The sequence below is a fragment of the Anomaloglossus baeobatrachus genome, chromosome 3 (assembly GCF_048569485.1).
Source record: "Anomaloglossus baeobatrachus isolate aAnoBae1 chromosome 3, aAnoBae1.hap1, whole genome shotgun sequence".
Taxonomy (NCBI): Eukaryota; Metazoa; Chordata; class Amphibia; order Anura; family Aromobatidae; genus Anomaloglossus; species Anomaloglossus baeobatrachus.
The window spans coordinates 411616543-411688631 of NC_134355.1; the positions used below are offsets into that span (position 1 = coordinate 411616543).

At 45.1% G+C, this 72089-nt stretch overlaps 1 protein-coding gene and 3 long non-coding RNA genes across 4 annotated transcripts; all 4 read right to left on the reverse strand.

Moving 5' to 3' along the window:
* Nucleotides 1–5055: 5055 nt before the first annotated feature.
* Nucleotides 5056–6097, reverse strand: LOC142295355 (uncharacterized). The gene is made up of 4 exons (XR_012751434.1): nt 6026–6097; nt 5844–5914; nt 5647–5742; nt 5056–5558 (listed from the first exon to the last, which is right to left on the reverse strand). It is a non-coding gene; the product is annotated as an uncharacterized LOC142295355 (long non-coding RNA).
* A 137-nt stretch (nt 6098–6234) lies between these two features.
* LOC142295356 (uncharacterized) lies at nt 6235–6757 on the reverse strand. The gene is made up of 3 exons (XR_012751435.1): nt 6626–6757; nt 6421–6515; nt 6235–6340 (listed from the first exon to the last, which is right to left on the reverse strand). It is a non-coding gene; the product is annotated as an uncharacterized LOC142295356 (long non-coding RNA).
* A 4336-nt stretch (nt 6758–11093) lies between these two features.
* On the reverse strand, nt 11094–12137 carry LOC142295357 (uncharacterized). The gene is made up of 4 exons (XR_012751436.1): nt 12066–12137; nt 11884–11954; nt 11687–11782; nt 11094–11598 (listed from the first exon to the last, which is right to left on the reverse strand). It is a non-coding gene; the product is annotated as an uncharacterized LOC142295357 (long non-coding RNA).
* Nucleotides 12138–12935: 798 nt separating this feature from the next.
* On the reverse strand, nt 12936–39238 carry LOC142295358 (transmembrane protein 14A-like). The gene is made up of 5 exons (XM_075338461.1): nt 39062–39238; nt 29838–29917; nt 19513–19614; nt 16776–16863; nt 12936–13048 (listed from the first exon to the last, which is right to left on the reverse strand). The coding sequence occupies exons 2-5, from the start codon at nt 29911–29913 to the stop codon at nt 13009–13011; spliced, it is 306 nt and encodes a 101-aa protein (XP_075194576.1). The 5' UTR covers nt 29914–29917; nt 39062–39238; the 3' UTR covers nt 12936–13008.
* Between the last annotated feature and the right edge of the window lie 32851 nt (nt 39239–72089).

The window sequence follows — 72089 nt, forward strand, 5'->3', positions numbered from 1 at the left end:
TTCTCCTCCCAAAAATTTGGGAGGAAACTGAGGCGCGAGTCTTAAAATCCGAATGTAGCTTACCGGGAGGTGGAGAATGGGCGCTGTGCTGGCTGCGGTTGGGGGTGTGTGGACCAGGGCGGTGCGGAGCTGTGCTAGCTCCGGTGGGTGAGATGTTCTGTTGGCGGTGCGGGGCTGTGCTGTCTGCGGTCGGTGAGATGCTCTGTTGGTGGAGCTGTGCTGGCTGCGTCAGATGAGATGTTCTGTCGGCTGTGCTGGCTGCGGTAGGGGCTGTGTGGAGCAGGCGTGTAAGATGCTCTTTTGGTGGTGTGATCTTCAGATAATGCCGCCAGGAATAGACGCGTGGGCAGATGAGATCTCGGATTGTCATTGAGCTAAGAGCTCAATCTGCGCAGGCGCCAATTCCGGGGGCATTTCTTTGACGCTGACACCACCAGTATCTGGGACAGCAGCCGCACCGCCCTTCTTCACACAGCCAGGACAGCCAGCACAGACGGCCACGCAGCAGCCAGCGTTTCCCTACTCCAGCACTGCCGCTGCCTCCTATGACCCCACTACTCCACCACCACTGCCACCCCCCCTACAGTAAGACACCACTGGAGTACAAGACGGACCCCATTTTTTATATTTTTACCTTTCTCTCTATATTTGGGGTGCATTTTATAGTCCGGTGCGTCTTAGATACCGTATTTTTCGTTATAAATAAATATTATACTGTATATGAGGGACAGCCCAAGACAGCAACAACAAAAGTCTGGGAAGGAAGAACAAGAACATGAAGTGCCATGGCAAGACAAGCTGCTGTGTGGGATGTACCATAGACAGATAATGCAGATAATGGAGGTGGCTGACATGAAGAAGTCTTGCCAATCGCTGGAGAAAGCTACACTCCAAAACAGCACTGAGGCACTAATCATAGCAGCACAAGAGCAGGCGCCAAGTACCAGATCCATAGAAGCAGGGATCTACCACACAAGACAAGACCCAAGGTGTAGCCTATGTAACGAAACCACAGAAACAATCCAACATATAGTGGCAGGAAGCAAAAGGCAAGCAGGAACAGTGTACACCGAACGCCACAACCAAGTAGCGGGAATTGTATACAGGAATATCTGTACAGGGCTAAGTCCCCCTACGTCCAGGTGGGAGACCCCAGAAAAAGTGGTGGAGAATGAAAGGGCCAAAACCCTGTTGGACTTAAAGATCCAGACGGATAAGCAAGTGGTAGCTAACCAACCAGATATCGTGATAGTAGACAAGGATCAGAAGACAACAATGATAATAGATAGAAGCAATATGAGAAGCTGGAGAAATACCAGGGCCTTAAAGAACAACTGGAGAAGATGTGGAAGGTGAAGGTAATAGTGATTTCAGTGATGATGGGAGCACTTGGAGCAGTGACCCCTAAGTTGGAAAAATGGCTGAAACAGATTCCAGGAGCAACATCCGAACTCTGTCCAGAAAAGCGCAGTGCTGGGAACAACTAAGATACTGCGCAGAACCCGCAAACTCCCAGGCCTCAGGTAGAGGACCCAAGAATGAGGAAGGACAAATAACCACCCACAGGGGGTGAGAAGGTAGCACAGAATAGCTGTTCAAACTGACAGAATCCCTTTCACAGTCTAGGACAGTTAAGACAGCAGTAATTTTTAGTACTACAATTTGCCTCTATAGACAAACAAGTCTCATTTGTCAAGTAAAAAAATGAATTTGTGAATTTAGAATGACCTTTTCATTGCAGCAATTTATTCTTCAGGAATAGAAAAATGAAACACACATGAGAAAACTAATATGGACATACACTACTATACACAAGTAAAAATCAGTAGTGCATATAAATATCATAGGGTACTGAAACACTTTTTTTTATTAAAAAGCGCAACGTCATCCCACAGTGACAAGGTGTACCCAAATCAGGGCGGTACCTGAACTCTCGAATGTTGGGACCAAAATCTCTCTCTGCCCTTAGGCCGGTTTCACACATCCGGCTTTTCGCCGGTTTGCCGGATCCGGCGCTCTCCTATACAGTGACTACAGTACAGTGACAGCGCAACAAGCGCCGGTCACATGCTGTCATGTGACCGGCGCATGTGACCCGGAAGTTACAGCGCTGTCACTGTACTGTATTGTTTGTACGGGAGAGCGCCGGATCCGGCAAACCGGCGAAAAGCCGGATGTGTGAAACCGGCCTTATTCACATTGAGAACTGTTCTGAGACAAGGTAAGGTTTTAATATTAAAGAATTTAGGTGCCATCCAGATTTGGGTACACCTTGTCACTGTTGGATGGCTTTACACCTTGTTTAAAAACAATGGTTATCAAGTTCCCCATGTTCTTTATATGCACTATTGCTTTTTACTGCAGAGTAGGTGTCTATTTTTTTTTTAATCTTTGGTTTAATGGCCATTGTGAACATACACCAGCTCATTCTTTTGGTGAAACATACATAGAGAACGAGACCTGTCACACAGAACTATAAATAACTTGCCACATTTGTTGGGCAGAAAATTTTGCCTGTATTGGGGGGGGGAGGGGTATTTTCATGCTTGACATTAAGCAATAACAAATGTGAGAATACAATATATTTTTCTATATGCTTTTCTACTGTATGTATATATACAGTACAGACCAAACGTTTGGACACACCTTCTCATTCAAAGAGTTTTCTTTATTTTCATGACTCTGAAATATGTAGATTCCCATTGGCATCAAAACTATGAATTAACACATGTGGAAAGAAATACTTAAAGTGTGAAACAACTGAAAATAGGTCTTATATTCTAGGTTCATCAAAGTAGCCACCTTTTGCTTTGATTACTGCTTTGCACACTCTTGGCATTCTCTTGATGAGCTTCAAGAGGTAGTCACTAGAAATGGTCTTCCAACAGTCTTGAAGGAGTTCCCAGAGATGCTTAGCACTTGTTGGTCCTTTTGCCTTCATTCTGCGGTCTAGCTCACCTTAAACCATCTCGATTAGGTTCAGGTCTGGTGACTGGAGGCCAGGTCAGCTGGCGTAGCACCCCATCACTCTCCTTCTTAGTCAAATAGCCCTTACACAGCCTGGAGGTGTGTTTGGGGTCATTGTCCTGTTATAAAAATAAACGATGGTCCAACTAAATGCAAACCGGATTGAATAGCATGCCGCTGCAAGATGCTATGGTAGCCAAGGTGGTTCAGTATTCAGTACTTCAATTTTGAATAAATCCCCAACAGTGTCACCAGCAAAGCACCCCCACACCTCCTCCTCCATGCTTCATGGTGGGAACCAGGCATTTAGAGTTCATCCGTTCACCTTTTCTGCATCACACAAAGACATGGTGGTTGGATCCAAAGATCTCAAATTTGGACTCATCAGACCAAAGCACAGATTTCCACTGGTTTAATGTCCATTCCTTGTGTTCTTTAGCCTAAACAAGTCTCTTCTTGTTACCTGTCCTTAACAGTGGTTTTCTAGCGGCTATTTTACCATGAAGGCCTGCTGCACAAAGTCTTCTCTTAACAATTGTTATAGAGATGTGTCTGCTGCTAGAACTGTGTGGCATTGACCTGGTCTTTAATCTGAGCTGCTATTAACCTGCAATTTGAGGCTGGTAACTCAAACTTATCCTCCGCAGCAGAGATAACTCTTGGCCTTCCTTTTCTGGGGCAGTTCTCATGTGAGCCAGTTTCTTTGTAGCGTTTGATGGTTTTTGCCACTGCTCTTGGGGACACTTTCAAAGCTTTCCCAGTTTCTTGGACTGACTGACCTTAATTTCTTAATGTAATGATGGCCACTCGTTGCTTTACTTAGAATTTGTATTATAGCAAGAGAGAAGAAGAAGAAAAAAAAAAAAAAGCAGCTAACAGTCTATTCAGTAGGACTATCAGCTGTGTATCCACCAGACGTCTCCACAACACAACTGATGGTCCTAACCCCATTTATAAGGCAAGAAATCCCACTTATTAAACCTGACAGGGCACACCTGTGAAGTGAAAACCATTTCTGGTGGCTACCTCTTGAAGCTCAAGAAAATGCCAAGAGTATACAGAGCAGTAATCAAAGCAAAAAGGTGGCTACTTTGAAGAACCTAGAATATAAGACATTTTCAGTTGTTTCACTCTTTAAGTATTTCATTCCACATGTGTTAATTCATAGTTTTGATGCCTTCAATGTGAATCTACAATTTTCAGAAACATGACAATAAAGAAAAAAAAAAAACTGTTTGAATGAGAAGGTGTGTCCAAACTTTTGGTCTGTACTAATATACTCTGTTTTTGTACATGCTTTTTTTTTTTTTTTTATAACCACTATACACTTTTCTATAACCAAGTTCTCTTTTATACGAGTACTAAGGAAGAGTTTTTTCAGATTGCTGCTACATGTCAGGAAAGCAAGTATGCTTAAGTCTAGGTCAGAAGCTGAGGACTGATACAAAGCAACGGAATGCAGATATGATAAAAGACTGGCTATCTGAACAATTCCAAATTCATGGCTGAGATATTACGTGCCAGAAATTCTGCAAGAGGCACTGCAGAGGAAGTTCCAAAATGGATAAACGTCAGACTTTTTGCATATGTTTTTAATATAACAAGTGGCATATTTACGAATTTAATAAGATATTAGCCCATTACAGCACTATAAAAGGCTTGTAAAAATAAAGCATGTCACTCTTGTGCACCTGCTCACTGAGTAGGGTTTATGCCAGATATTTGTGTGGTCTAAATTCCTTTGCTGGGACGCAGTGATTTTCAATCTGAGGTTTAGCAGACATTCACTGTTAAGGAGTTCTTTTCTGAAACTCGAATTTCTCCTCATCACAAACATGCTATGAATTTCATAATCCACACAGATTTTGCCAAGATTTGTTACTAGGGTATGACCCCATTTACAAATTGTTAAAAGGAAGGTTAGTGGATTCTGTTAGACAATAAAAATTAGTACCTAAATAAATATTTCTTGATTTTATTAAATGTGATTTATTAAAATCAAGAAATATATTTGGTATGTTATGACATTATATTTGAAATATTATAGTTACATGGAAAGAGTAAAATAATGACTAAAACACACCTCTATAAAAAATATATTTTTATTCAATTTATAATAGAAAATATAGATATGACACCAGATATCTGACAAAAACACAAAGACACTGTGCTCATCAAGGCCTAGTGAAGAGCAGAGGGAGCGTGCAGAGATAGATAGCTGAATAGCTCTCAGTGAACTAGGAGGGACTACGATACTCCTCAACTCCTCCTGCCTACTTGCGGAGAGTGTTATAAAGTGTTGAACACTCCCCGCTCCGGGTGGCTGTCCCTATATATCCCTATGCTCCACTGACCTACACCACCACCACCAGGTGCATTGTGAAAAGACCAGGACAACATATAATGTATTAAAATCTGTTGGTTCCTGACTCGGACTGTAGACTATGCTACAGTCCAGATACTGTAAACAGCAGTTTAGGACAGAGCTAATGGGCCCAACGAAATCGGTGCCCACAGCTCCTCCCGACGCGTTTCCCCCCCTCCTAAAAAAATGTTCGGGGGTTCATCAGGGGTGATTAGCCAACATACACCTGTGAATAGACAAAAACAGACAGTTGGTGTCTTTCAATATACAGTCCAGCCAATCTCCAAGAAATCCCCTTCACATACGAGACTTACTTGGAACAGCATCCAAGTGTGGTGTAAAAGCAGCAGCAGGGTGTGCTTGTACAATATAACTTGACACCATCAACACAAGGGACTATAGATGTCCTCCTGTAATTCAATATAGTAATACACCACATAGGTCATTGTGTCTCCAAGATATCTATGCACCATGCACTAATCACACCTATCAGTGCATATCATGCCACTACCTTCTTAGGTCCACTTTTCTTTTCCTCCAAAATGTGGTATTAATGTTGCTCAGTGTCTCACATCACCATATCTACATATACATTGACAATACAAAAATATAAAAATATAAATATGTGAGTCAATGCTTCAAGATAACATCTCTCCACAGTATTATGGTATCTAATACTAGAATGAAGCATACCCATTATAGGTAAATGATGCATGATGTTCTCCAGGGACATTCAACCCTTTGGCGCCACTTCTAGGCCTTTGCTATAAGAGAAAGGAAAGCCATCTCTAAAGGCTAAGGGGGTTTACATACTTAAAGCTCACATGACCAAAAACAGGCATCAATGTCAACAAATATCAACAATACCTATGAGTCTGAAAGAAGGCTTTTAGATGATGGACGATACACAGTTTGGCACTTGAGATAAGGTGCAGCATGCACTCTCTAGCAGAAAAAAGTCTATCTGCCCTCTCTTAGGTTGTGGATCCTGCTCTCTTGGTTCGCTCCCTATAGAGAAAAACATATTGTATGGCTCATATGTAGGGCAGAGACATATTGGCTTACATTGCCATCTCCCTTGTCATTACCTGGGCACTGATATTTCCTTAGTAGAAGCCCCAGGTGTTTCCTTAGTGGGAATCCTAGGTCACTACTTCAGATCCCTCTAGTAAATGAACACGTCCTATAAAGACATAATATACAGATAGCACTAGTGCTAGGTTATTTCCCCCTAGGCTTATCCAGATACTGGATATCGTATACAGTCCTGATTAAATAAGGAGAGTCACCTACCAGCAGGAGGCTCGGTCTTCAGTGACCAAGGTACCAGGCGCTCAGACGTATGAAGTTCCCCAGGGCACAGCTAGATGGCCTCCCAGGCTAAAGATCTGAAGGTCCGTAATGTCCCTGCTGCTTGTCTGCCTCTCCACTGCCATCTGCTCTTTTAAAACGCCCGCATCTCGATATGGGGGTGGGACATCCTGTTCTCCGAGATTGACATGTTGATGGGCCAATCGGAGACGGATCCTATGTGGCCGGAAGTGACGCGTAAGGGACGGATTGACAGATCCCATATCCAATCCTTGTACCTAACGCTGCAGAGAGTGACGTCTAGCTCGATTGCAGCCACCCTCAATGGTAGTAACACATAAGCGTCCCAGCAACCGCATCGGCCTAGATGGAGACAGATCCTGCCCGGCCGGATGTAATGTAGCTCGATTAGATTGACAGCCCAATGGCCCTATCCTGGTTGCTAGCATTAAAGGGGGATGTATCACTGAATCGCATCTGCCCTCAGCGATACTGCATAGGGACGGATTGACACATCCCACATCCAATCCTAATGATTAACACTGCAGAGAGTGATGTATCACTCAGTTGCAGTCACCCTCAATGGTAGTGACACCCAGGCTTCCTAGCAACCGCATCGGCCTGGATAGAGGCAGATCATGCCTGACCGGATGTAACTTGATTAGATTGACAGCACAATAGCCCTATCCTGGTTGCTAGCGCCAAAGGGAGATGTATCACTGAATCGCATCTGCCCTCAGCGACACTGCATAGCCATACCAATTAGCTCAGTAGCCATTATATCCAAAATAAATCCACAAAAGACCAGGTGTCAGCACATGCCTATAAGCATTGTCCACTGACATTGTCCTGTGAGACTACCTCCACATGTTTTAAGTAGTCAGTACATGCTGCCTGTGCCAGTTCGTTTATAAAATATTGCTAAAGCTTGAGACACAGTGATTTAACTGGTGTCAACACTCTGCGTAAATCTGTAAAGATGTCATTATATGTCTCTAAGGGTTCTTGGAGTTGCTTTATACTAAAATTAGGTAAAAATGACCCCAAAGTTGGCGAGAAGATGCCTTTCCTATCCTACACTAAAAGCCAGAAAGGGGCTTAGATAAAGCTGACAAAGCTCAAATTCTCATTAATTCCGACCGGGGATACAGAATCTAACAGAAATATCCACCTGGCTTCGCGTTGGAGGATTTTATTGTTCCAATCGCCCCCCCGAATTGGTTTCTTAACCACCTCGATCACTTGAAATGATATCATGCCAGCGTCTCCATTATGGCATGTATTGACATGTCGGGCTAAGGCCGTGTCTCTCTTATGACCAATATCCCCCAGATGCTCCCCAATTCTGACACGTAGTTCCCTTTTAGTTTTGCCCACGTACCCCATGGGGCAGCTACAGGTACAGAGATACACCACTCCCTGGGTCCTACAATTTGCAAATTCTTTAATCCTAAAGACTCTGCCTGTCTTGTTGTTATGGAATTCTTTATTTTGGTTGATTCGTGGGCAGTAGCTGCATCTCCCACACCTAAATGTCCCTTGAGGCTTCCGACCCAGCCAAGTCCCTTGTCCCTCTGGGGCTACGAAATGGCTATGTGTTAACTTGTCCCTTATCGACCTCCCTCTTCTGAATGTAACACTAGCATGCGATGAAATGCATTTCCCTATATCTGGATCAGATTTAAGGATGGGCCAATAACGCCTTAGCACCTCCATTATCCTGGGATTTTGGTCATCATAGGTTCCTATTAGTCGGGTGATCTGCTCATCTTTTTGTCTTTTTTGTGACCTGACAAGTTCTTTTCTTGGGGTTGATCTAGCACATTTATACGCTGGTTCAAGTATGTGCAGGGGATACCCCCTCTGTCGAAACCGACCTCCCATGTCTAAGGCCTGGGCTTCGAAGTCGGACAGGGACGAACAGTTCCGTCTAAGCCTGAGGAACTGTCCCTTAGGGATTCCCCTTTTTAGGGGTGCTGGATGGTGACTCTCCCACCTCAATAAGCTGTTCGTCGCTGTGGGTTTTCTATATATGCTAGTGACCAATCCCCCTCCTAAGTCCTTTGATATTTTCAGATCCAAAAAGGCTAGGGTCTCTGTCCCAACTTCGAATGTGAATTTTAGCCCAAGATCGTTGCTGTTAAGTCTCTCAATGAATTGAGTAAACAGGGCTTGCTCCCCCGTCCAGAGAACGAGGATGTCATCTATATAGCGCCCCCAAAATTGTATATGGGGGGCAAAGATGACATCCTCGTCTCTGAAAACACGGGTGTCTTCCCACCAGCCCAGGAACATGTTGGCGTATGTGGGGGCACAGGGGCTCCCCATAGCCGTGCCCCTGAGCTGGTGGTACACTCTTCCATCGAATAGAAAATAGTTATGTGACAAAATATAGAGTAGGAGATCGACCACGAAGTCACTATGCTCCCGGCACTGGTTACCTCGTGTAGAGAGGTAATATCGAACAGCTTCTATCCCCTTGTCGTGTGGAATACTGCTGTAAAGCTGTTCCACATCAATTGATGCTAGAATGGTACCCGGGTCTAAAGTGATCCCGTCTAGTTTGGAGATGAGGTCATTGGTGTCTCTAATGTAAGAAGCCAAACCTGTAACAAATGGACGTAGCACTGTATCAACATAGACCCCAGGATTTTGGCCAATCGCATCAATTCCTGATACAATGGGTCGTTTTTTCAAAGGACATAACCCCTTATGTATCTTAGGAGTGGCGTAAAAGGTGGCTATTACTGGGAACTTTTGATATAGAAAGTCATATTCTTTTTCAGAAATTACCTTCATTTGAAGTCCTTTCTTCAAGAGGGTCTCAAGTTCTCTTAGATATTCAATGGTTGGATCTTTAGACAGTACTCGATAAGTTGTTCTATCAGTCAAGATACGTTTACACATTGCCGGGTAATCTTTGGTGTTCATAATAACCGTGTTCCCCCCCTTGTCTGATGGTTTTATTGTGATTTGGGTATTTTTTTCCAGATTACTCAAAGCCTCCCATTCATCCCTGTTAAGGTTCGGCTTTACAGATCGTAATTTAGGTTGGATGCTCTTAAGGTCCTTCATCACTAAATTTGAAAATATGTTAAGACTACTGTAGTCCATTGGGGGTGGTGTCTTTTTGCTCTTGGGTTTCAAATTGGTGAAAGGTCCTACACCTATACATTCTCCTCTCATCTCATCCAAATTTGATAATAGCCTAACGTCCTGAAGCATATCTGCTGGAATTCCCAGCCTAGTGCATTCGATTTCGTCATTATGGGCAAAGAATTTTTTCCATTTCAATTTCCTTATGAATAACTCCAAATCCTTGGCCCATATGAACGGGTCATATCTGGTTGTGGGGACGAATGTAAGGCCAAGCTTAAGAACCCTCATCTCCACCTCCGAGAGGTGGTAACTAGATAAGTTAATGACCTGGTGATCCAATGAACTCGGGATATTTAATTTTTCAAGGTTCTGTACCCATGATTTCTCAAATTGTAGGGGTCCCGCCCCCCTAAAAAAGGGGTGGGTGCTGCGTTGTGGGGTCCCACTAGTTGGTTCCCTTGAGAAGAGAACGGAGGAGAGGGCGGGGCATTGGGCGGGGCCATGTTGTCTATCAGTCTCGGTTGTGCCCCACCTGAATATGGTGTTCCAGAGTATGAAGATGAACCATACCTTCCACCATTCCTGTCCCATTGCCAGTTCCTTCTCCCCCCTCTACCCCAGTTCTTTTGCCTTCCCTGTTGATGTCTTCTCTCCTTGTTCCTATTGGGCACAAGCCGTCCCTGAGACTCAGAATCTGAGTAATCTGAGGATGAAACGTCAGTTTGGGGACCCGTGGCCCCCAAAGAGACCTCCTTCTGGCCTGTGAAGTCAGCCAGGTCCCTCAGGAAGTGCTTGTGCTTCCTGGTTTTCAAGTTTTGTTGATATTTGTCAACAGCGAGTTGCAGTGAAGTTTCTTTGGTGACAAAATCCGGTTCTCCCTTAAACTTCACTGCTTCCTCCCTGAGATTCTGCAGGGTTTTGGAACTGTTTTCTAGGGTGACCTTCTCCTCCTCCAGGAGAATGGTCATCAGTCTAATTGAGGAGTTGGTCAACTCCTCCTCCCATCTGCCAATCAGCCTATCTGTTCTTGATCTTTCTGCTGGTATAAGATTGATCCTAAGGCCACGTGGAACAATTCTTTGCTTTATATAGCGCTCAAGGGACTGTACTTCCCACCAAGATTTCACATTAGTTTTATAAGCATCTAGCAGTTCCGAAAAGACATTCCTGATAGTTGTCTTTCCTGTTCCCTGGTTGCCTATTGCCTTATCTGAAAACACCTCCTCGGCATCATCCAACCACCTAGTAGTGTTAATTGGTCCGGATAGAAATCCCGCCATTGATCACACATCGACCACTATTAGAATAACAACCCAGGTGGAATTACACGAAAACCACTAAAACACACCTCTATAAAAAATATATTTTTATTCAATTTATAATAGAAAATATAGATATGACACCAGATATCTGACAAAAACACAAAGACACTGTGCTCATCAAGGCCTAGTGAAGAGCAGAGGGAGCGTGCAGAGATAGATAGCTGAATAGCTCTCAGTGAACTAGGAGGGACTACGATACTCCTCAACTCCTCCTGCCTACTTGCGGAGAGTGTTATAAAGTGTTGAACACTCCCCGCTCCGGGTGGCTGTCCCTATATATCCCTATGCTCCACTGACCTACACCACCACCACCAGGTGCATTGTGAAAAGACCAGGACAACATATAATGTATTAAAATCTGTTGGTTCCTGACTCGGACTGTAGACTATGCTACAGTCCAGATACTGTAAACAGCAGTTTAGGACAGAGCTAATGGGCCCAACGAAATCGGTGCCCACAGCTCCTCCCGACGCGTTTCCCCCCCTCCTAAAAAAATGTTCGGGGGTTCATCAGGGGTGATTAGCCAACATACACCTGTGAATAGACAAAAACAGACAGTTGGTGTCTTTCAATATACAGTCCAGCCAATCTCCAAGAAATCCCCTTCACATACGAGACTTACTTGGAACAGCATCCAAGTGTGGTGTAAAAGCAGCAGCAGGGTGTGCTTGTACAATATAACTTGACACCATCAACACAAGGGACTATAGATGTCCTCCTGTAATTCAATATAGTAATACACCACATAGGTCATTGTGTCTCCAAGATATCTATGCACCATGCACTAATCACACCTATCAGTGCATATCATGCCACTACCTTCTTAGGTCCACTTTTCTTTTCCTCCAAAATGTGGTATTAATGTTGCTCAGTGTCTCACATCACCATATCTACATATACATTGACAATACAAAAATATAAAAATATAAATATGTGAGTCAATGCTTCAAGATAACATCTCTCCACAGTATTATGGTATCTAATACTAGAATGAAGCATACCCATTATAGGTAAATGATGCATGATGTTCTCCAGGGACATTCAACCCTTTGGCGCCACTTCTAGGCCTTTGCTATAAGAGAAAGGAAAGCCATCTCTGTTTTTGTCAGATATCTGGTGTCATATCTATATTTTCTATTATAAATTGAATAAAAATATATTTTTTATAGAGGTGTGTTTTAGTGGTTTTCGTGTAATTCCACCTGGGTTGTTATTCTAATAGTGGTCGAAAAGAGTAAAATAATGTTTGTTTAGATGTTACCTATGTAATTTTATAGCAAGGGTGAAAAGGCTGTTCAATTATAGTTTCTTTACATGTTAAAATCTCAGTAAATCTGTGTGTTTTTGATAAAATTGAAATGAGCAACATATATGGAAATTTGTTCAATTAATGTAATATGCAGATGAGATCGGTGGGTCAGTCACAAAGGAAGTAACACACACACACGTGAAAAAGGCTCACTACTAGCCGAAACACATTATTTGCACCTGTATGATAAGATTGAATAAAGCATAAAAATATTCCAGAAGATTTGGAGTGCCAGTCCTTTATATTAGTTATACTGTGGATGCCTTCCTTGGTTACGTGCACCTTGGATTGTGTGCAGCCTGGAACTTCTGTTTCTGCAAGTACCTAAATCCTGACAGAATCCAAAAATCATGGAAGTGTGGCTTATTACCAGCAAAGGAACGTTTACATTTGTAGGCTACACAAGATTTACTGGTATTACCAAGTTTTCCTACATAAGAAAAAATTGAGAGCATTTGAAAAGCTTGTTTTATTCATTTCAGTAGAATTATTTGCTAATATGAAAAAACAAAAATATAATATATATTGAAAAATCAATACAATAACAGATTATAAGATTCAGTGCATATTTCATGTTTAGCGAAATGTATAAAATTGATCCATGGTTAGAGAAGGTCTTCAGTAAGTGCAGGCCTCTAGGTCAAGTTGATCATCAGCTTGAAGATCATGACAATGCTGTAGAAATTAGCAAACAATTTTTAGTTTTACAGTAGTATCCAATGTCAGAATTTACATTGTAAAAAGTCCTAGATAATCTTTAACTTTTACAGTGTGCCTAATATCTAACAGGCAGTTGATAGCTGTCTATCTAAAAAATGAAAAAGGTCAGTTAATTTTCATGTCTTAAGTAGTGACAGCCACAGGAAAAACAAAAAAAAACACACCCCTCATATGGCTACACTAGTGGGGAACACAAAAAAAACCCCGCACACTAAGTGTGGTATCACTAATTGCACTGTCCCAAAAAGCCATCACTAAGGCTGTGTGCACACGATGCGTTTTTTACCGCGGAAACGCTGCGTTTTGAACCGCAGCGTTTCAGTGGCAAATTGCATGCGTTCAGCTTTCCCAGCAAAGTGTATGGGAAAGCTGAAAAATCAGTGCACATGCTGCGTTTCTTTCCGCAGCGTTTTGGATGCCAAAAATCGGTGCGGAAAGAAAAGCAGCATGTCACTTCTTTTGTGCGTTGTGGCTGCGTTCTCTCCCCCATTGAAATCAATGATGTGGGGTCAGAACGCAGCCACAACGCATGGACCTGCTTTTTTGTTGCGGTCCGCGGCCTTTGTCGGCACGGCAGAACGCAGGCATTTACCTGGAAGTGAGGTCAAGAGGTTTCCTGTTGACCTCACTTCCTGGCAAAGCCCCCGGTGTCGCCAAAGTGCCCGCCCCGACCCCCGACCCCCGACCCCCCTCCCGAAAATCCAACATGGCCGCGCGCACAGTAGCGCACCGGCCGCCCTGCTCCTATGATTTCTGTCGCATGTGCAATAACACATGCGACAGAAAACTGTTCCCCAGGCCCTGCCCGTTCACCCCCTATTCCCCCCGGTGTCATACATACCTGTCCGGTCGCAGCGCTGATCCCCCGCGGCCCTCCTCCTCCTTCAGTGCACGCTGGCCGGTCACATGTGCAGAGCAGCTGACAGCCAGCACTGTGTTCAGAGAGCTGTGCTGGCTGCTCGCAGTCTGCAGCTGTGACCCGGGGAGAGTGGGTGCAGATTTTTGCACCCACTCTCCTCAAATGGAGGGTCTGCCCTCCTAGAAAATGGGGGATACGTTTCCTGAACGTGCCCCCATATTCTAGAAGGTCCAGAGGCGACGTGGGACATCCATATGGATTTCTGCGGACCCATTTTTTTTAATTAAATTGGAGAACAAGGGAATGATTTGGGGAGTGTTTTTTCTAATAAAACATTTTTTTGTTGTCTTTTTTTGCTTTTGTTTACTGTCAATTAGTTATGTCGGGTGTCTGATAGACGCCGTGACATCACTAATTGCTGGGCTTGATGCCAGGTGACATTACACATCTGGTATCAACCCCATTTATTACCCCGTTAGCCAACGCACCAGGGCGCGGGATGAGTTGGGGCGAAGCGCCAGGATTGGCGCATCTAATGGATGCACCACTTCTGGGGCGGCTGCGGCCTGCTATTTTTAGGCTGGGAAGAGTCCAATAACCATGGCTCTTCCCACCCTGAGAATACCAGACCCCAGCTGTCAGCTTCACCTTGGCTGGTGATCTAATTTGGGGGGACCCCACGTTATTTTTTTTTTTATTCTTTATTTATAAATAAAAAAAAAAACATGGGGAGCCCTCCAAATTGATCACCAGCCAAGATGAAGCTGCCAGCTGTGGTTTGCAGGCTACAGCTGTCTGCTTTACCCTGACTGGCTATCAAAAATAGGGGGGACCCCACGCCATTTTTTTCATTTTTTTTTTTTTTTTTTTTATTGGATAAATACTAAGCTAGGCACCCTTTAGTGCCACATGAAAGGTACTAAAGGTGCCAGCTTAGAATATGCTGGCGGGGGTAGGACGTTCTATATATTTGACATCCCTTCATCCATTGACGCTTTTTAGGCTGTGTGTCCACAATCAGGGTTTGCAGCGTTATGGGCGCTGAGTGTTTTCCCTGCGTCCATAACGCTGCGTTGTGCAGTAGAAGCACAGTGGAAGGATTTTTGGAGATCCCATGCCCACTGTGCTTCTTTTCTCCGCAGCATAAACTGACCGGTAGCGTGGCTTCCTGAGCCTCAGCATGTCAATTTATGCTGCGGAGACGAGTGTTCTCTGCAGGTAGCATAGAGCTCCACAGCAGCCTGAACCCAAATCGTGGGCATGGGCAGCTGCAGGAAGGCTGGCACTGTGTACTAGACGCCGTGTCGCTGGATCATGGCCACATAGCCTTAGGCCCCTTTCACACGTCAGTGATTCTGGGACGTTTGTGCTTTTTTTTTAAACGTACCAGGATCACTGACATATGCAGACCCATTATAATGAATGGGTCTGCTCACACGTCAGTGATTTTTCACTGCACGTGTCTCCGTGCGGCGTACCCGCGTGTGCGTGATTGCCGCACGGAGACATGTCCATTTTTTTCTGGCATCACTGATGTCCCACGGACCACGCAGTGGTGTGATCCGTGAAACACGTGCCAGAAAAAAACGTGCTTTTAAAATAAAAAACATTTTAACTCACCCGGCTCCAGTGATTTCCTCTGCAGCCCGTCCTCCCTGTTCCTTCTGTGCCGGCTCATTTTTGTCGCGCATATTCATGATGCACGACACAGCCAACCCGGAACCAGCTGCTGCGGGGGTCAGCGCCGGCCGGATGCTGCACCGCGTGAGCGATCAGCACCATGGAGAGCGGGAGCGGGTGCAGGTGAGTTAATCTCTAAGTGCAATCACGGGCCACGGAGAACGGAGCCCGGATTGCACTTAGACAACCCACGTGTGCCGTGATTCACGGCACACGGAGGGACATGTGCATGTTTTACACGCCAGTGAAAAACGTCAGTGTTTTTCACTGACATGTGAAGCGGGCCTAAAAGTGAGAATATTGTTGCTACAGCAACATTTTGGGGGAAGTAGCTGTGGATTCAAAATGCTTAATATACTCCTGAATAAAATCCTTGATGGGTGCAGATTCCAAAATGGGGTCACTTGTGGGGGTTTTCTGACGTATAGGTACCTAAGGGGCTTGGTGCGCGAAGTTTATTTCAACTTTTCCAAAATTCAAATGGTGCTCCTTCCATTCCAAGCGCTCCCATTTATCCAAACAGAATGTGGAGAAGGAAATGACATCACAGGTTTTTTTTTCCAAAGGTCTGTGTTCAACCAACTTTATTATCACTGACAAGTCTTAAAAACCGCACCATGAAAAACGCATGAAAAACGCATGAAAAACGCATGAAAAACGCATGAAAAACGCATGAAAAACGCATGAAAAACGCATGAAAAACGCATGAAAAACGCATGAAAAACGCATGAAAAACGCATGAAAAACGCATGAAAAACGCATGAAAAACGCATGAAAAACGCATGCGTTTTCGATGCGTTGTTTCTCAAAAAGCATTGTTTACAATTCTCCCCTCTGCCAGAGGGTGCGTTTTTTTCCGCGCGGAAAAAAAAGCAACGTGTGCACATACCCTTATACCGCATGGTAAACAAAGACAAAAAAATAAAAAACCTTAAATGGGAGTGCTGTTTTACGCTGTATTTAAATCCTTCATATGCAATCCTTCATATGTATTAAAAGCAGAAAATTTACAGCCAAGGTGAAAAATCCTGATGCAACTCTTTATAAAGACTGTGTGCACAAGTGATGGGACACACTTCCCCCTTGCAGCCGAGTACATTGGGTGAATCTTACTTTGCAAAGGGAAGAAAAATGTAAACTCACCTTATTATTGTTATTAATCCAGCAGGCATGAATTTCCTACTGTGATTGTACCTCTGGCCCATAACTACAGTCACAGCTGCTGCAGCAACTGTGTAAAGAAAACAAACAATCATTGGTATAAAACACAAACATTTTGTATTAATTGAGGCAGTTTGCAGGGCTTAAGGCTATGTGTCCACGGTAGAATGTACCTGCGGACTTTTCTGCCTGAAAATCCGCGACTTTCGCGGCAAATCCGCACCCGCGGATTTTTTTTTTTTCCCATTCTATACCCAAATCCGCAACAAACAATTGACATGCTGCAGATTTTTCCGCATCAAAATCCGCGGCAAATCCGCAGCGGAAAAATCCGCAGCATGGACACAGCATTTCCAAAATGACATTGAAATGGCTTGGAAGTGCCGCTGCTGCAGATTTTCGGCAAATCCGCGGTAAATCCGCAGCGTGGGCACATAGCCTTAGTCTAATGAGCAGTGAAGTGGCTGTTGGACCAGAATCCTGCGAGTTCATTAGCTTCTCTTTAGTTACAGTTACAAAAACTCACTGACCCACTTTCACCCCATCAGTCATGGACCCCTGTTTTTGTCCCAAAGCAGACAGTGCTTAAGATACTTGCATAAGACAGATTGAGCTGTAGATACATAAACCGCTAGTTTAGGATAAAAGTGACCAGTACGTAATTATGAAGAATATACAAATTAAATGTAATATATTTTTAAGTTATGGGAATATACTTTCCACTACCTGGATATATGGAATATTGCTTAGGATTCTTAAAATGTTGCTATACACTATGAAACTTGGAATAGAATTGCACTGTATGGGGCGCTAACACCAAGAATCAGAAATACTTCATATGCTGCAAGAAGATATGCCAACCTATGAAGTAGGCAGCTCAAACCCATGCAGAGCTAGTGGGACATTATACTACAGAGGAAAACACAAACCGGTGTCTCCAATGAAGTTCAGGCAGGCACTCCCTGTAAAAATCGTGGTGCTTGTATTACAGGATGGCCTCCCCAAGCATTACAAAAAGCAGGATTGGCACTCACTTTGAAAATCGAAAATAAAAAAGCATATAAATATAAAAAAAAAAAAATATCCAAACATGTGCAAGATCCAAATATCAGATATGACCTGTTGGCTGGTAGAACCTCTCATTGTGAATCACATAAAATGCCATTACCAAAACCTAAATTACCCTAATACAATTACAAGTAATAAAGTCTATCCTTATAATAAACAAATCTTACATATAAGGAAAAAAACATGAATTAATCCAAAATATAGATATAGATATCTATATATCTACCCGGTAATTTTTTTTTTTTTCAAAAATCCACGACAGTGCCAACAGAGAGGTCACCCATCTTAGGGCACGAAACCCACTAAAATAAAAGGGCAGCACCATTCCACCATATCAGTTAGATTACTGAACAGAGAGAAATAGCAGAAATAGAATAACTTAAAACCACCACCATATGAATGATACACCCCTTACACCTGGATAGAAAACCCTGAAGGGTACAATATGAAGAAAAAAAAAAAAAAAAAAAAAAAAAAAAAAAAAAAAAAAAAAAAAAAGAGGAAGCAGTGCCACCTTTTTATTTTAGTGGCTTTTCTGTCCCAAGATGGCCGGACCCCTCTCTGGTGGGGCGCTGTCGTAGTGGAGGGAAAACACTTCCGCTCATGAAAGATGAGAGCAAGTACTCAAACCTCTAAGACCTTATGTACACAAAAGGCCTCCCTCACATATAGTTCAATAATTTGTGTAAACCTGATTACACAGCATGATTATTGGTGTGCCTTTTGCTGGTCACAATAGAAGGCCACTGTAAAATGCAGTTTAAGAGTCCGGTGGGGGGCCACCAGTTGCCAGTCTACCATTCGCCCTGTACAGTGAAAACTGATGCATCTGAATAGAACATGTCTTCAGTGTGCCAGATGCCATTGAATGAGCATTTGCCCACATAAGTCAGTTATGACGATAAAACTACAGTCAGGTGGATACACTGATGAGGAGGACAAGCATGCAGATGAGCTTCCCTGAGATTGTTTGGCAGTTTGTGCAGAAGTTGAAATTCTTTGGTTATGCAAACCAATTGTTGCAGCAGCTGTGCAGGAGGCTGATCTCAGACGATCTTCGGAGGTGAAGATGCTGGTTGTTTGAGCCCTGGGCTGGTGTGGTTACATGTGGTCTGCAGTTGTGAGGTCAGTTTGATGCATTGCCAAACTCTGAAATGACTTCTGGTAGAGAAATATTCAATTCACGGGCAACAGCTTTGGTGGACATTCCATGCTCCCTCAAAGCTTGCGACATCTGTGGCATTATGCTTTGTGGAAAAAAACTACACATTGTAGCGTGGCCTTATATTGTGGCCAGCCTAAGGCACACCTGTGCAATAATTATGTTGTCTAATCAGCATCTTGATATGCCACACCAGTGAGGTAGATTGATTTTGGCAAAGGAGAAGAGCTCACTAACAGATTTAGACAAATTTGTGAGAATATTAGAGAAAAAGGCCTTGTGTACATAGAAAGTTTCAGATATTGGCGTTCAGCTCATGAAAAATGACAGCCCTTCTAGAACTGAGGATAAGGCATTTAGCTTTACATTAATCCCCTGCTAGTATTGACATTGATCAATTTGTGATAGAATGTTAGCTATGTCTAGAAAATATTGTCAAAGTACAGAAATCCTATCACCAATTCCTACAAGAATATAAATTGTACTTACATAAGGATATATTTATATCCCTTCGATTGTATGAAACCTGCATGGCTCCATAAGCGGATATCAATCCCAAGACAAGACCTGAAAAAAGCGTTTCAATACTACCTGCAAGATAAAGCAACAAGGTATTTGAACAAAGAAAAGTTTCAGGAGTTTGTGCATGCATTTTAAGTAAAGTACCCCACACTTGGTAGATTAAGTTGTGTAGTCGAATTCTGGCCCAATTTGTACCTCTACCTCCCCCCCCCCCCCCTTTCTTTTTGTGACTTATATCATCGTTAAGTTTTAGACACTTTCTGACAAAAAGGTGTATGGACTAGTTGAAATTGTGGGTGGCTTATGCTAACCCAGGGGTGGGGAACCTTTTTTCTGCCAGGGACAATTTGGAAATTTCTACCAACCTTCGGGGGCCGCACAAAACTATCAATGTTTAAATGACCCTGCTATATTGGGTGAAACAATTAACTGGGGGCACGCACACCACAAGAGGGGGGCTGGGGGCACGCACACCACAAGAGGGAGGCTGCACACAGGACTGGGGGGATGGGCTGCACACAGAATTGTGTGGGGGTGCACACTGCGCTGAGGAGTTTTCATGCAACTCTGGGGGAGAGGGTTAACAGAACTGGGGTGGGGAGGCACAAATCATTGGGCAGGGCACATAGCAGCATCGCATTCACATCACCGGAGTGCAGGCGCCGGGCACTCAGCATCAGAAGGAGAAGGCGGGCACTCAGCTCCGAAGGGCACACAACGCTGGAAGCTGTGAGGTAGCTGCGGGACCCGCCCACAAAGTAAGTCCTGATCATGTTGGCAATGGCCGACGGGAGAACACATTGGTGCGCACAAGCAGCAATGTGTGGATTTAAAGGGCCGGCGGCCTGCAAAACTGCGGTGACTGCACGAGCACGACCTCCCCCGGGAATCTGCCCGGGGGCCGCATAAAAGGTCATGGTGGGACGCATACGGCCCGAGCTTCCCCACCCCTGTGCTAACCCATGCACCAAAATTGTGACTTTTGCGCATCTTTAAGTTGGAGTCTGAGAGGTCTACTTTAGTAGTGAAATGGAATAAATTTTTGCTATAATTTACACTGCTAAACTCTGGAGGGTTGAAAATTACACATTTTTAGGGGATTTTGTTGATAACAGTGGAAACATTTTATGCCAGTATTCAGGTTCAAACTGTTAGCAGAAATGTCCATGAGCTTGAATTAGACAATATTGACAAATGTGCTTTATTGAGTTGCAAACTAATACAACTTACATTTATTCTATATAGCCCATACTGTATATGGCCATAGATCCAGTGTAATAGTTTAAGCTATACACTCCATGGAAACTAGGTAAATCAGAACAACCTACATTACCTGACTGGTTTCCAGCAAATTAGAACTTTACATTTGCTACAAAGACTACTTCATACAGGTAAAGTAAACAAAACATGTTACAGATGCATAGATTTCCATGACTTTATACTAGCACTGGACAGCCACAGGCGAGTATTGCCAAGTTCAGCAGAAATTGTGACATTTTGGTGCCAGTTTTACCCAATTCCCAGTGTGAAAGTAAAATATGGTTAAGGGGCAGGGTGCACGCTTGCCAGAAAAAAAAAAAAAAAAAAAAAACACACCACCACCACCTCCAAAAACTTGGGTGCTACAACTATGAGTACACTACGACTACACACACACACACACACACACACACACACTTTAAAATTCCTGTAAAGCAACAAAATTAAACATCTTGAATGTAGTTCAGCACTAAGGAGGTGCAGTTTAAAAAGAAACTTAAAAAAAAAAAAAAAAAAAGTGTCACTAATTTCTGTATTGTACTGTATAACAATCTAGTTTAAGTGCAAAAAAAAAAATAAATGACAAGATGTTTGACAAACTATCACTAACGTTAAATACAATGTCAATTAAAAAACAAACAACTCAATAGTTCCAACATTGTAATGCTAAACCTGAAACCACTGAACTGTTGTCTACAGGAAAGTCAAAACTGAATAAAATCTTCGACTCCCTTAATCAGACAAAACTGATGGCCACGATTGACCTTCAAGATGCGTACTATGCACTCATCCACAGATCATACAAGAAATTCCTAAGGTTCGCGGTCTTAAAAGACAACCATATCTTACACTTCCAATACGAAGTTCTTCCCTTCAGCGTATCCTCAGCTCCCAGGGCATTGACCAAAATCATGGTGAACCCATAGTTCACTTGATTTAAGTTAAACATCTGCATCGTCCAATATTTAGACAACCTCCTGATCATTGCACCAATACTCGAAGATCATGTCAGGACAACCCTGTGGGTCCTAGAGTCTTTGGGATGGATAATAAATTTCCAAAATCAGACCTACACCCCTCAATAAAAAGATTCTTAGAGGGGGTTCTCAGACTCTGGAAGACAAAACATTCTTACCAGAGGACAAACAGGAACCAAGAGCCAAAGTGGCAGCATTGCGGAACCTGAGACCACCTTCCTCAGATCAGCAATCTCCATACTCCAATTGATGACATCATGCATCCCATCAGTAGCATGGGCACAATACCACACAAGAGTCCTGCAAACTCACATCCTTGTCTCTTGGAACGGGTTCCCAAGGACACTGAACAGGAGAATTTCTCTACCCAACCATGTGAAAGCGCCTCTCGCCTTGTGGTTAATACTGAACCATCTGAAGAAGGGAGTGTTTTGGTACCAAATTCCTTTGGTCACCAACAACTTATACCAGCAAGAGGGTTGAGGAGCAGTAGTGGCCTAGATGTCCTGCCAAGGGACTTTGGACACAACAAACCAGCATCAGGTCTTCCAATTTCAGGGAGCTGAAAGCAGTGGTGGACGTTCTAAAAGCTGCAGTCTCCCTAATCCAGGGCAAACATGTAAGGATCTATTCAGACATGACGACTGGCCTACCTGTGTCATCAAGGAGGTACAAGATATGAGACCTTAAAGAGTTTCAGCCAGAATATTTTCTTGGGCAGAACACCTCTCCCGGTCAGCATTCCATCTCAAAAGGTTCAATCAATGTTCAGGCAGACTGAGATGCATGTACATCCAGGGGAGTGGAGCCTGAACGAAGACATTTCATGACAGTCATCCAACGGGGTCTTCCAGAGGTGGATATTTTTGCGAATCGATATAAAGCAAAGGTAGATCAATATTTCTCCCTGAACCCTAAAGACCGGTGCTTGGCAGTGGACACTTTCGCTCAACTGTGGGCTTTCAGTCTCACCTATGCGTTCCCACAATTTCCATTGTTAGCCAAAACTCTGCAGAAATATGTAATTACTTACTGGTAATGTGTTTTTTTCTGAACCCACGATGGCACCACGAGAGAGGGGGATCCGCCCTTCAAGAACAGGAAACCAACAGGATAAAAAGGGAGGCACCTCTTCCTGCATTAGTTGGAGTACAGAGCATGAAAGGACCTCCGAAACACACACCACACTCACACCACACTCACACCACACTCACACCACACTCACACCACACTCACACCACACTCACACCACACTCACACCATTAAAACTCCTCCGTGAAAAGGAGCAAAAACCAATATACTGGTAACACCGAAATTCAGGGAGGGAATGTAAGGGTGCCGTCATGGGTTCAGAAAAAAAAAAAAAATAAATCACATTAACAGTAAGTAATTACACATTTTTCCAGCACCCATGATGGCACCACAACAGAATTCCATAGATAATATCTTCGGGAGGGACCAGTTTGCAGAACTCATCTCCCAAAAGGTGAGGTCGGTGAAGGACAAATCCAGTCAATAGTAGTTATAAAAAGGTGGACAGAGAAGACCACGTGGCCACCTTATAAATTTGCTAGATGGAGACGTCCGATCTCTCTGCCCAAGAAGATGCCATCGCCCTTGTGGAGTGAGCCTTCAGACCTGCAGGCACTTACTCACCTCTAGCTGTGTAAGCTATAGAAATGGCATCTCTGATCCACCTAGCTAGGTGGACCTAGAAGCCTTTAGCCCCTTCCTATGACCCTAAAACACTACAAATAATGATCTGTCCTTCATCCACCCTGTAGTGACTGACAAATACTCCTGAAGACAACGCTTATCATCCAGGCAATGATACCCTATCTTCCTGAGTAGATTGATCATCATAAAAAGGAAGCACAAATCTTCTGCGTTCTGTAAAACTGATAATTTACCTTTGGTAAATAAGCAGGGTCCGTTCCAAGGACTTCTCTCATCAAAAAAAACTGAGATGAAAGGTGGATTTATGGACAGGGCCTGAAGGTCACCAACTACGTGCTGAGGTGAAGGCAACCAGGAGAATAGTTTTGAGGGACAGATTGCACGATCTAGGGGCTCAAATGGGGGCTTAGTTAAGGCTGATAGTACCAATTTAAGATCCCATGATAGTAGAGTCATACTGCGCCAAGGTCTGGAACTAGAAAATGTCCTAAAACCTGGAAACTCAATAGTCTCCAGCTAGGTTATAGTTATACAAAGCACCTAGGGCCTAAACCTGAACTTTCAGGGTACTGACAGACCTAATTCCCAACCTTTCTGGAGAAATTCTAGAAAGACTGGAACTGGACCTGGCTGGATCTACACCTGTGGAGGCCAAGAACTTGTTCCATATCCTCCTGTAATCTGTGTAGTGACTGGTTTCCTACACTGCATCAGGGTAGAAACTAGACCTGGAGAAAAAACCCTGCCTCCTAAAAGTGACCTCTCAAATTCCACACCATTAGATGCATTCTGTTCAGGGGTGGAAGACTGGACCTCGAGAGGAGGTCTAGTAGTGCTGGTAGAACCAATGGTCTGGTTATCGACAGTCTGGTCAGTCAATAAAACCCATGATCTCTTTAGCCAAAAGGGGGCTATCAGAATAACTGGTGCCTTGTCTTACCGTACTTTACTCAGAACTGCTGGAATGAGGGCGATTGGAGGGAAGGCATAAGCAAGGTTGCAGTCCCATTTTATCAACAGATTGTCCACTGAGGATGATCCCTTGGATGTAGTGAACAAAATCCGTGAACTTTCCTGTTCTTCCTGGTCGCAAAGAGATCTCTCAGGAACATCCCACATTTCCATTATCTGCATGAAAATGGACTGTTTTATGGTCCATACTCCTTGATGTAATCTTCTGCGACTGAGTCTGGCATATAGTTTTCCTTCCCTTGTGTGTACTGCCAATAAGAATTCCGGATGATTCTCTGCCAGAGCAAGGATTCTTCTTGCTATATTCATAAGTAGCCTGGAACGATTACCTCCCTGGTGATTGAGGTACGCGACTACCGTCATGTGACAATGTGGGCACAAATATTTTACTGTTGATCTCACCAATGCCATCTTGAAGCTGTCTATCTGAAGGAACTGGTTGAGAGCTTTTAGGTTTATTATGGTTCGATATGAACAGTCAGGCTTCACCAAAAAGTGGGTGGAGTAGAATTTCCCCCCCCCCCCCATGTCTCTTTGTCTGGGAACCTCTACCAAGACGTTTGAGTAGAAGCATCAGATTCTTGGTCTGCAGGGCAAGTTGTTCTGCTGGAGACAGTCTAAAGCCCGCTTTACACGCTGCAATGTATCTTACAATGTGTCGGCGGGGTCACGTCGTAAGTGACGCACATCCGGCATTGTAAGGTACATTGCAGGGTGTGACAGGTACGTGCGATTGAACGGTAAAACATTCATCACACGCACATCGTACATTCCTCATGAATTGCACGTCGGGTTGTTAATCGTACCCGGGGTAGCACACATTGTAGTGTGTGACACCCCGGGAACGATGAACAGATCTTACCTTCGTCCTGCGGCTGCCGGACGGTAATGCGGAAGGAAGGAGGTGGGATGTTTACGTCCTGCTCATCTCCGCCCCTCTGCTTCTATTGGCCGGCTGCCACATTACATCGAAGTGATGCCGAACGTCCCTCCCACTCCAGGAAGTGGACGTTCGCCGCCCACATCGAGGTCGTATGGACGGGTAAGTATGTGTGACGGGGGTTAATAGTTTGTGCAGCACATCAACAAATTGAACGTGCCGCACATACGATGGGGGCGTTGCAAATCGCATACGATATCGTATGCGAAATTGCAACGTGTAAAGCTGGCTTTAGAGGTGTAATGACGGATCTTTGAGGAGGAGACTGGTGGAAGGAAAGCTTTAGGCCCGATGTTACCAGGCTGAGAATCCACGGGTTTGACGATATCTTTTCCCAGGATGGAAGGGAAAAAAAAAAAAAAGCCTCCCTCTGTCCTGGGGGAAACAAGTCACTTGGGTGATCATTTCTGGTCCTTAGAGGGTCCCCTGAACATGAACCCCTTTCCTGGCTTCTATTGGACCAATTACTCTAATCTCTGTGGTGCACCCCGGCAAACTGTTTTGTTCCAAAAGGACAGTCTGGAGGATGGAAAGGATTGAAAAGGAATTCCTCTATCACTAGTCTTCTCTAGGATATCATCCAAGACCGGCCCAAATAAATATTCTCCCCGACAAGGGATGTTGCAGAGTTGATTTCGTCTGCATGTCCCCAGCCAGCATTTTAACCAAAGGGCCCTTCTGGCCGTATTGGAAGGGGATGTTGATTTTGCCGCCAACTTAGTGGAATCTGCCAAGGCGTCAGCTAGGAAGGACGCTGCTCCCCGCAACAGGGAAAGATTAAACTATTTCTTCTCTTGGGGCCTTTGTCCTAAGCTTAATGATCCCATGTCTTTAAATGGTAAAGCAAACTTCCTAGATGCTTTGGCAACTGCAACATCTAGTTTAGGAGCCTTATCCCAGGTGGAGCAGGAGGCATCCTCAAAGGGATATTTTCACTTAAATGCACCTGGAAGGGAACGTTTCTTATCTGGTCTCTTCCATTCCCTTGTGAGCAAAGCTTGTACTCGATGACAGGAAAGGTGCACCATTTCCTTTGCTCCAGGCCCCCCAAACATTCGATTGTGGATAGATTTCTTGGGTTTCTCATCTGAGATGCCCATAGTGGATTGTACTGTTTTTACCAGCTTCCTTGTATTCTTGACTGGGAAGCACTGGTGACCTCTTGAGTTGCTATCTGAAGAGGAGGGTGAAGGTGAGGCGGAGGAGTCACATTCCCCATCTGACCCATCAGACTCTGCATAAGTGGGAGAGGGGGGCTTGGATACCTCTGCGCTCTTATCATTGGACAGGGATCTAAGGGATTCCCTGACCTCTTCCCTAATAATGGATCTCAAATCAGAGGCAAATCCTGGGTTTTCTTCATACAGTCTGTTGAATGCAGTCCCTGCACAGCCTCAGTCCAGGAACTGGATAGTTCCTTTTTGCACAGGGCACATTCCCCATGCCTGTTTTTTCGACAGACATTTAGGTGTGTCACAAATCTAGAAGAAAGACAAAGACGACTTTTAAAAAGGTGACCTTTCACAGAGATCACTCACCATTCAGACGTAAAGAGGCGGTACTGGGTCAGGAGTGACCTCATTCGATTTTCCTCCCTTGGAGGGTCTTTTGTTGGACTTGCCAGAAGTAGCCCCACACTGGCTAGATCGGCCATCACTTTTTTCCTGAACGCTTCCTATCAGAGACTGGTAGTGCCATCTTGGCTGCCGCTTCTGAATGTCAGGGACATCCTGATCAGACTGGCAGTGGTGCAGGAGGCGAAGGTGATGGTGCTGACTGCTTCCGCTGATCATCCATGTTACTGGAGGGTTCAGAGGCTGTAATACACTAGCCCAGTAAGTTTGCCGCACTTTAAATGTGTTGGCAACGCCTCCTCCTTACTTCTGGAAAGCTGACTTCACCAAGTGGAGCGCCCAATAGAAGAACACTCCGCGCATGCACACTGACAATCTCATCCCCTGCCAGACACAACATGGCACCTCTCTGCAATACCGGAAGCACCATGGAGTATGCAGCTGCGAGGACGCCATCCGACATAGTAAGTGCTGCCTGCTCCTTACCTGGTCACCTTAGGACTTCACACCATCCTCGTGACTCACCCGCATAGGGGCCTCACCGCTCTGGTCCCAGCCCCCCTGGGCCTGTCGCGGTGCCACTGGAGGAGGGTGATCTTGCACAAAATCAGTACCCCTGCGTAAGGTCTACAGCACCTCGGCCGGCCGCAGCAGGACCCGTACCTCTGCCAGTAATGGCTAGAATTTCCATCTTCTTCCCCATTAGGACCATCCTGAATCACGCCGATTCCTGGAGGCTCCCTGTTCAAGGACATTAAACCAACTGATGCGGGGAGAGATACCGCCCTTTTTATCCTGTGGGTTTCCTGTCCTTAAAGGGCAGATTCCCTCTCTCGTGGTGCTGTCATGTGTGCTGGAAAAAAAAAATAAATAAATAAAAAATATCAGAGTGGACAAAGTCTACCATTATGGTAGCTCCACTATGGCCCAAGAGGTTGGTCCGGCGCTCTGACGAGTCTAATCCAAGAAGGTGTCCTGATGTTACCTCAGATCAGCAACACAAGCTGAATTGACTGCTGAAGCCATGATCCTGAAAAAAATAGAGGACTTTCAGATAATTAAAACGCTTCAGAAAATCAGAAAGCAAGTTACTAATGCCATATACAGCAAAATTTGGAGAGTCTTCACAACTCTGCAAGTCCAATCCTCCAGATCCTTTCTGCCCAAACGTGGCCCAGTTTCTGGATTTCCTCCAGAGTGGACTCCTGAAATCAAATACCCTTAAGGTTCAGATCTCTGCACTAGGATTGTTCTTTGATTTAGCTCTTGCTGGTCACCGTTGGATGACAAGGTTCATGACAGCAGCAACCAGACTTCAACCCAGGAGATCCATCCTATTTCCCCCTGGGATTTAAATATTGTCCTCAAAGGGCTAACTAGCTCCATTTGAAACCAACGCTTCTGCAAGCCTGGAGAACTTTGCGTGCAAAATGGCCTTTCTAGTGGCAATTACCACTGCCAGAAGAGTAGGCGAAATTCAAGCTCTCTCTATCAGGGAACCATATCTGAAGATCTTGGATGACAGGATTATTCTTCGCTTAAGGGGTGCTTCACACATAGCGAGATCGCTACCGAAAATCGCTGCTACGGCACGGTTTTGGTGACGCAGCAGTGACCTCATTAGCGATCTCGCTGTGTGTGACACTGAGCAGCGATCTGGCCCCTGCTGCGAGATCGCTGCTCGTTACACACAGCCCTGGTTCGTTTTCTTCAAAGGCGCTCTCCCGCTGTGACACACAGATCGCTGTGTGTGACAGCGAGAGCGACGAAATGAAGCGAGCAGGGAGCAGGAGCCGGCATCTGGCAGATGCGGTAAGCTGTAACCAGGGTAAACATCGGGTAACCAAGGTGGTTACCCGATATTTACCTTAGTTACCAGCCTCCGCAGCTCTCACGCTGCCTGTGCTGCCGGCTCCGGCTCTCTGCACATGTAGCTGCAGTACACATCGGGTTAATTAACCCGATGTGTACTGTAGCTAGGAGAGCAAGGAGCCAGCGCTAAGCAGTGTGCGCGGCTCCCTGCTCTCACGGTTATGATCGCTGCTTCGGCTGCTGTGTTTGACAGCTAAGCAGCGATCATAACAGCGACTTACAAGGTCGCTGTTACATCACAGAAAATGGTGACGTAACAGCGACCTCATTGTCGCTGTCGCTTAGTGTGAACCAGCCCTAAGGCCCAGTCACACACAACGACTTACCAGCGATCCCGAAAACGATGCGACCTGTTAGGGATTGCAGGTAAGTCGTTGGGAGGTAGTAGCGACCTGTATAACGATCTCAGCAGTCACTGACCCTGTCACACAGTGTCAAACGCTGCGATCTCGCTAGCGATCTCGTGTGACGGTACCTTTAGACCCTGCATTTTTTGCCTAAGGCAGTCTCAGACTTCCATATGTCTCAAGATAGAATTCTACCTTCATTTTGCCAGCATCCATCAAATACAAAAGGAAGCCAAGTTTCATTCCCTGGATGTATGCAGGATTGTACTACAGTACCTTCAACACACCAAGTCCTTTCGGAAGGAGAAAAATCTTTTGCTGGAGATATTCTGTCAGAACAAGGGCCAAAAGACTTCAAAAAGTACCATCGCTAACTGAATCAGGAAAGCTATCTGTGTCACGTATATCAAGCAAGTTCTGCTACCGCCTGAGAATCTAAAAGCCCACTCAACCCAGTTAATATCGCTTACCTGGGCTGAAAGTGCCAACGCATCCATCAAGCAGATGTGCAGAGCTGCCACCTGGTCCTCTGTCCACACATTTATTAAACATTATAGATTAGATCTGAACTCTAAGACTTAGCCTTTTGGTCGAAAAGTACTCCAAGCCAATTAACGTGAAGAATAATTATTTTTTAGAGTAACAAAAACATGTATATTTATATTGTTCTTACCTTTACGGGAAAATCCACAGCAGCCCCCAGCAATCAACATTAATGCATATCCAAAACCAAACCAGTCTATGGCCATGATTCTAGCAAGATAACAAACACATGAGCATTTTACAAGTATTTTTGGACAGCATATGGCACAATTAGTCATCTGATACAGTGCATGTGTCAGCAGATTTCTGTCAGTTTTTACTGGCTAGGAGAAGCTTGGCTTTTCCTCCTAAGGCCAGAATCACACTTGCTAGTGCATCGCGTGTAACTCGCGTGAGTCTCTCATGGTAGAACCCGGCATGGCCGCACACTATGCATACAGGAGCGTCTGAGCTGCATAGAGATACATACAACCGACCCGCTCCTGTCAGGAGAGTGTGCGGCCATGCCGGGTTCTACCATGAGAGACTCACGCGAGTTACACGCGAGGCACTAGCAAGTGTGATTCTGGCCAAATGAGAAAAAGCCAATGCCAAGCTGATGGGAAAAAAAGACAGACAGTGCTCGTTTGTGTCCCATGTAAAACACGACTGATGGCCACCCACAATAAGGGCTTATTCAGACAAGGTCTTTTTCAATCCCACTTTAAATAAGGCTACTTTCACACTTGCGTTCAGCGGAGTCCGTCACTATGGAAAATAGCGCAGTCCGTTAACGCACTGCGCTATTCTCCATAGACTTGTATGGACGACGCACTAACGCAGGTGTCAGCGTTGCATCCGCTGGACAACGCAGCGTCGTTATTTTGACGCTGCGCCGGGCGGATGGAACGCTGCATGTAACTTTTTTTGAGCAGCGGAAACCTTTAGTTTTCACTGCGCATGCTCTTTTTTTTTTAAATCACAAACTTTATTTTATTTCTCTGTGGCCGAACGTTCAGCTGAGCGCTCGGCCGCCGGCATGTGAGAGCGTTTGGCCGCCGGCTATTAAGAGCGATCAGCTGATCGTTCACAATAGTCGGCTGCCGGTACTGTAAAAAAGAAAAATAAATAAATAAATGCTTTCCGTTATTTGTACGATCCGTAGCATTGCGTTGTGCCACTATATGCAATGCATCCGTTGCACCTGTCCCACAACGCAATGCTACGGAAGCCGTCCAACGCAAGTGTGAAACTAGCCTAAGCCAAGTGAAAGACTTCTGAAGTATGCAAATGTGGCTTATTTTTTCCTTTCAAACGTGATTCAATGTTTTGGGGGGTGTTATCCTTAAATTTTCACCATGCTCCATTCTTTCAGTGGTGATTGCAAAGTTTGTATTTCATTCACATTAATAGATGAATCTGCCAACATGTCTGGAGTTTTCTGCACCAAAATCCAAAAAGTGTATAAGGCTATGTTCACACAGTGTTTTAACTGTTTTCAGCAATCAAAGCCTGCTCTCTTGGCATTAACACTGCATTCAAAATGGCCATTTTTCTTTTTTTTGGGGGTGGGGGGGGGGGGGGTGGCAAACTGTGTGGATTACTTGTGCTTTATCTAAAAGTTTAATACAGTTTTATTCACCAAAGCTTTTTCTTCATTGCTTTCTATGCATGAAAGAAAGCTGGAAGCCAAAACATGTACATGAGATTTCTGTAATCACAGCTTTTGAGGTACTATAAAAAACAGCTTTTAATTTGCTGGAAAAAAAAAAAAGCTACAAAAATGGTGCATGTGAACATAGCCTTGGGGACTACACTTAGATGTCAGTGATTTTTCATGTACACAACCAGATCAGCGCTTCACCAGTGTGTCACAACATAATAAAAGACATGTACCGAGTCCCACAAACAGGAGACACAGCTTGTGTATAGATTAATGAAGCCCTATGGCACTAACACAGATATGTGACTGCAGCCATAGTGGTGGACGCGCAGTGGAGACTTTGTGCTGCCAGCTTCTCTACTGAGCGTACACCACATTCATCCAGCGCCATGAACATGGCATGATTACAGATCAATTAATAATTTTCTTCATTACCAACATACGTTATTTTTATCCTGCATAAAAACCTGGAGATCAGTGTTTGATCAGTTTTTACTATTAGCGTTTCATCTAATTTTTACTGATGAAAAAGTAAAAAGCTTCTACTATACATTGCAATATTAATCACCACACACCACATTATTTTCACTGACCCATAGACTATTGCTGGTTATTTTTTATGTGTAGAGTGGATCAAAAAAAAGGCATGTCCCTGTAATTTATTTTGCAGGGACATGGTCTGCATAAACAGCACATACATGGGAAGAGCCCCGTAGATTAGTGGGTGCATGTTCTATGTGAAAAACGGACGGCTGAATGTGGGACCCAAGTTATTGCCAGGATATCCATTCCTCCACTGAGCACCATCTTCCTGAAGTGTCACTCATTACAATTCTACAAACAATTCAATCCAGTGTAATTATTTGGCATATAGTGGAAGTATAATAAAAAACACACACACTGGTAACACTGAAGTTATCACAGGAGTGGCCTTCAAAGATTAGCACGTTCTGCAATTCTCTTATTCTACAAGTGAACATTCTGTCCGTGAAGACAAAACCCCTTCGTCTTAACAGCCTTAATGAATAAAATTGGCCAAGTGCCATCTGTGAGGTCTGTTTTCTACAGATTGAAAACGTTCACCCTACTAGTGATGTGTCGATCGCGAACGATCCGACACAAAGATCCGGCTCCCTGCTGTGAACGACAGGAGCCGGATCACCACTGTGAGCCACTGGAATCACTAAACGGCTCTTTTTGCAGTCAAAACCCCGCCCACCCATGGCTAAATCTAATTGGCTGCTTGCAAGTGGGCGGGGCTTAGCCGCAGGTGGGCGGGGCTTTATCGGCGTTACTATAATCTTAAATATGTGTTCACCTGCGGTGAACACATTTAATAAGGAGCCGAGAACGATCTGAAAGATCCGGCTCTTTTTGGTGAACGGAGCCATCGGAACCGGATCACCAAAAAGAGCCGGACTGCCCATCACTACACCCTACACAGCAGCACTCGAGTGAAAATCTGGTCATGTGAATGCCGCTTTAGGGTGTGTTAAATATATGCCACAGAAATTTCTAAGCCGCAAACAAATCACTTGGCAGGAAAAACTACAGAAAATACAAGTGGTTTTGATGATTTTTTTTTTTTGCATGCATTTTTCTTCCTTGTTTATTTGAAGGAGTGAAAAACCTGCAAAACAAATTCACATTGTGGATTTAACACTGCTTCATATCTGCAAGGGAAAAAATAAACAGAGTATGAGATTTCAGGAATGTCGCTCACTTAACTGCTACTGTAAACTGCAGTATTTTGGTGCAGAATTTTCTGCTGCAAATACTTAAATACTAAAAATGTTCCTGTGCTGAGAATCCTCTATACAAAACTGAAAAAATGTTGGGGTGCAGTCTTTTGACAAAACACATGGCTAGCCTTATGCCAGCAAAGTCAATGAGAGTTCTGAGGTGCTGTGCACACGGTTTCCTTGCAGTTTTTGGGGAAAACAAAAACTAGTATGTCAATTGTTGGTGTATTTTTTTCCCCTGTGTTTTGTAGCCCTTCCAGCTATTAAAGTCACTAAAAATGCAATGCATGGCACAAGAAACAAAGAAAACAGGCAGTTATTGGTTTTTTTTTTCTGGGGTGGGGGTGGGTCTGTAAGTTGCAGAAAATGTATGCACAAAAAAAAATAAATAAATTTATATATATACCCTAAATGCACATGTTCAATGTTTCAGGACTTTATGTACAATTTGCCGTTCCCGACAGGGAGCTTAATGGCAAGATTCGTAACACGTGTTTGATCCATGAATTGCTCACATTTTGGGGTTAAATTAGAATTGGTATTTTAACAGCCATCATCATGCTGATCACATTGATATCACGAGACCAATACAACACCTAACAATTGATCAACAGTAAGGCTGTGTGCCTACGTTTGCATATTGCATGTAGTTACGCTGCATTCTGCACTGCAGTAACTGCATGCGTCATGAGCACAATCCATGCCCACATTGCATTTTAGAATGCAGGGATTTGTATGCTGCCAAATCGCTGCGTTCTAAAAAGAAACATATTACTTTTGTGTGCTTTGCATGCTGTCGCCATTCTGTCTATAGGGAGAGGCAGCATCCAGAGTGCACGAATTCTGCAGTCACCAAAGTTTCAGAACGGAGCTTTTCAGCTGCACTCTCAAGCAGACATGCAGTGACAAAACGCTGCGGTGCAGAGCGCACACACGTGGGCACATAGAAGCCTCACAATGGCGAGTTAGGCTAGCAGGATGTTCTCATATGGAAGTGGCCACTGAGCTTAGCGTGTCACACAGCATCAGCAGGTTGCATCAGAGATACTGGGAGTCACGCAAAGGCGGAGAAGTGGACACTCCTTTGGCCACATCACACACTGATACATTTAAGAGGCAAAGTAGTGTCACTTCAGACCATTTGAAACAGTTTACATCTACGTGCTCCACTACCTGCAAGGTACCTGAGCATACCAGACACAGGCATCATGGTCTTGCTGGACAAGGGACCAGTGGTCTGTTCACCGATAAGACGAGTCACACAGAACAGAAGGGAAGGCCGCCAAGGATAACAGTGGCTGATTCATTGCGCTGTCACCAGAAAAGCCTTTGGTGGTGTTTCAGTGTGGGAAGGTGTATCTAGAACTGCCCTAGACTGTGAATGTTGCAGTAACAATTGCCTACCACTTGAATACCATCATTAATTCAGTCATTGTGCCTCTACATGAACAACACAGGAATAATTTCATATTCATGGATAACAATGCGCCAACTTATCAAGGGCACAGTTAGGGAATGGCTGCTGGAGACCTCAAATGGAGAGGCCTATACTTTCACCAGACCTGAATTCCATAGAAAACCTATGGAATCAGCTGGGTCACCTTGTAGACACTCTGTACCCCATAACCACAATGATCTGCCTCTGCAGGCAATTACTCCATTTGTGAACTGAATACGACAGTTCTCAAGCGATCGAGGTGGGGTGCGGGGAGGCGGAGGAAGGAGGCTATACCCAGCACTGTTAGCTCTTGTTTCAATAAATGTGAGATGAGGAAATCACTGTTGCATGCTTCTACCTTAAATGCCCTACTTTCATGATAAAATATCACTGTAGCTAAAACCTTTTGCATACTTTCCATTAATGTTACCAGATAGCCAAAACAGCCCTAACTTTGTGAGTAGTATATGTTCCCATGCTATATACTGTGTAATGGCTGTGCCTCACCGTGCAGGGACATTGTCTGATCATGCCGTAGCGCCTAGGTAGGGAAGTAAAAAAGTATACCGACACTACAGCAGGGTATCAGATGGCTCTTTCGGCAAAGAAAACATTTCCCTGCCAGTTTAAAAAATACTTGTTTTACCTCACAGAAAAATCAGCTGTGATCTCCTGCAGTCCTATCTGTACGCTTGTATCCTCCACCTGCCCTGTCGATGTGGTAATTGATGGCCATGTTCCTGCACAGTCAGACATGGCCATTACACAGGGGCACCTTTATTTCCGGACGGGAATTTAAAAATTACATCCAATTGTGGAATTTATTTTAATGTCAAGATCTATTAAAATGTACTTTGTTAGTGACAAAACCCCTTTAAGGATAACCTGTTACCAAGTTCTCCCAATGAATACGGAGGCCCCACCTTTACTGCATCTGTTGTAGTAGTCTGGGAACCTGTATACAAGTCTGCAGATCACAAAATACCCCCTTTTACAATCCCCCATACAACATGCTCTGGTTGCATGGGTGTTGCTGGACTTGCTCAGTGCCACATCTATTCCCGCAATCACCATCCTACTGCCCTGGTTCATGTGGATGAGGTTTCCCCATGTCAGCCACACAGTGCCCCCAAGCTCGTTCCTGCATATTCAGGCGGTGCTGCTAAAGGCAGAGCAATGCAATGTATTACACATATGCACCAGCTTTATTTCAGTTGTTGGCCTCTACCTGTGCATGATCCTTACAGGCCTGTGCATGCGCCTTACAGGCCTGTGCTTTGCCGTAAAAGGGAAACACCTGCGCAGGAGTGAGATTGGGGGCACTGTGTGTATGACATAGGCCACACCATCCATATACAGCAGGGCAGGGGGGGGCCGAACAAGAACAGCAATGCCCGTGGGTTCGGCCCATGCTGTAGAGGGATTATAAGGCTAAGTTCACATTTCAGTTGTTTTGCATCAGTCACATGCGTTGCTTGATGCATGTGACTGATGCGCTGTACAACGGATGACAACGGTGACAAAGAAAATAATTTCTTTGTCGGACTCCGTTGTATGCTGGTGGCGGAGTTTGGGGGGCGGAGCTGAGGACGTCAGTGCCGCGGTCTGCATGGCTGGGGACGTGTGTGTGTGTGTGTGTGTGTGTGTGTGTGTACACATGCGGAGTGCGGAGGGGGCGGAGCCGAGTGGTGAAGTGTCGGCCTCCTTGCACACTGTATCCAGGGTAAATATCGGGTAACTAAAAGCAAAGCACTTTTTGCTTGGTTACCCGATATTTATCTTGGATACCAGCTTAGCGCGGGCTCCGTGCACCCGTAACCACTGTAAATATCGGGTAACTAACCAAAGCGCATTGCTTGGTTACCCGATGTTTATCCTGGTTACGGGGGCGGGGAGCCAGCGAGCGCATGCGCAGCAAAATCCTACGGATCGCGCTGCTCAAAAAACGTTGCATGCTGTGTTGCTCCCGCCCGGCGGTCAGTTAAAAAAATAACTGACCGCGACGCAACGGATGCAACGCAGCATCATCAGTCACTAATAGAAGCCTATGGGGGAAAACAGGATTCCTGCAAAATATTTTGCAGGATACCGTAATTCCTCAAGGCTACGGATTGTGACTGATGCAAAACAAGTGTGAACTTAGCCTAAGTTCACACTTCAGTTGTTTTAAATCCGTCAGGTCCGTCAGCAACGGATCAGTCGTTTTCAAGATGTCAACTGATGCAACGGATGTGTTTTTTACAGGATTCCTTTCACAGGAATCCTGTGAAAAAAACTGATCCGTTGCGTCAGTTACATCCGTTATGCGTCCGTTTTTTGACGGATCAGTCATGATCCGTTTGTGTTTGGGACAGCCCAGGGGGTGTGCCAAACATGCTGGGCATGCTCAGTAGAGCATGACGGAATCCTGCGCTGGATTCCATCGTAAGACGGATTACGACGGAATCCAGCACCATAGACATACATTACAAGCTTGACGGATGGCAACGGATTCCTGCGGGGCGCGTTTATTTTGACGGCCCGAAAAACGTTACATTCTGCATTGCTCCACGCTCGGCGGTCAGTCAAAAACACCTGTCCGCGACGCAGCGGATGCAACGCAGGGTCATCAGTCGCAATCCGTCACTAATAGAAGTCTATGGGGAAATACTGGATTCCTGCAAAATATTTTGCAGGATACCGTAATTCCCCAAGGCGACCGATTGTGACTGATGCAAAACAACTGAAGTGTGAACTTAGCCTAAGGCTAAGTTCACATTTCCGTTGATTTGTATCAGTCACATGCGTCGCTTGACGCATGTGACTGATGCGCTGTTCAACGCTGTACAACGGATGACAAAGAACAGAATTCTTTGTCGGATTCCGTTGTGTGCGGGGGCAGAGTTCGGGGGCAGAGCAGAGCGGGGGGCGGGGCCAGGCGCTGAGGATGTCAGTGGAAGTGCTGTGGTCTGCATGGCTGGGGACAGGTGAGTGTATCTGTGAGTGAGTGAGTGTGTGTATGTGCATGTATGTATGTGTGTGCACATGCAAAGTGCGGGAGGGGGCGGAGCCGAGCGGGGGGCAGGGCCAGGCGCTGAGGATGTCAGTAGAAGTGCTGCGGTCTGCATGGCTGGGGACAGGTGAGTGTATCTGTGAGTGAGTGAGTGTGTGTACGTGCATGTATGTATGTGTGTGCACATGCAAAGTGCGGGAGGGGGCGGAGCCGAGCGGGGGGCGGGGCCAGGCGCTGAGGATGTCAGTGGCAGTGCTTGTCTGCATGGCTGGGGACAGGTGTGTGTGTGTACATACATGTGTGGAGTGCGGGAGGGGGCGGGGCCGAACGGGGAATTGTCGGCCTCCCTGCACACGTAACCAGCCTAAATATCGGGTAACAGCAAAGCACCCGATGTTTACCTTGGTTACCCGATATTTACCTTGGTTACGGGCCTACACCGCTTAGCGCTGGCTCCTTGCACCGTAACCAGGGTAAATATCGGGTAACCAACCAAAGCTGGTGACGTGTGCAGGGAGCCAGAGAGCATGCGCAGCGAAATCCGGCGGATCTCGCTGCTCAAAAAACGTTACATGCTGCGTTCCCCCCGCCCGGCGGTCAGTCGTTCCACGACTGATCAGTTGGGCGGAGGGTGCAACGCAGCATCATCAGTCACAATCCGCTGCTCATACAAGTCTATGGGAGCAGCGGAATCCGCTAAACGGATTCCGCTGTTTACAAGAGCAGCGGATTGTGACTGATAGATTTTAGCGGAAATGTGAACTTAGCCTAAGGAGGTATTTTCTGGGATATACAGGTGACCAGACCAGGGTAAGAGGCCTTACCTTTACATTGGACACTGGGGACATGTTCCAGCCTGGCCGAGGGTGTCCTGCCCTTCACATAGGACTGTAGACCGGGTGTACAGTACAGGACACCCATAATACAGCGATACACAGACCTCTGCACCGTGTGAATTCAGCCTAGAGGCGTGTTCACACTGAAAGTGGTTTGTTTTGTTTTGTTTGTTGTAACTGTGAGATTGCAATGTTTTTACAACATTTTAGGAAAGTTTGGCAAAAAAAACCAACAAAATTTTTTTCTTTTTATATTAATAAAAAAAAATAGTAGCCAGCACTTTACCATACACAAGCACTTACCTAAGCCTATCACCTGAAGTAACACTGCTCTTCCCCCACACAACTGCAAAGTGCTGAGCATAGGGAAGAGAGAAGCAGCTTTATAACATGCAGGATGGGCACATGGCAGCCAATCAGACTCCAGCTCTCATTCTACATTGGGTTGTTAGAAAAGAGAGCAGCAACCTTATTGGTTCCCAGTAACAGCCGCGCTCTCGCCTTCCGCGGTCACTCCCTCAGTCAGGAACTGATCCCCGGGGAGGAGGCGGTGGCGCTGGAGATGGCGCCGCACTGAGAAGGGAGTTCCCACTGAAGTGTGGGGAGAGCGGCCCCGTACACCGAGCTGCTCTGCACAATTCATAATTAATGGCCAAAGTATTAATAAAAGCGGAGACCGGGCAGGAGCCAGAGCCCACACCTACCTCACCCTGGTGCCCGCCTTTACTGTGACCTTTCACCAGCGTGATACAATGGGGGTTTGTGCCGAGTCCTCATATCTATTAGCAGTACATGGACATATAAGTGGTCGCAGACTGTAATGCAGAATTTACGCCATTATTCTCCATTCTGAAGGAAACTTTAGGAGTTTGCTCGTTGTTAGTTGCCCGTGTTCTGTGTGTATAGCGACATCTTGTGGCTGCATCTAGTATAGCACCTGTGAGATTAGGGCTGGTGTGTGGAGACCGAAGGCCGTGTGCGCGCTTTTCTGATAGGCCTTCTTCACTCGTCTGTGTATATGTGGGAAAAAAAATATGGTACCAACCAGTGTCCTAGTATATTTCTAGGATGTGTGACATGCTATAGCTTCTCCTATACTTTGCTATGTTACAAATTACAGCACACTGAAGCTATCCATCTGCTGTACGTGTTTTCCACAGACCCATAGACTAGTGGATCTTGTGGTGTCGGAAAAAACGGACATGTTGTGGAGTGTTTTGCACGGACACATGGTCCATGTAAAAACAGACATGTGAGCAGCCCCATAGGTTATACTGGGTACATGCTGCATCCATGAATGAAACAGATGCCACGTGTAGTGGAAACATGGACATGTGAAGGAAGCCTTAGGCTATGTGCGCACTAGTGCGTTTTGCCCGCGGATTTGCCGCGGAAATTTCTTGAGAAATGTCTGCAATCTTTGTGCAGACATTTCCCAGCAAATTCTATGGTAAAAAAAAAAGCTGTGCGCACTTGTGCGGATTTTTCTCAAGAAATTTCCTTGAGAAGAATTTCTCGAGAAACTTTCTTGAGAAAATGAACATGTCCATTATTTCCGCAGGTACCCTGCGGATTTCGGCAGTACAGCCTGCAAAAATCCGCAGGGAACCACCCGCGGGCAAATCGCGGCAATTCCACGGCAAATCCGCGGCAAATCCACATGCGGATTTGGTGCGGATTTTTTCCGGAGGTCCGGAAATCTTTCACTCCCAGAAGTTTCTCAAGAAATTTTCTTGAGAAACTTCTCATTTCTAGTGCGCACAGAGCCTTACTTGTGAAAAAAAAAACCCAAAACCCTGCTTTTGTCATGATTTGGTAAACACACATTATTTCTTTTACGCTGTTATGATGCAAAACCCACATTATATTGTTACATCCCATATCAACATGAATAACCTCAAAGACAACACAGAAAAGTGCACTAACCCCCCACCCCATCAAAACAGCGTGACTTTACAAAACTACACCACAAAACACATACTATTGAAAAGCGTTTTTGTATTTTATTTTTTTTTTTTTTGTGATATTTTTTCTAGCGGAAAAGAAGGCTAGTATGTTCCATAACCCACTTGAAAAGCGCCAAATTAATTTTAGCTCCTTAACAGCTGCCAATTTACCTTTTAACTTTGGCAGTTAAGGGGCCTTATTCTAAAGCACCACTTTTTAAAAATGCTCAGGAATAATGGTATAGCGCCCCCCGTGTCGGAAAATATTCAGGGTCTCAGCTACTAAGGGTAGCTGAAACCCTGAGGATCACAATCTGAGCCGTTTTTTTTTTCTGGTCACGTGATGTAAAAATAAAATACATTGGCGATTAAAAAATGATTTCTCTTTCATCTGACATGATCAAACATGTCAGATGGAAAAGAAATGTCTTCTTCTGGTGTGGCCAAAGTCCCCCCCCCCCGGAAGTGCTTGCATTTCCAGGTCATGCGTTCACGGAGTGTGCCCCCCATCTGCTGGAAGACAGAGCCGTGGTGAGATCTTCAAAATGGCTTGCGACAGACCAAATTGGATTACAGTAAACAAGATTGGGATTTTTTTCCTAGCAATTTTTTATGAAATAAATTGGTGAAATAGGGATTGTGTTGGGTAGTGGTTTATTTCAAATACATTTTTTTTGTTGTCTTTGTTTTTTTTTTTTATTACTGATTTGGTTAGTAATGTTTGGTATCTGATAGATTCCTTGACATTACTAACCCCTGGGCTTGATGTCTGCTGACGCTACACAGCTAGCATCAACCCCTTAAATTATCCTGCTTGCCATCACACCAGGGCAATGGGATGAGCCAGGGTGAAGTGTATTTAATGGATGTGCCACTTCTGAGGCAGCTGCGACCTGCTATTTTTAGGCTAGGGAGGGCCAAATAAACATGGCCCTTCCCAGCCTGAGCATACTAGACATCAACTGTCTTTTTCACCTTGTCTGGTAATCCAATTTGGGGGGGGGACCCCAAGTTATTTTTTTATTTATTATAAAACAGCATGGGTGCCCTCTGTTTTGGATTACCAGCCAAGGTAAAGCTGACATCTGCAATATGCAGGCTGCAGCTGTCTGCATTTAGGGCTAAACACCCTCTAGTGCCACATCAAAGACACTAAATTTTCCAAGCTTAAAATATATAGGGGCTGGGGGACATTATATATGTGTTTGACATCTATCTACCCATCCAAGCTTTTTAAGCTGCATGGCCATAATCAGGGTTTGTAGTGTTTTGAACTCAGCGTGTTTTCACTGTGTCCAAAATGCTGCATTATACAGTATAAGCACAGTGGAAGGATTTTTAGAAATCTCATGCCCACTGCACTTCTTTTCTCTTCAGCATAAACTGACATGCAGAGCGGCTTCCTGAGCCTCAGCATGTCAATTTATGCTGCGAACACGAGTGTTCCCTGTGTGGAGAATAGAGCTAAAGTCTGCAGTGGCCCAAACCCTGATCATGGGTATTTATTGCCCGTTTCTCCCACCCACAACACTCACATCTCAGTAGGAGGGCTGACACGACATCCCAGAGTTAGTCAGCCTGCAAATGCAACATGGTGTCCGCAATCTATTTCAGCCAAATTTGCTTTCCAAAATTCAAATACCGCTCCTTCTGTTCCGGGCCCTCCCATTTGTCCAAACAGAGCTTTCTGACCACATGTGGGATATCAGTGCTCTCAGAAGAAACTGGGTAACTAGTTTTGGGGTCCATTTTGATATGTTATTTCTTCTAAAAGTGAATAAATTGGGGTTAGAGCAGACCTGGGCAAGGGGCGGCCCGCGGGCCACATCCGGCCCGCCTACTCTCTGTGACCGGCCCGCCTGGCTCCGGGCGTCCTTGCTGGCCGGTCACTGATGAGGGCAATCTGACCTGTTGTCCGGAGCTCCAGGCTCCGGGCGGCCCGTGGTCAGATTGCCCTTATCATACGCTGCGTGCCGGCAGGGAACAGAGGACAGATACTGCAGCACCGCACAGTGCAGCAGCGGAACGCAGGAATCTGTCCTCTGTTTCCTGCCGGAACTTTCTCTGTGACACACACGCGCGCGCCCTGATGTCGTCAGTACGGCGCGCGCGTGTGTCATTTGAAAAGTTCCCGCCCCGGCAGGAGAAGAAGATGCAGCAGCCGGAGCCCGTACGGAGAGAGGAAGCAGCTCAGCAAGGAGCCGTACAAGAGAAGAAGGATGTCAGTGGGAGCCCGTACGGAGGTGCCTGAGGAGGGAAAGGTGAGTGGTGACTAAGTAACCAGAGGGGACAATGGGGGGAGTGGAGTGGAGGGGGGGGGTAACTGGTGAGTAATATTTGGGTGTAGTGATGTAGTATATGGCAATGTAGTTTTACACGTGTAGTATATAGGGGTCTAGTGATGTATATGTGGATGTAGTGATGTATATTACAAGTGTATATAGGGGTGTAGTGATGTATATTACAGGTGTATATAGGGGTGTAGTGATGTATATTACAGGTGTATATGGGGGTGCAGTGATGTATATTACAGGTGTATATGGGGGTGCAGTGATGTATATTACAGGTGTATATAGGGGTGTAGTGATGTATATTACAGGTATATATGGGGGTGAAGTGATGTATATTACAGGTGTATATGGGGGTGTAGTGATGTATATTACAGGTGTATATGGGGGTGTAGTGATGTATATTACAGGTGTATATGGGGGTGTAGTGATGTAGTATATGGGGATTGTTTGTGTATATAGCGTGTGCGTGTGTGTATGTATGTGTGCGTGCGTGCAGAGAGAAAAGCCCGTAACTGCGAGTGGTACTGGAGTTACATCGGGTACCACGTGCTCTCTCCCCGCCCCCTGCAGCGCCATACCGCCATTACAGGGCCTGATTGCGTTTCTCCGGTACCTGTTTGCATATATGTGACAGGTACCGGAGAAAACACGAGTCTGTGAAATAAAAAGATTTTCCATATTTACCTGCTTTCTTCAGCTCTGCTGCCTCCCGCTTCTGACCACTGCTCATTCATTGATTATTCACCGCACTCAGGACCTGGAAGCCGGAGCATCGCGATGACAGCACCGGGCACAGCACCGTTGAGGACATCACCGCAGGGACAGGTGAGTATTCTGCAAGCACAGTGACCTCCAGGAGGTCATCAGAGTCTCCAATGAACTTTGATGACCATCCTGCGACACCCACGCTACAGCTTCATGGTTCATCAGAGTTCATTGGGAACTGTGACGAGTCCCCGAGATGCTCCGGCTTCCAGGTTCTCAACATAGATGAGAAACTGTGGAAAGAAAAGCGCAATAGGGTCTTACCCCAAAAAGGGAGGAAGATATGTAATAAAAACACACTCACCTATAATGGTTGTGCCAGTCACAACCACTATACAGGCATATATAAGATCCAGGTCAAGGCAGCAGTCCCAAAGTTGGCTGATAACAGAGAGTGATAGAAGAAGGGTCTTAATTCCGCGCCAAGGACTCAATGGATCCAGGAAGAGATTAATGCTTCTTTAATAACATGCACAAGTCTACGCGTTTCTGGAGACACAGCTCCCTTCATCAGGACATTGGCAAGAGAACATCAAATCTGGTTTCAAGTGAGATGGTGAAGTATAAAAGCATGCAATGATGTCATAGGAAACACCCATCCTGAAAAAAACTTTGAAAGCGGGCGGGATCCAGATCATTCTAAAAATCTGTATGTTCAAACAGTTCCCTGAATATTGAATTATGATCAAAAAAAGTTATATACACTTCTACTAACATACAGTAAATATGTACAATAATCCTGACAAAAGAAAAAACAAAAATAAATATATAATATATAATAGATACTGAACGACATACACGGGGTTAGAACCTGGTGTAAAAGAAAGTAAAACAGCACGATTTCATGGAGGAGCAGAGACATCAACCACAGGACTACCGCCCCGAGTTGTAATTTATTATAGTCCTAAGGTAGTTTCCTATTAGGCAGGCAGCCTAAGGGTATAATGATGGAGCTCAAATTGCTGTCAAGGAATTGCTAGAAGAGAGCGGATAGCCGAGGGCTATGTGTGGAGTATATTGTGGAACCTTCAATGAAATGCAGTACGGAGCTAGTGTCAGAGAGGTGAACAAAGTTCAGAGGCGTGGGGGAAAAAAACACAACCAACGTACGCCTGTGCAGACTGGTGCTCAGAAAAAACAGGCAAAAATCAGAGAGACACAGTGTCTAACATATAGAAACTCGGGGGATATATATTCACTGGGGGAAAAACTTTATATTGGATGGACCACGGTCAAAAAACAGCTCATCTATAATGAAAAATGGAGCAAGTTTTTTTTTTATATATATATATATATATATATTTTTATATTTATTCGGAAGTGCTTGTCCGATGTAATAGTATATAGGAATACATCACAAATATAGCTCTTATTACTATTTAAATTATGTGGTTAGGGGGGGTGAAAAACGACAAGGGGCAAACTAAGTTTGAACCTCATTCAAACTATAATAAGTTCAATTACTGGAGGAGGAGGATGATCATAATGTAAAAGACTGGATAAGGGAGGAAAAAAAAAAATATAATCCTCATAGTGTAAGAAGGAAAAGTGGTTAAAAAAATATATATCTATTAATTTTTATTACGACAATTAAAAACTAGGAAGCATCTCTGTATTTAAAAGCAATTCACCCTAAAAAATTATTTGAAAAAAAATATATATATAAATATATAAAAAAATATAAAAAAACTGGTTTAAGACATATATAAAAAATGTTGTGGAATCATTAATAAATAAGTGAAAATTGAGAAAAATTATTATTACGGGTATATATAACCTAAAATCAATAGAATAGATCAGTGACCTCATTGAGACCCAACGGTTTAAGTGTACGTAGTCTATAGATCCAATAGGTCTCCTTTTTGTTGAGCATTTCCATACGGTTAGGGATAAAAGGTGGGATCTGTTCAATAGGGGTGACCCTAAGCTTAGATCTCCTATTGTGTGCTATAGTGACATGCCTAGACAATCCGTGTAGGAGAAAGCCTTTTTTAATGTTGTGACGATGTGAATTCAATCTATTGTGTAGTGGTTGTATCGTTCTGCCCACATACTGCTTATTACATTCACATTCGATCAAATAAATGACATAGTCAGATTGGCATGTTAGGTGGGTTTTGATAGGATAAAATTCCCCCCCTGAACCAGAACAGAATTGTGTCCTCCTATGTTGTATCGAGTAACAACAAAGGCAGTTTCTCATAAGGCATTTATAAGCACCACATGGTTTGACAGAAGACTGGGAGATGGGAACCTCCCTAAGTCTACTGGGGGCTAGCATATTCTTTAAGCTGGAGGCTCTCCTGAAGGTCACCCCGGGTTGTGCCGGTAAGCACCCCCCTAGGACCGGGTCATTTAGGAGAACCCCCCAATATTTGGAAAGAATCTTCCTGATCCTCTCACCATCATTACTGAAAGTGGTGAGGAAGTTTGAGGAAAAGTCACAGGGCTTTGTGTCCCCAATCCCCCTTACTTTTTGTCTGATCAAATCTGTCTGGGTCAGGGTACTCGTAGCTTTATACGCTCCCTTGACAAGGTTAAGGGGGTATTCTTTCTCAAGGAACCTCTCCTTTAAAATGTCAGCCTGTTGTTTAAAATCAATGTTGAGCGAACAGTTCTTACGGATTCTTTTGTATTGGTTCTTTGGTATATTAATAAGCCACTTGCTGTAGTGACTGCTGGAATAATGAATATACCCATTGCTGTCAACCTTCTTGAAATAGGTTTTTGTTAAAATCCGCCCATTGTTGTGCCAGAGGGTCAGATCAAGAAAATCAATACTGTCCTTCTGTATATTGGGTGAGAAGGACAGACCCCAATTGTTACTCAACAGGTGTTCCAGAAACAACCCCACATTATTACTGGTATTATCCCATATAACGAACAGGTCATCAATATAACGTTTATACAAAATGATGTGTTTTAAAAAAATTTGAATTATAAATATATAAAAGCTCAAAGGCCCCCATAAATAAATTTGCGAACGTCGGTGCGACCTTTGAGCCCATCGCGGTCCCGCAGTGCTGATGGTATATTTTATCTTGGAAAGAGAAGACATACAAAAGGACTAGGTCCACCAGTTTCAACAGAAATTTCTTTAATAGCAAATTTCATAAGAACACAACTAATAAAGATAATTTTAATAACACTAAAGAACAGCACTCCAATACTAGTGAACCCTCTGTTTCTGCCCATGTAGCTCCCAATCCCACTCTTGCACCTCTAATACCTGATGAGGTTTTCATTCCTGATCTAGGTGTAAAGGCCCCGAGTAACATCCAAAAGGTTAATACCCTGCCCAGAGACTTTGAAAAAACCAGGGAACAGCTGGCCCTGATCAGACTCCAGATTGAGAAGATTCGTAAAGAAAGAGAGACAATTGAGATCTCTGAGAACAATACCCCCAGTCTTCCAGGTACTGTCCCCACGGTCCAGGAAGATATGGATCTCTTAGATCTTTCCATTTATGATGAGTATACTCCACTCCCAGAGACCTTACCTGGGGTGGAAGAATTCAACCCCCTCCCATCTCAAGAGTTTGTCCGGAGTAATCCCACACAGAATATCATCACAATAGACAACACAGAAAAAAACAATATGTGCGTCCCTTTTTTAGCCATGGCCAAGAACACGGCCCTGAGAATGACGCAGGTGCAGATGACGGATTTTCTCACCCCCAGATAAGGGAAGAGAAAAGATTACGGAGAGGGCGACGGGCTGGCCGTAGGGTCCAGCAAGAAAGACAAAAAAAGTCTAAAGTAATTAATCAAAAATCCAGTATTTTTAATTTATCCAGCCATATTCTGACCAAAGGGGAAGACCAAGTACTGAGCAAAGGTCTCTCCTTTTGCCCCTCCGCTCATGCCAATGATTTTGACATCTATCTGGATTTCCAGAAGTTCATCAGGAAGTTGACGTTGACCAGACACTTCCAGTTGAATAAATATAACCCCATGGAATCTTCGGGAGATCCTGAGGGATTTTTACATACAGACCTAAGACCAAAGTCTAGGTTTTACCCCTTGCAGAGCAAAGGTCACCATCTGAAAACCTTCAGCGATCTCGTGCTGGAGGATTTCAAGAGATTGACCCGTTCCAGTTACCCCCATAAACCCAATCTGAGTTCAGAAGAGAAAAAAGGTCTCCGGTCCCTCAAAAATAATCATGAACTTGTTATCAGGAATGCTGACAAGGGAGGTGGCATAGTATTGCAGGATAAAGAGACATACATAAAAGAAGCATTGAGGAATTTATCTAATCCATCACACTACAAAATAGTAGGGATTGAAGAATATGATAATGCAGTGGCCAATTACCGTATATTCATACAAACAGCTGTGGACATGAGGATACTCAATAAAAATGAGAAAGCCTTCTTGGAGATTGATAATCCAAGAATGGCTTTTTACTATCATTTACCAAAAATTCACAAGAGCTTGGTGGATCCCCCAGGGCGACCTATTATCTCAGGGATTGATTCCCTCACGGTTAATTTAGCCGCCTATATAGACTGTATCATGAGGGTCCATGTATGAATTTGAAGAGTTACCTTCGTGATTCCACACAGCTCATCACTCTAACTAAAGATATTGAATGGAAGGAATCCTATCTTTTCATTTCTTTAGATATTACGGCTCTTTATACCAATATTGCGCATGACCTTGGGCTGGAGTGTTTTGAACAATTTTTAATGGTAGATGATCGCCTACCGATGGGTCAGAAAGACTTCATCCTGAAAGGGATGGAGTTCATTTTAACTAATAATTTCTTCTCTTTCCAAGATAAAATATACCATCAGCACTGCGGGACCGCGATGGGCTCAAAGGTCGCACCGACGTTCGCAAATTTATTTATGGGGGCCTTTGAGCTTTTATATATTTATAATTCAAATTTTTTTAAACACATCATTTTGTATAAACGTTATATTGATGACCTGTTCGTTATATGGGATAATACCAGTAATAATGTGGGGTTGTTTCTGGAACACCTGTTGAGTAACAATTGGGGTCTGTCCTTCTCACCCAATATACAGAAGGACAGTATTGATTTTCTTGATCTGACCCTCTGGCACAACAATGGGCGGATTTTAACAAAAACCTATTTCAAGAAGGTTGACAGCAATGGGTATATTCATTATTCCAGCAGTCACTACAGCAAGTGGCTTATTAATATACCAAAGAACCAATACAAAAGAATCCGTAAGAACTGTTCGCTCAACATTGATTTTAAACAACAGGCTGACATTTTAAAGGAGAGGTTCCTTGAGAAAGAATACCCCCTTAACCTTGTCAAGGGAGCGTATAAAGCTACGAGTACCCTGACCCAGACAGATTTGATCAGACAAAAAGTAAGGGGGATTGGGGACACAAAGCCCTGTGACTTTCCTCAAACTTCCTCACCACTTTCAGTAATGATGGTGAAAGGATCAGGAAGATTCTTTCCAAACATTGGGGGGTTCTCCTAAATGACCCGGTCCTAGGGGGGTGCTTACCGGCACAACCCGGGGTGACCTTCAAGAGAGCCTCCAGCTTAAAGAATATGCTAGCCCCCAGTAGACTTAGGGAGGTTCCCATCTCCCAGTCTTCTGTCAAACCCTGTGGTGCTTATAAATGCCTTATGAGAAACTGCCTTTGTTGTTACTCGATACAACATAGGAGGACACAATTCTGTTCTGGTTCGGGGGGGAATTTTATCCTATCAAAACCCACCTAACATGCCAATCTGACTATGTCATTTATTTGATCGAATGTGAATGTAATAAGCAGTATGTGGGCAGAACGATACAACCACTACACAATAGATTGAATTCACATCGTCACAACATTAAAAAAGGCTTTCTCCTACACGGATTGTCTAGGCATGTCACTATAGCACACAATAGGAGATCTAAGCTTAGGGTCACCCCTATTGAACAGATCCCACCTTTTATCCCTAACCGTATGGAAATGCTCAACAAAAAGGAGACCTATTGGATCTATAGACTACGTACACTTAAACCGTTGGGTCTCAATGAGGTCACTGATCTATTCTATTGATTTTAGGTTATATATACCCGTAATAATAATTTTTCTCAATTTTCACTTATTTATTAATGATTCCACAACATTTTTTATATATGTCTTAAACCAGTTTTTTAATAATTTTTTTTATATATTTATATATATATTTTTTTCAAATAATTTTTTAGGGTGAATTGCTTTTAAATACAGAGATGCTTCCTAGTTTTTAATTGTCGTAATAAAAATTAATAGATATATATTTTTTTAACCACTTTTCCTTCTTACACTATGAGGATTATATTTTTTTTTTTTTTTTTCCTCCCTTATCCAGTCTTTTACATTATGATCATCCCCCTCCTCCAGTAATTGAACTTATTATAGTTTGAATGAGGTTCAAACTTAGTTTGCCCCTTGTCGTTTTTCACCCCCCCTAACCACATAATTTAAATAGTAATAAGAGCTATATTTGTGATGTATTCCTATATACTATTACATCGGACACACAATTCCGAATAAATATAAAAATATATATATATAAAAAAAAAAACCAAAAACTTGCTCCATTTTTCATTATAGATGAGCTGTTTTTTGACCGTGGTCCATCCAATATAAAGTTTTTCCCCCAGTGAATATATATCCCCCGAGTTTCTATATGTTAGACACTGTGTCTCTCTGATTTTTGCCTGTTTTTTCTGAGCACCAGTCTGCACAGGCGTACGTTGGTTGTGTTTTTTTCCCCCACGCCTCTGAACTTTGTTCACCTCTCTGACACTAGCTCTGTACTGCATTTCATGGAAGGTTCCACAATATACTCCACACATAGCCCTCGGCTATCCGCTCTCTTCTAGCAATTCCTTGACAGCAATTTGAGCTCCATCATTATACCCTTAGGCTGCCTGCCTAATAGGAAACTACCTTAGGACTATAATAAATTACAACTTGGGGCGGTAGTCCTGTGGTTGATGTCTCTGCTCCTCCATGAAATCGTGCTGTTTTACTTTCTTTTACACCAGGTTCTAACCCCGTGTATGTCGTTCAGTATCTATTATATATTATATATTTATTTTGTTTTTTCTTTTGTCAGGATTATTGTACATATTTACTGTATGTTAGTAGAAGTGTATATAACTTTTTTTGATCATAATTCAATATTCAGGGAACTGTTTGAACATACAGATTTTTAGAATGATCTGGATCCCGCCCGCTTTCAAAGTTTTTTTCAGGATGGGTGTTTCCTATGACATCATTGCATGCTTTTATACTTCACCATCTCACTTGAAACCAGATTTGATGTTCTCTTGCCAATGTCCTGATGAAGGGAGCTGTGTCCCCAGAAACGCGTAGACTTGTGCATGTTATTAAAGAAGCATTAATCTCTTCCTGGATCCATTGAGTCCTTGGCGCGGAATTAAGGGGTGCTTCACACACAGCGAGCTCGCTGCCGAGATCGCTGCTGAGTCACGCTTTTTGTGACGCAGCAGTGACCTCATTAGCGATCTCGCTGTGTGTGACAATGAGCAGCGATCTGGCCCCTGCTGCGAGATCGCTGCTCGTTACACACAGCCCTGGTTCGTTTTCTTCAAAGCCGCTCTCCTGCTGTGACACACAGATCGCTGTGTGTGACAGCAAGAGAGCGACAAATGAAGCGAGCAGGGAGCAGGAGCCGGCGTCTGACAGCTGAGGTAAGCTGTATCCAAGATAAACATCGGGTAACCAAGGTGGTTACCCGATATTTACCTTAGTTACCAGCCTCTGCAGCTCTCACGCTGCCAGTGCCGGCTCCGGCTCTCTGCACATGTAGCTGCTGTACACATCGGGTTAATTAACCCGATGTGTACAGCAGCTAGGAGAGCAAGGAGCCAGCGCTAAGCAGTGTGCGCGGCTCCCTGCTCTCTGCACATGTAGCTGCATTACACATCGGGTTAATTAACCCGATGTGTACTGTAGCTAGGAGAGCAAGGAGCCAGCGCTCAGTGTGCGCGGCTCCCTGCTCCCTGCTCACACTGGTAACTAATGTAAACATCGGGTAACCATACCCGATGTTTACCTTAGTTACCAGTCTCCGCAGCTTCCAGACGGCGGCTCCGTGCAAGCGCAGCGTCGCTTGCACGTCGCTGCTGGCTGGGGGCTGTTCACTGGTCGCTGGTGAGATCTGCCTGTTTGACAGCTCACCAGCGACCATGTAGCGATGCAGCAGCGATCCTGACCAGGTCAGATCGCTGGTCGGATCGCTGCTGCATCGCTAAGTGTGAAGGTACCCTAAGACCCTTCTTCTATCACTCTCTGTTATCAGGTTCTCAACATACACACACACCTGTATACTCACCCAGCGATGCGGTCCCCAGCGCTGTCCCTGCTTCCAGCTGCTCACTGCAGTGAATATTCAGTGAGTATAATTACCAGCGATAAGGAGCGGGAGGCAGCAGAGCCAGAGACAGCAGCGCTGGAGAGAGGTAAATATAGAAAATCTTTTTATTAAAAAGACCCGTGTTTTCTCTGGTATTTGTCACACTGATGTCACACAGATCACATCAGTGTGCGATCCGTGTGACACCTGTGCTGCCAGAGAAAAAAAGGACATGTGTGCGTGCAGGGCCACGAGGGGTCACACAGTCCGTAACTTACTGTTTGTATATGAAGGGATAGTATATACGCTATATACAGTATTGGGTAAAACTGAGTTAATTATATTAGTCCGGCCCTCTAAAACCATCCCAATTTCTCATGCGGCCCCATGGGAAAATTAATTGCCCACCCCTGGGTTAGAGCAACATTTTTAGTTAAAATGTTATTTTTTTTTTCATTCCATATTGCTGTAGTTCCTGTGAAGCACCTGAAGGGTTAACAAAACTTCTTGAATGTGGTTCTGAGTACTTTGACGGGTGCAGTTTTTAGAATGGTGTCACTTTTGGGTATTTTCTGTCACCTAGGCCTCACAAAGTCACTTCAATTGTTATGTGGTCCCTAAAAAAATGTTTTTTAAAATTTTGTTGAAAAAATGAGAAATTGCTGATGAACTTTAAACACTTCTAACCACCTAACAAGAAAAAAAATGTTTAAAAAATGTATTTCTTAACTATTTTGTGTGGCATAATTCTATTGTTTAGGCGCATAAAAAAATCAGTTTAAAAATTGCAAAATTGTGTTCAAATTTCCGATTTTTTTTTCACAAAATAAAAAAATTTCCTAAATTTACCACTACAATAAAGTACAATATGCCACTAAAAAACAAGCTCAGAATTACTGGGATCCGTTCAAGTGTTCCAGAGCTATTAACTCATAGGCTATGTGCACACGTTGCGTTTTTTTCCTGCGTTTTGCCTGCGTTTAAAACTGCAGCATGTCATTGTCAAAATGCATGCGTTGTGCTTCCCCAGCAAAGTCTATGAGAAGTCAGCAAACTCCATGCGCACGTTACGTTTTTAAACAGCGTATTGGATACAAAATTGACAAAATCGATGTGTTTAAAAAAGCAGCATGTCACTACTTTTGTGCGTTTTGGTTGCATTTTCCACCCATTGAAATCAATGAGGTGTGTCAAAATGCAACCAAAATGTTTAGCTGTGCGCTTGCACAGCATTTTTGTTGCGTATTTTATGCTTTTTTGACAAAGTAAACGCAGGTCTTTCGGTCTCTTTGTCAGTCTCTCTCTGTCGATGTCTGTCTCTCTGTTGATGTCGGTCTCTCCCTCTCTCTGTCGGTCAGTCGTCTTCTCTCTCTGTCGGTCGGTCTCTCTTTCTCTCTCTGTCGGTTGGTCGGTCGTTGTCTCTGCCTCTCTCTCTCTCATACTCATCAATCACCGGTGCAGCAATGCACAGCTGTTACAAATCTCCGGCTGCTTCTCCAGCTTTTGAAAATGCCGACCGCTCATTATTCCATCTCGTATTCACTGCTTCCCCCACCCACCGGCGCCAGGCTGAGTGACAGCTGTCGCACTGCAACCAATCACAACCGCCAGTGGGTGGATCTATATCGTGCAGTATAATAAATAAATAATAAAAAAAACCGACATGCAGTCCCCCCCCAATTTTGATACCAGCCAAGGTAAAGCCACACAGCTGAAGTCTGATATTCTCAGGATGGGGAGCCCCATGTTATAGGGAGCCCCCCAGCCTAAAGATATCAGCCAGCAGCTGCCCGGAATTGCCGTATCCATTAGATGGTGTGGTGGCAATCTGGGTAATAAGGAGTTAATGGCAGCCCATAGCTAAGTCCTAGGTTAATCATGGCAGACATCTATGTCTATGAGACACCCCCCCATGATTAATCTGTAAGTTAAAGAAAATAAACACATACACCCAAGAAATCCTTTATGTGAAATAAAAGACAAAAAAACCACCCTCTTTCACCACTTTATTAATCTCCAAACAGCCCTCCAGGTCCGACGTAATCCACACGAGGTCCCATGACGCTTTCAGCTCTGCTACATCAGAAGCTGACAGTGAGCTGTCCAGACCACGACCGCTCTCTGTCAGCTCCATGCAGCAACTGAAGCAACTGCTGCGGCCTAATTTGCGGTCACCGGTGAAGGACTCACCAGTGACCGCAAATCCCATGAGCAACTGAAGTGAGTCGTGCTATCAGCGGTGACGGCACTCAGGTTACCCGCGGCCACCGCTGGATCCTCCAACTGTGACAGCAAGTTGCCCGAGTGACTGAAGTGAGCCCCGCGATCAGCGGTGCCCTCACTCAGGTGATTTGTGGTCTCGGATGGAGGACTCCAGCTGGCCATGGGTAACCTGAGTGACGGCACCGCTGATCGCGCGGCTCACTTCAGTCACTCAGGTGATTTGCGGTCACTGGTGAGTCCTTCACCGGTGACCGCAAATCAGGCCGCAGCACACAGACAGGGCCGCGCTATGACAATGAAGTCGGGTGAAGTTCATCCGAGTTCATTCTGATTGCGTGGCTCTGTCTCGCAGCCAGCCATGCTCTATGGGGATGTAGCAGAGCTGAGTGCGACTGTACTATCAAAAATGCATCCTAAATTCATTAAAAACGCATACAAAATGCACGCATTATGGATGCATTTTTATAGTCCAACGCGGTATGCACAGTTGTCCAGTCTGCCAGAGGGTGCATTTTTTCTGCACTTGACAGAACGCAACGTGCGCACATACCCATAAAGTGAAAGTGGTCATATTTCTAAAATTTGGCCCGGTCATGAAGGTCAAAATTGGCTTTGTCCTTAAAGCACACCAATCACCAGGATTTTCCTATATAACCTAAAGCCAGTGTTATACTGGCACTATCATGCTGATTGTATACATACATTTAATTGTCAGTTAGGATGTATAGGTTTTGAAATACAAGCAAATAAAGTTTGTAAAATCAGCAGCTTGCTGCGTGACAGCAGCTGGGACTGGGCCTCAGCTAACAGTAAAATGTTGCTTCCTGGTATAAGCTATGTTGGCTGAGGCCCCACCCCTTCTGGTCCCATGAGTATGACATCAGCACAGGTCCTTTTAGTCACAAAGTAAAACAATTGTATAATAGAATCAGCATAAGAAACAGAGGGAGGGGTAACTATGAATACCCACCCAGCTATCAGCTGCTGCAGTTGCGGTTACACAAGCTGCTGATTTTATAAACTTTGCTTGCTTATGTTTCAAAACCTATACATCCTAGCTGACAACTAAAGGTATGTATAGAATCATCATGATAGTGTCAGTATACCCCTGGCTTTAGGTTATATATGAAAATCCTGGTGATTGGTGCGCTTTAAGAGGTTAAAAAGAATGAATGTCCAGGTGGAGGAAAGAATGGCAGCACTCACATCCAGCCTTCAGTGTGGTTCTTTTATTTTTCAATAAACATCGTCCGGCGTCACTAGCTTACCCTCACTCCCCGTTCCACATGTACCTGCCTCGCTTTTGAAAAATTAAAGAACTACACTGAAGGCTCACTGAAGGCTGATGTGAGTGCTGCAATTCTTTCCTCCTGGATGTGCACCTGTCTACTAAGCGGTGTTCACAGGATCTACACACAGCGGTTCAATTAATAAGAATAGCAGTGCCCGGTTTCCTCTCCACATTTACTAAATGAATGTATAAACAGCAATCGTAAAAACAACTTGCTGTGTATACATTTTCTGTTAAGCACTTCATGTTTATAAAGACATAAAGCATTTAAAAGAAGTGACCGGACCATTTTTCAGGCTACTTCTGCTAGGAAAGCATTCATTACATTATACATACATGACAAAAAAAAAAAAAAATCACCTGCTGCACAGATGTCATAGACGCTAAAAAAGTCGATCCTATGGATAAGTTATAACTTTTTTTAACCCCTTTAGGCTCAAGACAAATATGTATTTTGGCTTCCATTTATAATCTGTCTGTCTGTCTGCCTGTCTGCTTGGCTGTCTTCATGCCTACCTGCCATTTAATATGATGGATTGATGGATACTAATCAGTGTATTGCAGAGGTGAGACTAAAGGCCGCTTTATACGCTACGACATCGCTAGCAATTGCTAGCGATGTCGAGTGCTAAAGCACCCGCTCCCATCGTACATGCAATATCGTGTGATCGCTGCCGTAGCGAACATTATCACTACAGCAGCGTCACACGCATATACCTGCTCTGCGACGTCGCTGTGACCAGCGAACCGCCTCCTTTCTTAGGGGGCGGTTCATTCAGCGTCACAGCGACGTCACAGCAGCGTCACTGAACCGCCGCCCAATAGAAGTGGAGGGGCGGAGATGAGCGGGACGTAACATCCCGCCCACCTCCTTCCTTCCGCATTGCGGGCGGCAGCAGGTAAGGAGAGGTTCCTCGTTCCTGCGGCGTCACACATAGCGATGTGTGCTGCCGCAGGAGTGACGAACCACTTCGTACACCGAGCAGCAGCGATAATCGAGAATAGGGGGGCATGTCACCGATGAGCGATTTTGACCATTTTTGTGACGATTCAAAATCGCTCATAGGTGTCACACGCAGAGCGGAGTTAGTGGACCCAATGGACCACAGGGGGGACCCGGGCTTACAATTCAGTGCGAGGTGGATGCTATGTAACACTCCCAAGGCAGTGACCAGGACTGTGGCAGTTGACCCCCAGGGCAGGTACAAACACTGGTACTGTCACAGGCATAGGCAAGTACAGTCAGGATGACTGAGGCATACAGGCAGGTGAGTAAGGACAATTATGTTGGGCATGGCAGGGACAGATAAGTATGGGAAGATCGGTACAGATGACGGACACAGGGATAATGGGACAGGAGCTCGGGACTTGACAACTAGCTAGCAGATTGGTATAGTGACTAACTGAAGGCATTGCGCAGGCATCTTAACTACTTAGTGCCTCTCAGCCATAAGCTAAGAGGCATTTCCGGGAAATGGTGTGCCAGCCCTTTAAGAGGAAGGCAGGTTTGCGCAAGCATGCCCTAAGCACACTACCTGGCATCCTTGGCTTCATGCACAGGCCCCAGGGAGAGGAGGAGGAAGCAGGTGCACATGTGGATGGCCGCAGGGCAGGGAAGAGGAAGCAACTAGTCTGGGATGGTGAGTAAGTTGGCGTCCCTGCAGGGACGCTGGTTCTACAGCTCTTACCGGCATCCCCGCACTGTCCTGCTCGCATCCCCTGGCAGGGACGCCAACATTTTCACCTGACTGCTCAGTGGTGGCTGCTCCGTCCCGGTTCCTACTGCTGTCTCCTGGGGCCTGTGCATGCCGCACAGGTCTCCTGGGAGTGTTGTTAGGGAGCGCGTGTGCACCTTTTCTTAAAGGGCCAAAACGCCCTAGCCCGAAAGTTAGGTATTTAAGGCTCCCTCTCTCCCCCGTCAAGGGAGGTGTCTGGGTAACGTAGTCGATATGGTGCTAGTTGTCAGGTTCCTAAGTGCTGCTGTTTAGTGCGGTGTTCCACATTGCTAAAACCTGTCTGTGTTCTAGTACGGCTGCTGTTGCATCTATCCACTCCAGCTGAACCTGCTATACTGGCCGCTGCTGCATTGTACCCTATTGGTCAGGCCTGCTATACTGGCCGCTGCTGCATTGTACGATTTTGACGAGCCTGCCGCATCAGCTTTCCCGGCAGCACCTGCCTCATCAGAGACTGTCCATGTTTATACCCCTGGGGTCAGCTATTGCAACACCAGTATCCCTGAGTGGCATCTGGTTTGTACCTGCAGCGCAACACCCTCACCAAAGACTCTGGTGAAAACCTAGTTTGAAACCAGTCAATCCTCTTTAGGCATTCTGTGTGCATTGTACCCTGTCGGTCAAGTGTGTTATACCAGCCCCTGCTGCATCGTACCCTGTCGGCCGAACCTGCCGTACTGGCCACTGCTGCATCATACCGTATTGGTCAGGCCTGCTATACTGGTCGCTGCTGCATTGCACGATTTTAGCCAAGCCTTCCGCATCAGCTGTCCCGGCAGCACCTGCCTCATCAGAGACTGTCCATGTTTATACCCCTGGGGTCAGCTGCTGCAATATCAGTCTCCCTGAGTGGCATCTGGTTTCTACCTACAGCGCAACACCCTCACCAAAGGCTCTGGTGAAAACCTAGCGTGAAACCACAGTCAATCCTCTTTAGGCATTCTGTGTGCTGTGGCACAGTGGGTCCACTCCCTGCTAGCGCCCACTCACATTACAGTTTGCCCAGGCCATTGATCCCGCTGGCTCCAGTGTTGTCCTGCTTACCAGCCTGCAGCAAGAGGTCGTTTGGTAGCGAGAACAACAGGATTCTGATTCATCTTTGATCACTGGATACCCATTCTCAAGCCTTGTCTCCATCTGCCTCAGTACCGGCTGCAGCTCCTACCCCTTCAGCAATTCTGTCTCCAAGCTCCAGTCCTCATCTGTCGTCTCCCCCACGGTTTGACAGCGATCTCCAACTATACAGGGGCTTCATAAACCAGTGCTCCATGCACTTCGAACTTTTACCACATCTGTTCATCTCGGACCCGGCCAAAATGGCCTTTATGATGTTACACCTGATTGACAAGACCCTTTCCTGGATCAACCCGCTGTGGGACAGGAATGATCTAATCATCCAGATTCTTAGACCCAGCTAAGGGAGTCTCATCATAGGCCCGTATGCTGTCCATTTCCGCACCCTGTCCTCCGAACATAGCTGGAATAAAGAAGCTCAGGTGGCTATATTCTGGGAAAGATTGTCTGGTAGGATTCAGAACAAGCTTAATGGTTAAGATGTGCCATCTTCTCTGGACAACCTGATATCGCTGGCTATGTGCATTGACCTCTGGTTCCAAGAAAAATCCAGAGAGGCGAGCTGAGAGAAGAGGTTGTTGCGCCTGGCTCCTTCATTCCAGAGACCCATTATGCATTCTCCACAACTCCATCCGGGGCCATGGAAGCGGACCAAGTGTATCTGGTGAAGGTCCATCCTGAGGTTCATCACACCGGAGAGGGGTGCTTATATTGCGGATGTCCTACGCACCTGATCTGCTTCTGCTCAAGGAAGCCGGGAAACTGCCCAGTGTAGGTTCTATAGGAGAGGCTATACCAGGTGAGAGGAAGTTTTCTCCATCCCTTTATATCATCATGTGTGTAACAAATGGTGACACCTGATTCACCGAAACTGCATTCGGGTGGGAATGCTGCACACAGAGAGAATCGCCTTCCATGTACCACCGGGAATGTTGCATCCTTTGATATTGGGCCTGCCATGGCTTTGGATGTATAAACCAGTTTTGGACTGGAAATTGGGAGATGTGCTCAGGTGGGGTTACTCCTGCTACTAAAGCTGTTGCGTCTTCATGCAACTTGCTTGGTGGCGTTTGAGACTATCTAATCTTCTGGGTCTGCCGTCTGGCTACTAGGTCTATGGGGACATCTTTGACAAGAAGGAGGCTGAAACTCTGTTACCACTTAGGCCGTATGACTGCCCTATAGACCTTCTTTGTTCCACTCCTCCCCATGTCCGTTTCTAACCTCTGTCTCAGGCTGAGACCTAAGTCATGTCCGAATACATTAAGGAAAACCTGGTGAGGAGTTTCATCAAAAAGTCCTCCTCACCAGCCGGACCCGAATTCTTCTTTGTAAAGAAAAAGGATGGTTCCCTTTGGCCATGTATTGGTTATACAGGACTCAATCAAATCATGGTAAAAAAAAAATACTCGCAGCAGCTGGAATTGTTTGACCGTTTCCAAGGTTCCATGATCTTCTCCAAGCTCGAACTCCATGGTGCATACACCCTCCTCCGGATACAGTTTGGTGACGAATGAAAGACAGCCTTTAATACCCGTGATGGCCACTATAAGTATTGGGTAATGCCATTTGGTCTCAGCAATACTCCTGCGGTCTTCCAGGAATTCGTCAACTATATATTCCGAGACTTGCTCTGGAAGGCAACCTTATATTCTCTTCCGATCTGCCTACAGACAGGAGGAATGTTTGCCAGGTACTACAGAGACTAAAGGAGAATTGTCTATACACCAAGTTCCAGAAGTGCGTCTAGTAATCTGGGACTCCTGCTTAAAGATTTATCCGAATAAGGTTTCGGTGGTGTTCAAGTGGCCCCATCCCAATGAATTAAAGGCAATCCAGGGGTTTCTCAGTTTTGCAAACTATTACCCCCAGTTCATGCCGCAATTTTAATCCCGGATCCTTCCCATCTCAGCCTTGACCTGCAAGGAGTGAATCCAATGATGTGGTCTTCAGAAGCTGGGAGCACGTTTATCACCCTGAAGTAGGCCTTCTCTTCGGCTCCCGAGCTGCATAAACCAGAGTTTATTAGGCAGTTCCTTCTGGAAGTGAATGTTTCTTCCTCTAGAACAGGTGCAGTTGTCACGCAGAAGTCTGCTGCCAGTAAGATGGTAACCTGTGATTTCTTTTTTCAGGGCCTTCTCTGCTTCTGAGCACAACTACTCGATTGGAGACTGAGAACTGTTAACGATTAAGATGGCTCTGGAGGGATGGTGATACCTTCTGGAGTAGGCAGTGCATCCAGTAATCATCTACACCAACAACAAAAACATGGCCCACCTACAGTCAGCTCAGAGTCTGAATCCGTGCCAAGCCCGATAATCGTTGTTCTTCGTCCGCTTTGATTTTGTTCTACATTTCCATCCGGCCGAGAAGAATGTCAAAGCAGATGCGCTTTCCAGGTCCTTTCTGTCAATTGATCAAGAGGAAGTGCCTCAATATATATCAAGTCCGCTAAGATGCTCCCAATGGCTTCTATAAATGTGTTGTGGGTTCCACTCAGAAAGACGTTCATTGCTAAGACGGATAGTAGGCATGTGTTGCAATTAGGTCACTCCTCTAAGCTGGCCGGTCATGCTGGACAAAAGACGTCATGGAATTTGTCTCAGCCAGCCTCTCGTGTCCCCGTAACAAAACAAAATTCCTTAGAAGCTTCCCGCTGGGCGACTACTCCCGTCACTGGTGCCGTTTTCTCCTTGGCAGCACATTTCAAGGGACGTCATCACCGACCTGCAAAGGTCCTCTGGTTGTACCATCATCTGGGTAGTAGTGGATAGGTTTCTCAAGATGGCCTAGTTCACTTCACTGTCTGGTTTGCCTTCTGCGCCAGTGCTTCATCCAGCACATCCTCTGACAGCGTGGCCTACTGCTCCATATTGTGTCTGACAGGCGTCCAATTCACATCTCGATTTAGGAGGGCTACCTGTAAGCTGCTGGATGTTACCTTGGACTTATCGTCGACCTACCATCCACAGTCCAACGGCCAACTAGAATGAATCAACCAGATCCTGACGAATTTCATGCGGCACTCCGTCAACGAGTACCACAGTAATTGGGCCAAGCTTCTTCCATGGGCAGAGTTCTCATGCAAGAACCGCATGATTGAGTCCTCCACTAAATCTCCATTCCACATACCAAACACTATGTACAGTAGCCCAAAATCTCTGTGGTGATCACCTCTGGCAACACAGCGGCCAATGTTCTTGTCAAAAGTTTCTCCAAAATCTGGTTGGAGACCAAGTCCTCCCTGAAGCAGTTTTCCATCCGAATGAAGAGGCATGTGGATAACAGATGCCTTGACCCTCCTTTGATCCACCCTGGAGACAAGGTATGGCTCTCTTCCAGATATGTCTGCCTCAAGTTTCCATCCTACAAGTTGAGTCCCCACTTTATCGGTCCCTTTGAAGTGCTCCAGCGGATGTCTCCTACAAGTTCCATGTGTCTCTTCTCAAACCTGTCATACTGAGCCGCTACTTCAGGAATCAAGGGACCTTGCCTCCCCAGGACAGTGATGAACATGTCTTTGACGTAAAATTATCCTGGCTGTAAAAAGAGTTTGAAGTAAAACCCTCTTCATAGTGGACTGGAAGGGGTTTGGTCCCGAGGAGAGGTCATGGGAGCCCAAGGAAAACATTAATGCCCCTCTTCTCGTTAACAGATTCCTAGATAAGGGGGAGGTGTAAGGGGTGGTACTGTAACACAAATACCAGCATCCTCGCATTGTCCTGCTTCTTTTCCCCAGTGGGGATGACGGCACATTCACCCTCCCAGCCGCTCTGCAGTGGCTGCTCCTTCCCCAGTCCCTGCCGCTAACTCCCAGGGCCTGGTACATCACACAGGCACTCTTAGGGCGCGCGTATATGCACCTTTTCTTAAAGGGCCAGCATGCCCTAACCCAGAAATGTCTGTCAGCCTATCACTGAGAGGCGCCAGGTATTTAGTGCATCCTCCCTTTATGGGAGATGCCTCATCAATGTGGTTTAATCTTAGAGACACGTTGCTTGTTGTTTAGGTCTTTTACCTTTGTGCTGCTGCTGTGTTACTTACACCCAGTGCTTTTTTTGTGGTGGTATGTGCCGGTACGGCGTACCGGAAAATCTGAAGAGCGCTGAGGATAAGCACCTCTGGCTCTGTCCACATGGCTAACTTGTAAATTTGCTATATCATCAGCTATTGGCTGGAGCAGGGTGACCTCTGCTCTGATTCCAATCCCCAGCTGCCTAGTTGTACCTGGCTGGACACAAAATTTGTGCGAAGCTCACGTCATTTTTTTTTTTCTTAAATTATTTCATGAAATAATTAAAAAAATGCCTTCCCTATATTTTTGGTTCTCAGCCGGGTACAAATAGGCAGCTGGGGGTTTGGGGCAGCCCGTACCTGCCTGCTGTACCTGGCTAGCATACAAAAATATGGCAAAGCCCACGTCATTTTTTTTTTTTTTTACATTTTACATTTTTGGGCAAAAAACTCCTGCATACAGTCTGGGCTGAAGGATGCTGAGCCTTGTAGTTCGGCAGCTGCTGTCTGCTTTCCTGCAAACACTAGAGGATGGAGTATGCTGAGCCTTGTAGTTCTGCTCCCCCTGCCTCTCTCTCCTGCATACACTAGTGGATGGATAGTGAAAAAGGTTTTTTGCCCAGCTCACCTGTGCAATGGAAGCCAGTAATCCTGGGCTGTGCACGGAGAAGAGATTTGGAGAGCCAGTCCATGTGCAAGGAAGTGATTAAGAGATTTCACCAGCACAAAACTCCAGGCATCTTGTACTTCAAAATAAAAACTTCTTTATTTTCTTGTCATTAAAAAGTCCATGCTATAATGGTAAAGCCCCTGTCAGAGAGGACGCGTTTCGAACATCCAGTTCTTATTCAGTCTCTAAACCATCTAGTCACAGAACTGTTTAAAAAGGGCTGAACCCAAACATGTGATCAAATGCAAGGAGAGAGCAAGACAATTACAAAAACATTAACCCATTAAGTTGGATCAATCCATATAGTGCCATAACACTTATATACATACATAGTATTTAAGCAAGATTAATATGCAAACATCAATTCATTTCTTTTATTTAAACCCTTAGGAAATCTTGTGCCCATTAAAAACATCCATTTTATTTCTCTCTGAAAGAGGATATCTTTCAAATTTCCACCTCTTCTAGGTAGTTTGATTTTTTCAATGGCATTAACTTTCATGCCTTTCAAATCACCTGCATGTGCGTCACGAAAATGTTGAGACACTCCTGATAATTTTCTCGTGGTGGCATTATTCACATCATAGATGTGTTCAGATATCCTCTTTCTGAGGGAACGACAAGTGCTGCCTATATATTGTAACTGACAAATAGTACAAGATATCAAATAAACCACATGGTCTGAACTGCAGTTTATAAGTGACATTATTTTATAAGTTTTTTTATCAGTGAATGAAGAAAAATCCTTTACATTTAACATATAACCGCATAGTCCACAAGATCTATGGCCACATTTAAACGAACCTGTACTAGGTAACCAATTGCCGGCATTTTTTTCCCCATTTGCGGAACCGCACCTGTTCATGTGATCACTAGGTGATAACATGGATCCCAATGTAATGTTCCTTTTTGAAACAAATTTAACTCCATTTTTTAAGATTTGATATAATGTGTCATCTGTAGATAAAATGGGTAAATATTTTTTGATAATTTTAATTACATCATAATAGTTTTTGCTGTATGTTGTTGAGAAAACAACTGACAATTCTTTCTGGGGACTGTCTTTAATTTTATTCATGTCCAAATATTGTGACCTACTCGCTTTATTTGCCTTGGTTTTGGCTTTTTGGAGATTTTTCATTTTATAACCTCTTGCCAAAAACCTTTTTTCAATAATGTTGCATTCCACCTCAAACCCATTTTGGGTGTTGCAACACCTCCTAGCACGGACATATTCACCTGTAGGGATGTTATCTATAACATGCTTTGGATGGCAGCTTCCCGCATGTAACAGCGAATTGCCTGATATGGGTTTTCTATAGAGGCTGCAATTAATTTCTCCATTATCACCCTTCCCATGAAATTGTATATCCAAAAAATTAATTTTTGATACATCATGAAAAAAGTGAAAAAAAGATTATGGGCATTGTTATTGATGTAAAACATGAAATCCTCAATTTTTTTTGTTTGGATTTTGCCATACAATGAGTACATCATCTATAAATCTCAGATATAAAGCTATATCCGAGAAAAAAGGATTACATTGATTAAAAATATATTGTTCTTCCCACCAAAACATGAATATGCCCGCTAATGAGGGGGAAAATCGTGCGCCCATTGAACATCCCTGCAACTGAACATATCCTTTATTTAGAAAGGTAAAATAGTTGTTCTTAAGTAAAAATTCAGTCACATCCACCAAATAATTTTGTAGTTCAAGCGAGTAGTCAGAATATTTGTTAAGCAAATCTCTCAAAGCCAAAATGGCAAGAGAATGTGGGATGGATGTATACAGTGATTGCACATCACAAGTTAACCAACTGTAATTATCCTGCCATTTCATCTGAGAGATAATATTCAACACATGTTTGCTATCCAATACATAGCCAGGAGACATTTTGGGAAGAAATTGGAGGTGGTTGTCCAACCACTCTGCCAGATGTTCAGTGTAAGAATCGATACCTGAAACAATTGGTCTCATTTTTGGGGGAAACTGATTTTCTTCGGCGCTCCATTGGGAGACCCAGACGATTGTTGATTGGGTGTATAGTACTGCCTCCGGAGGCCACACAAAGCATTACACTAAAAAGTGTAAGGCCCCTCCCCTTCTGGCTATACACCCCCAGTGGGATCACTGGCTCACCAGTTTTCTGCTTTGTGCGAAGGAGGTCAGACATCCACGCATAGCTCCACTGTTTTTAGTCAGCAGCAGCTGCTGACTATGTCGGATGGAAGAAAAGTGGGCCCATATGGGGCCCCCAGCATGCTCCCTTCTCACCCCACTTTTGTCGGGTGTTTGTTAAGGTTGAGGTACCCATTGCGGGTACGGAGGCTGGAGCCCACATGCTGTTTTCCTTCCCCATCCCCCCTCAGGGCTCTGGGTGAAGTGGGATCTTACAGGTCTCCAGGCACTGAGACCGGGCTCCATCCACAGACCCAGAGAACCTGCTGGATATGGAGCTGAGTATCGTCAGGGACAGGGCCCTGCTACATTAAGGTACTCTGTGTCCCCGTACACATCGCGCACACACACACCAGCATTGCTGGGAGTGCTAGTGCGCCGGGGACAACAGCGCGGAGCGCTCGTGCTATTATTCACGGCAGCTTTGCTGTGTGAATTTATGTATTGGGAACTGCCGCGCCGGGCCGCTGCTAGGTGTTTTTACACTGTGGCGCGGCTGGGACTTGTGGTGTGCCGGGGACTCCGCGCTGGCCGTGCACATAGGACGGCCGCTCTTATTACTCGAGTCCCCGGCTTTGCGGCCTAGTTTTCGTTTCGTTCCCGCCCCCACCCCTGCCAGTCAGGGGAGAGGCGGGACGCTGTACAGAAAGTCAGCGCCGAGGGCTGGAGTCTGCTTTGCATTCTCCAGCCCCCTTCACTGGACACAGTGGGACGCCGGTTTCCCGCTCTTGCCTGGGGCACGCCCACGGCCCGCCCCTCGTCACACGAGCTGGAGAAGGACGCCGGCAGCCATTCCTGCAGTCCGAGCTGGCAGCCAGTCACAGGACTCTGGCGACCACACACCCGCCTATAGGCGGGCGGTAAGCAGCACCTGAAGTGCTGACCCCACTAAATACCGTTGTGTCCATTTGTATTTTATGCTTGTATGCTATACACTGCACTGTAGGTCGCTATTTTTGGCTATATGCCCTCTTAGATGGCGAGACAACAGCAGCAAAAAAGCAAGGGTGCTAAAGCACAGTTTTTCTATGCTGCTTGTATTGCATGTGCTGAAGTGTTCATTTGTACTTATGCTTGTATGCTATACATTGCACTGTACGGTCGCTATTCTTGGCGATATTCTCCTAGAATGGCTAGACTACAGCAGCAAAAAAGCAAGGGTGCCAAGGCACAGGCTTTCTAAGCTGCTCATATTGCATGTGCTGAAGTGCTCATTTGTACTTTATGCTTGTATGCTATACATTGCACTGTGCGGTCGCTATTCTCGGCTATATGCTCCTAGATGGCTAGACTACAGCAGCAAAAAAGCAACACAGGCTTTCTATGCTGTTTTTACTGCATGTGATACTGTTCCACCGGCAGGTTCCACTGACCCCCGTTGTGTGCAATGCTCCCCTGTAGCACTTGGTCAGCCGGGGTCTCTACTAGAGGTGGCCAAAGGAACCACCTGTGAACCCTGTCCATGGACAGGGACGGTGTTGCAGTTTCGGCTGATAGATTGTCATGGGATAGTGACTTGCAGTCCAGACAGGCCATGGGCAATCTTGATCATTGCTCCCTGGCCACCCTCATTTGGAACAAAATCAGTGCTCCGGGGGGTCCCAGGCATTCCAGGGTGAAGGCTCTGACACGGACGACAGTCCCAGACAGCCTAAGCGAGCTCGCTGGGAGCGGCACTCGGCCTCATCACTAGTCAGGGTCACAGCAGAGGACTCTCTGTATGATGAGGCAGACGTAGCTGATCAGGACTTTGCTCCTGACACCGCTCTCAATCCGGATACATCGGATGGTGACGCCATGGTGAATGATCTTATAGCGTCCAGCAATGGCATGTTGGATATCTCTCCCCCAGCTCCTTCAGTGGAGGAGTCAGCTTCCCAGCAGGAGAAATCCCATTTCAGTATCTCAAGCGTACATTGAGTACTTTTCTGGCCACGCTGACTTCAGAGAAGCAGTGCAGAATCACCACGCTTACCAGATAAGCGTTTCTCCAAATGTATTAAGGATACATGTTATCCCTTTCCCCCTGACGTGGTCAGGCGCTGGACCCAGGGTCCAAAGGTGGATCCCCCAATCTCCAGGCTTGCGGCTAGATCCATAGTTGCAGTGGAGATGGGACTTCACTTAAAGATGCCATTGACAGACAGATGGACCTCTGGTTGAAATCTGTCTATGAAGCTATCGGCGTGTCGGTTGCTCCGGCATTCGCAGCCGTATGGGCACTCTAAGCTATGTCAGCTGGTCTTGCGCAGCTGGTCTTGAGCACAGGTACATCTGTGCCGCAGGTAGCGTCCTTATCCTCGCAATGTCTGCATTGCGACTTACCCTATTAATGCTGTCCGAGAGAGACAGTCGAGGTTTCGGTCCTTCCCAGGCTCGGGCAGGTCCAAATTGTCCTAGTCCAAAAGGGCTCAAAAGGCTCAGAGGGGCTCAGATTCCAGGCGGGCTCAATCACGCCCAAGGAAGGCAGCCAGAGGAACCGCTTCCAAGGCGGTCTCCTCATGACTTTAAGCTCTCTCTCTCCGCATCCGCGGTTGGTGGCAGACTCTCTCGCCTTGGCGACATTTAGCTGCCACAGGTCACAGACCGGTGGGTGAGAGACATTGTGTCTCACGTGTACAGGATAGAGTTCTGTTCTCGGCCTCCGGCTCGATTCTTCAGAACTTCCCCACTTACCCACCGAGCCGATGCTCTTCTGCAGGCAGAAGGAGTGGTAATTCCTGTTCCTCTTCAGGAACAAGACACGGTTTTTCCTCCAATCTGATTGTGGGGGACCTAAAACTGCTCAACAAGCACGTGAAGGCCAGGCGATTCCGGATGGCATCCCTCCGCTCCGTCATTGCCTCAATGTCTCAAGGAGATTTCCTAGCATCAATAGACACAGGATGCTTATCTCCACGTGCCGATTGCTCCAGAGCACCAACGTTTGCTACGTTTCGTTATTGAAGACGAGCATCTTCAGTTCGTAACCCTGCCCTTCGGTCTGGCGACAGCCCTACGGGTTTTCACCAAGTTCAGGGCAGCAGTGGGAGCAGTCCTGCACTCTCAGGGTCACTCGGTGATCCTTCCTTGGACGGTCGACTGGTCAAGGCACCCTCTCAAGAGGAATGCCAACACAGCCTGAGCGTAGCGCTGGAGACTCTCCAGAGTTTCGGGTGGATCATCATCTTCTCAAGGTTAAATCTGACACCGACCCAATCGCTGACATATCTGGGCATGGAGTTTCACGCTCCCTCAGCGATAGTGAAGCTTCCGCTGGACACGTTCACTACAGACGGGGGTGCAGTCTCTCCTTCATGGCCAGTCACACCCCTTAACACGACTCATGCAGAGGCAGTCACTTTCGCGCAGTTTCATCTGCGTCCACTCCAATGTGGCATTCTTTGCCAATGGGATGGGAAGTCGACGTCCCTAGAAGGAACGTCCCCCTTCTCAGACGGTCAAGGACTCTCTTTAGAGGAGTCCATCCTTCAAATCAATGTGCTGGAAATCTGGGCAGTGTATCTTGCCTTGCAAGCCTTCCAGCCGTGGCTGGAAAGCACACACATCCGAATTCAGTCGGACAACTCCACAGCGGTGGCATACATCTACCACCAAGGCGGAACACGCAGTCGGCAAGCCTCCCAGGAAGTCCGGCGGAGTCTGATGGGGGTGGAAGACAGAGCATCCACCATATCCGCAGTTCACATCCCGGGCGCAGAAAACTGGGAAGCAGACTTCCTCAGTTGCCAGGGTATGGACGCAGGGGAAGGGTATCTTCACCCGGACGGTTTTCAGGAAATCTGTCAACGCTGGGGGATGCTGAACGTCGACCTAATAGCGTCTCGGCACAACAACAAGGTTCCGATTTTCATGGCGCGGTATCACGATCAAAGAGCTCTGGCGGCAGACGCCTTAGTTCAGGTTTGGTCGCAGTTCCAGCTACCTAAGTGTTTCCCCCTCTGACACTGCTGCCCAGAGGGCTACGCAACATCAGGTCCGTTTGCCGCCGCGCCATCCTCATCGCCACAGACTGGCTGAGGAGGTCGTAGTCCCCGGATCTGTGGCATCTCACGGTCTGCCAACCGTGGGCACTACGTTTTTTCCATCTGAATTCTACGGCCCTGAACCTGACGGTATGGCCTTTGAGTCCTGAATCCTAGCGTCTTCAGGATTATCTCAGGACGTCATTGCCACCATGAGACAGACTAGAAAACTGACGTCTGCCAAGATCTACCACAGGATGTGGAGGATATTCTTCTCTTAATGCTCTGCTCAGGGAGTGTCTCCCTGCCCATTTGCATTCCCTACTTTTCCTTCCTTCCTGCAATCTGGTTTGGAAAAAGGTTGTCACTCGGCTCCCTCAAAGGACAAGTCTCAGCGCTATCTGTATTCTTCAGAAGCGCCTAGCACCACTTCCTCAGGTACACACGTTCCTGCAGGAGGTTTGTCACATTGTCCCTCTGTACAAACGGCCGTTGGACCCATGGGATCTGAACAGGGTACTAATTGCTCTCCAGAAGCCGCCCTTCGAGCCTCTGAGAGATGTTTCACTCTCTCGACTTTCCCAGAAAGAGGCCTTTCTGGTAGCGGTCACGTCTCTTAGGAGAGTGTCCGAGCTAGCAGCGCTGTCATCCAAAAGCTTCCTTCCTGGTGTTTCACCAAGGCAAGGCAGTGCTGCGCCCGATTCCGGAGTTCTCCCTAAGGTGGTATCCCCATTTCATCTCAATCAGGATATCTCCTTACCTTCCTTTTGCCTCATCCATTTCATCGATATGAAATGGATTTGCATTTGTTGGATCTGGTGAGAGCACTCAGAATCTACATTTCCCGCACGGCGCCTCTGCGCCGCTCGGATGCACTCTCTGGGCTTGTCGCTAATCAGCGTAAAGAGTCGCAGGCTTCCAAATCCACCCTGGCTCGATGGATCAAGGAACCAATTCTTGAAGCCTACTGTTCTGCTGGGCTTCCGGTTCCATCAGGGCTGAAAGCCCATTTTACCAGAGCCGTGGGTGCGCCCTAGGCATTACGGCACCAGGCTACGGCTCAGCAGGTGTGCCAGGCAGCTACCTGGTCGAGTCTGCACACTTTCACCAAGCATTGTCAGGTGCATACCTACGCTTAGGCGGATGCCAGCTTAGGTAGAAGAGTCCTGCAGGCGGCGGTTGCCTCCTTGTAGGGAAGGGCTGTTTTACAGCTCTAACATGAGGTATTTCTTTACCCACCCAGGGACAGCTTTTGGACGTCCCAATCGTCTGGGTCTCCCAATGGAGCGCCGAAGAAGAAGGGAATTTTGTTACTTACCGTAAATTCCTTTTCTTCTAGCTCCTATTGGGAGACCCAGCACCCGCCCTGTTGTCCTTCGGGATTTTTGGTTGTTTTTCGGGTACACATGTTGTTCATGTTGAATGGTTTTCAGTTCTCCGATGTTACTTCGGAGTGAATTTGTTTAAACCAGTTATTGGCTTTCCTCCTTCTTGCTTTAGCACTAAAACTGGTGAGCCAGTGATCCCACTGGGGGTGTATAGCCAGAAGGGGAGGGGCCTTACACTTTTTAGTGTAATGCTTTGTGTGGCCTCCGGAGGCAGTACTATACACCCAATCAACAATCGTCTGGGTCTCCCAATAGGAGCTAGAAGAAAAGGAATTTACGGTAAGTAACAAAATTCCCTTCTTTATGTGACTTGGGTAAGGCATGCAATAATGGTATTAAACAATAAGAGGGATTAAGATAATCTCTCAATTTTTCATCCATTAAACCCAAATGTAAGCCTTCCTCTAAAATTTTCTCCAAGGATTTTTTTATACCTGCAGAGGGGTCATGGTCGACTCTCCTGTAGGTATCGCAATCCTGTAACATAGTCAATACCTCCCTTTCATAAAGTCCTGTGTCCAAAACTACGACTGCCCCCCCCTTGTCAGAATTTTTTATTATGATGTTCAAGTTTTTTTGCAGGGAAATAACCGCGTCTTTCTCAGTTTTGGACAAATTTTGAACCATAGGTTCTTGTAAATGAGAAAGAGCAGTTAATTCTTTTTCTACTATATTCTGGAAGTCAGTCATCTGATCACACCTCGAAGGGATGGGATAAAAACTTGGATTAGGAACATTAAAATGGGAAACCGCACAATGTGAATTAGATCTGATACCACTATCACTTGATAAATCATGCAAATTTTGTAAAGCCATTTGTTCTTTAAATGACATAGGAGAGAAATATGTGTCGGCTGATGCATTTGAAACATTAGGAACATTAGACCCATTTTCATCATGAAAGAAGTGTTTTTTTACTGTTAATTTTCGAATGAACTTATTAACATCTAATATTGTTTTAAAAAGATCAAACCTCTTATTGGGAACAAAATTTAAACCCCTTTTCAAAACACTTATTTCACTACTGTTTAAAATGCATGCCGACATATTTATAACAGAGAAATTATTATTATCAATATTCATTTCCTTTTCCCCCTCGTATAATGATTGTGTTGATACACATGACTTTCTATGTTTCCGGCCGCTCCTCCTTGTTTTTTTCGATTTTTCTGGAAAAACGGCTGATTTTTCAAGTTTTTTGACACACTTGATGAAGTAGATGGAGTGTCAAAATTATTATCGGACGTGTCTGTATTGTAATCTGTAGAGTCCACATCAGTCGTTTCAAAATCTGTAGAAGAAAAATTTACACGAGTGGAATTGTTGCGTCTTTTATTATTTTTCAATATGGATTTGGGGCCAGCTTGAAAAAATCTCCTAGAATTATGCCAATTGTAGATTTTATTATCCTCATAGTCCCGCAAATCTCGAACAAACTTTTTTTCTTTAAATGCAGTGATTGTATCCTCAAGGGCAATAATTTTGACATTTATCTGATCTTTCATGGTCTTATAAGCGTCCAGTTTTTATCCCATCCCTTCGAGGTGTGATCAGATGACTGACTTCCAGAATATAGTAGAAAAAGAATTAACTGCTCTTTCTCATTTACAAGAACCTATGGTTCAAAATTTGTCCAAAACTGAGAAAGACACGGTTATTTCCCTGCAAAAAAACTTGAACATCATAATAAAAAATTCTGACAAGGGGGGGGCAGTCGTAGTTTTGGACACAGGACTTTATGAAAGGGAGGTATTGACTATGTTACAGGATTGCGATACCTACAGGAGAGTCGACCATGACCCCTCTGCAGGTATAAAAAAATCCTTGGAGAAAATTTTAGA

What these genes read in the sequence shown, in the direction of transcription:
- LOC142295358 (XM_075338461.1), bottom strand. Translation starts at nt 29,913, where the DNA reads ATGGCCATAGACTGGTTTGGTTTTGGATATGCATTAATGTTGATTGCT. An exon ending in GGATATAAATATATCCTTAT is followed by an intron (nt 16,864 to 19,512) that starts GTAAGTACAATT and finishes TTCTTTACACAG; the next exon opens with TTGCTGCAGCAGCTGTGACT. An exon ending in GGATTAATAACAATAATAAG is followed by an intron (nt 13,049 to 16,775) that starts GTGAGTTTACAT and finishes TAATTTCTACAG; the next exon opens with CATTGTCATGATCTTCAAGC.